The sequence below is a fragment of the Danio aesculapii genome, chromosome 20 (assembly GCF_903798145.1).
Source record: "Danio aesculapii chromosome 20, fDanAes4.1, whole genome shotgun sequence".
In the NCBI taxonomy this organism is placed as follows: domain Eukaryota; kingdom Metazoa; phylum Chordata; class Actinopteri; order Cypriniformes; family Danionidae; genus Danio; species Danio aesculapii.
This window is the reverse complement of record NC_079454.1, coordinates 6,271,634-6,343,722: the sequence shown is the minus strand read 5'-3', so window position 1 is coordinate 6,343,722 and position 72,089 is coordinate 6,271,634. Positions and strand designations below refer to the sequence as shown.

Sequence of the window (72,089 nt, the reverse complement as noted above, 5' to 3'; positions counted from 1 at the left end):
ATATGAAGCTCATGTGGTTATTCTGGAAGGGATGACTTTTAGTATAACCGCAAACACTCACCAAGACTCCAGCGCAGGTTTCCACGGAAACCACAACCCAGACATTTACCAAGTCAATGGTGATAAACTGTATAATTTACTGTTACAGCTACAATGAGGGGCTCTTATCGCCTCACTTTGATCCCTCCATTTCTGAACACCTTTTTTTTTGCTGGATATTACAGGAAAACTGTAAAGAAAACACAGCTAAACCATGAAAACAGTGCTTGGTTTCTTTTCCTCTCATTCTTCACTCTCCACTTGACCGATGTAGATGTCTTTTTCCTGAAATGCTACTGTTTCCCCCAGGTAGTGCATATCTAGATTCATACAAGGTTAATAATACTCCTCCAATCAGGTTTTAGTTTTTCTGTGTACTGTCACTGACAGTGAGCGCGAGTCACATTGAGGAACTCGTGGAGGCCCAGAGCGACAGAAGCAGCTGGAAACAAGAGCCTCTGGATGTAGAACAGCGAAGAACAAGTCGAACCCCATAGCACTCAATGGCTCTTAATTTTGCAGTAATAAGAGTCATGCATTAAAAACAAGGTGACAGCAGCAGCAGCAGCACTAATGAAACATCCTGTTTTTTTCTCTGAAAGCCTAATCAACACTGTGGGTGTTCCTGTGCTGAGGCAGAGAGGAGTGTACAAGCTTGTTGATGTAACACATTGAACGTGTTTGAGACACCTACACGTTAAATTAAAAACTGCTATAAATATGAGTAAACTTTGTACTCACAAGACACTTCATACATATATTGATGTCTAGAAGTGTGCTTCATTATTATAAAGTCTGCGTGAACCTGAAATTGCTGAGACTTTTATTTCAGTATGTTGATGTAGATGAGCATAGGACTGATTCCTGAACGACAACAGTGACCAACCAGTCTCCGCATTGATCCGGTGGGCCAGCCTGAACACCCCGCCGGTGACCTACACAGACCTTTTCCATGATGGACCTCCAGTGTTCTCCAGTCTCCGCCGCCTACACTGCAGCTCTGCACAAGAAGTTTGGCCAGAGGAGAAATGATCATGTCCACTTGAGCCTAGTTTCTCTCGAGATTTTTTTTTTCTTCACTTTCATCAATTGGTGAAGTTTGTTCCTCGCCACTGTCGCAACTGGCTTGCTTGGGTTGGGACTTGTGGAGCTGCGCATCGATGGATTTGCTCTTCAGTCTATGGACTTTCAGCAGTGAAAATTAAACCACACTGAACTGAACAAACTGAACTTCAACTCTGAAAACTGGACTGACACAGTTTCAATTTACTAGAACTTCTATGTTAAGCTGCTTTGACACGATCTACATTGTAAAAGCGCTATAGAAATAAAGATGAATCTACTTCCAACTGAAACAGAATCTTGAGTTGGGGGACAGGCCTTTCTTTTTGTGCATCATTCCCTCATAGCAAACTAATGGTAAGGGGGCGTGAGCTTATAGCTCATGCATGCATTGGTCCATAAGCATGACTGAAAAGTAACAAAATCTAAAATTAAATTGAAACTTAATTATGTGTATAAAATAGAAATGATTAGTGACTTTTTATATAATTTGTCACATTTTAAATGTGAAATTACAGTTACATTCAAAAAGTATGTATTTTGAATCAACAAAGTGATTACTTTTTAAATTTATTTAAACTTATTTAATATAAGCCGTAGGCAATTAATTTAAACTGGTGCAGGTAACATGGAAACATACACTTTGTTCAGCTGAGTTACTCTTCAAGTTTGGTCTGCATACATGAGATTTTATTTTGGTCTGTTCCTCATGAAACTACAGTACAATATGATTTTAGCATTGTTAAAAAATAAATAAATAAAACTTTTGTGCTGATTCCATGTCATATTCTGGGCTCTGCAGTCTTGAAGCTGTCTGGAGACTGGGCTAAATCTCTTCTTTTGTGTTCCACAGATGCAACAGAATGACTCGAGGGCGATCAAATGCCTGACTTTTTAGCTGAACTGTTCCTTTAATTCTGTGCCAAGTCTTTGTGGACTTCAGTTCTTCAATTTTGCTTTTAACAATGACTTTTTGGGCCCAGCAGGGCGAAACACTCAAACATGCATCCCTGATGTTTAAAATCCTCCAACATCTGCAGACATATTTTGACCTCATTCATATGAATCAGCCCGAAATATACTGCATAATTCAACCGTTTTATCTATAAATAGGGTACCTGACAACTGGATATGAATGCTTTTGCCTATTTTTTTAAACTATGACTGGCTGTATATGGGGCTAATAATATTGGTTTTGTAAAGAGTTTGTAAAAACATAGATTTTTTAAAAATGGGTTAAACATCTATCTACTTTCTCACAGTGCATGAAAACTTTACTTAAATTAACTTACTCTGAACGTACTCTGACGGATTATTTAGCAGGCAAAATCACTTCCTTAAAAACCAGAAAACAAATACAATCTGAATTTATGACAAAACACTGCTGACAAAATGAAGCAAATTCTTAACTAATCAGTAGGCCCACATGGAATCTGTGCGCGCAGAATTCCGCAGATTTTTTAGCCCATCATTAATTCTGTTTATTTACTTGAGTAAATGTGTGTAAATCTTTATTTATTCACTTTTTAAATTAAGTACTTTTAGGTAAATTAAGTAATATGAAAATGTTCATCTGATTTCTGTACAATGCAGTTTGTACAGTAATATTTTCTGTCTTTTAGTAGATATATTATGTGAGAGACTTGCTTTGTTCACCAAATAAAGTGAATCTAATTGGATTTGCATTTTAAACATTAAATAAAAGTTTAAAAGATATTATTTTTTATTTTACACATTAAGGTTTTAGTTATGACAGCCTGATCTCACGAGAAAACATAAGTATTTTACGTTTTGACAGTTTAGTGGCTAATTCGTACGAATTCGTACAGTTCAGTCGTACGAAATGGTACGATTTTAAAAAGGAGGCGTGGGGCCTAACCCCGCCCCTAATCGTACGAATTCGTACGAATTAGCCACTAAAAAAAGTTACGAATTGCCGTGAGATTGTGTTGGTTATGATACTCCCAAAATAATTCCACAGATTTTTACCCAAAATTCTCCACAGAAATAGCAAAAAGTGTCCGCAGATTCCGTCTGGCCCTACTAATCACTTAAGCAAAGTTCCTTTGACAAATTATAATACACATCACAAAAAACCAGGAACTCATGGGCAAAGAAGTTCATGCATGTCTCCAGGAATGCCTTCTTCACCCAGACTATTTATACTCTGGAACCAGTCGTACTCTTCATCCCTCCTTCCCTCTGTCCTCTGTTACGTTTCCTATTGCGTCCGCACACTTGGCTCTCCAGCAAAATCCTCACCATCCGTCTGTTCATCCTGCTGACGACACCATTCGCCCCTTTGAAGATTTTCTCCTCCATCTCTAGTCTGTTTTCATTTATTACCTGAAAAGATTTCCTTCTTCCTTGTTATTTGCTGCACTTAATTATTCATGTGATCTGTTCATTTGTTGTTAAAGCCATGAAAAAAAAAAGAAAAACATTAACATGTCACTGATTTTTTTTTTCAATTTCTCCAATAAGAAAGGGCATATTTGAACACTGAAAGTATTCAAGATGTTTGGTTCCCTATGAATTCATCAATCGGTGCATTTTCAAATACATTGGAAGATTTAAACAAGTAAAAGACAAATGGCTGCAAGAGACTTCGAGATTCAGCTGCACCCTTGAATATAAGCAAAAAAAGAAGAAGTTTACAAGAAAAATCTCTCCATAGAGTCTGGACAGGCTTCATTTGCTGAGGAATGAACCAAGAAGTCTCATGACAAACTAGTGGACAGATCTGCCTGTGCCTGTCAAGGTTTCCTTGAAGGATGAATCTCTTCCAGTGTGCTGTTACATATTTACACGCTTTATAGCGGTTCATTGGATTTATATGACTTTGGCTACATTTCTTCAGAACTACAGAGCTCTCAGGTGACTAGACTAACCGTACGTTCACACCAAAAGCGGCGAGAGCGTCAAAGTAGCCGGAAGTCATTAATTTTCAATGAGAGCCGGCGGCGAGGAGCGGCGAGGAGCAGCACGGCACGTCTTCGCCGGTGTGGGCGTCGAGGACAGTTAAAATCAAGTCAACTTCATGGTAAAGAGCTAGCTATGACGCGGTTCAGCGGCAAGCAATCAGAATGAAGAAGTCCACCGCTTGAGAGGAGTTTAGAGAACACAGACCTCTGAACTTTAGTTCCGACCACAGTTGTTACCAGGGGTTTGGTTATTGTGGTCGCCGGATTTTCAATTATTTACAATGTTTTCTTACAGGAACATGCATTAAATAAGTTACTGGTGAGTTACTGATGTGCATTAATGTTATATTTATTTATAAAAAATTTTCATGGCTTAAATCACTTTGGGAATAGGAAAACATAATGGGAAAACACTTAACTTGTCTTGAGGGTCATTTAGTGTGGATTTATTAACAGTGATGTGTTAAAAAAAAAAAAAAAACATGCCTGTGGGTGAATTGTTTTCTAAATTATATACAATTTCTTGTAGCACTTCCAATAAATTGTGCATTTTCTCCAGAACAGTAAACATTGTAGCAATATTTTGCTGCATTGGTAAATGATTAAGGCAAGGCAAGTTTGTTTATATAGCACATTTCATACACAATGGTGTCATACACAATGCTTTACATAAACAATTAGCGATAATGGCTAATGATTATCCCTTTTAAAATTATTGTTTTTTGGGCTTGTGATCACTTGGATGCATATAAGAATATGGCAAATGTGAGAAAAAGTTATTCTTATGATAAAACTGACAATTCCCAATAAAATTAAAGCTGCAAGCGGCATTATGGGGCTTCAAGCATTTAAGGACTTTTAATGCTGATCAAGTCAGAATTTTTGGCTGACATTAAAACACATCCTCAATGGACATAATGTTGACACACAGGCAAAACCATGTTATGGTTAAACTATTATTTCAAAAATTGTCATTGGTCATGCTTATCTATTCACACTTCGTGCCACATGTAGAAATTTGACCTAAATAAAATGTTTACTACTAGGCTTCTTTTGAAATTTATACAAATGAGAATCAACTTTCAGTGTAATTATTACAATTTCATAAGCTAAGCAAGTTGAATGGTTGGACTAAGTCTGATTTTAAATGCAAAAACGGTGTTTTTACTATAAACTAAGTCTATCGGTAACTAATGAGTGGTCTGGTCTTTTGCTGCCATCTAGTGGCTATAATGATCATTTCAAATAAAATGATTGTTGATGAATGTTTTTAACAGTTGTAAATCTCAAACTCCTTTAAATTTTGCGTATCTGTTTAGAATATGTCACGTGTGCTTGAATAACTTAGAGGTTTTGAAATTTCTTTTGAGATTTATGGGCTTACACCAGGTTAAACATGATAACGATAGGACTGTGCTAATGCAAAAGTACAACATTTTGATAATTATTCATCTAGGCAGTCCAGCGATATGAAAAATACTGGTTATACTGATGAAGAGCAAAAAAACAAACAAACAAAAAAGTATAATTAGTTTGCAAGAATGTATATTAGTAATGTCATTTAAATTATTTAATAAACTGTTTGATTGACAGCAGATGCCATTGAGAAAAGCTGCCCAGAAAGAGTAAATCTACAAAATGATATGTAGAACAAGTTTATTTGTGAAAAGCTGTTTAAAATCAGCATTTTTTTTCTACAGCTTTATTTTATTTTGCTGTAAAAAGCACAGACAGCAGCGATAAGTGGTCTTGTGCTGCTGTCTTGTGGTTAAAATGGTAAGGGAACCACTGAAATAAGCATAAAGACACATTGTGTAACGTGGAGACTGACACGGAGGGATCCATTATGCAGTATTTATTAGTCACAGTCAAACACAAACATCCAATACGCACTAAAGTGTGAACACACATCACCAGTAATCAATAATGGTCTTGGGGCTGGCGGCTGACAGACACAGATTGATTTACCAGGCATAGATCAGTGGCAGGCAGAGTGGTTCAGAGTCCGTGTATAAAGCAAGGGTCGTGGGCAGGCAGAAGGCAACTTAGAGTCAGAAACAGTCCGGGGTTATTCTCAGAAGATCAGACAGGAAAGACCGCTCAGTAATGCTGGCCGGGGCTAAACAAGACTTCGCAATAAACTGGTGTTTGAGTGTGGCTTATATAGGAAGCGTGGGTCGTTAACTAGATTCAGTTCAGGTGTGTGCACAATCAGTTTAGATGGATGATGTAATGCTTAAAAGTCCGGGGATGGTGACCTCTGTTGGCCAGCGAGGTGAATGACTGGGACCGAGTCGGTAACACATTGAAACTACTGCTTTTGCAAAGTTAAACTTTTTAAAAACAATTATTGATCTACTCAGTCCAGGGATTCTTACAACACTAGTTTAGTGGCAACTTACCAAAACAACAGGGACTAGTAAGCAAAAATGGATTTTGCATAAATTGATAAATCTTTAATGATTAAACGATTTGAATGACAGCAGTGATTTTAGTGTCAAAGTGTTCAGTATGAGCAGCCCTATCATATGATGTTTTTTTTTTGTGTGTGCCTTCGTGAAACGTTGTGTAATACACAACCGATTAAATACTAAAACACATCGCCTCTATTGGCCAATTTCTTTGAAAATTTGCTCTAGGACCAGGAGTCGAACATACCCATGGAGTTTCGTTTCGATCGCCCATCATAAACCTTTTTTAATGGCTGTTCAATCTTAATTAGTTAAAGGCAGCCATTTTTCTTGAGATATGCCAGTGTCCTTATAGTATGTCATGGCAACTAGGACAAAGACACTGCATGGCAAATTTCAAGCTAATTAGACAAACAGTTGTAAGGTTATCAGCTTAAAACTAGTTTTTTTAACTTTAAAAAATAGTTTTTTTAACTTTATAGCGCCACCATGTGGCCAAAGTCTGTGTTTTTTTAAATGTGACCTCACAGTGGCCTTAAACATTGGTTAACCATTTTGGTGACGATATCTCTTTCCGTTCAAAAGTTATAGCTACTATTAACAATTAGCTTCAATTAGCATGGATCTTTCTTGTTTACTGTTTCGCAAGAGAATGAAAATGTCAACGTTTTCCAATAATTATTGATATTCAGTGTCCAGAGAACATTTCTGAACTAGTTGGTTCCGGTCGAGCAAAAAACCTAGGACTAGTTCACAAAAGTAGGCTTAGAACAAATCTCAATGTAGCGGAAATACGGTGTCTAGTAGAGAAAATCTGAGTCACTTCGCACAAACTCAAGGATTCCAAATATGTGATATATTATATATTCCAACTATATTTAAGTTTACGATAAATGGCGTACGAATGGCAGCCAAAAATGTCAGAAAATCAATGTTTTTAGCTCCATAGAACTTCTTTCGCACGTTAAATCCGCTTCATCAAGCTTCGGTTTTTATGTGTTCCACTTATTTCATTTTGAATAAAAACACATTGAAATTAAAGAAGCATATAGTGGAATTACACTGAAAACTGTTTATTTGAAATCAAGTGCATGTGATTAAGGGCCAATCCCAATTCGACCCCTTAGCCCTTCCCCTTACCCCTTATTGTCCCAATTCTCTTCAGGCTATGGGGAGGGGGTAGATAGCCCTTCGAACGAAGATTTTTCAGGACCACACTCGAAACCAAGGGGTAAGAAAACTTCCCAGAATACAACAGCAGGATAGTTGCGCCCGGAAGTAAGGAGATCCACATATTAGTATCTTTTGTCATTATTACGAATTTTCACAACAAATAAGCAAGTGTTTTAATACATTCATAACCACATTCGTGTTTTACTGTCATGCTTAAAAAAAAACGCTAAAATAAACACCGCTAAATTTCGCGATATATAATCCATAATAATAACAACTCCTGTATAGCCGTCCCACAACATTCTGTCTCTCGATGACACTCGAATACCCTGTCAGGTCAGAGAAGTCTAGTGTCTGGGAATGGGCTTTTTACAGTGTCTGCTATAATGTTAATGTTGTTTTTGGTGTGTTTACATAGATGAATATGACCACAATGTAAATGCACACTATTGTTGCGATCTTATTGCCCCATAATGTCGTTATGATAGCATAATATATGCCTTCAGTGATTTCCTGAAGATGAATACCAAAAAATAACACAACTGTAATAACTACAGCAGTCGCGATCGTCTGATCTTATATGAAGCATGAGTGATGAGGTGTGCAGGTGCTGTAGTGCTGTCCCAATTCTTAGGGGTAAATTTTCAAGCCCTTCCCCTTCACACTTGGTTTTAAGGTCTAAGGAGAAGGGGAAGGGGTATGGGGGTACAAAAACTGAATTGGGATTGGCCCTAAATGTTGAAAAGCAGTATCTGAAAACAGATTTAAGCGAACGTGAATAATCTCTAAAGTAAGACAGAGCTCCATTACATCTCAGTACATTTATGTAACAGGAATATTTATATCCGCAAAGCTAATTTGTCTGTAATTAGTGTAATTTAACGGTTGCATAAACATGTTTAAATCTATGCATAGCTCATGATGATGAATTAGCACATTAGCATTTAGGTTGATTCAGCTTAACTGAAGAGATATAAAAATAAACATATACTGTGAAGAACGTTTGAGGTGGTGGATGTCGACAGCTGTGCGGTGTCTCACAAGTCTCCCTCTCTGTCCCTCTCTTTCTCTCAGTTGGCTGAAATCCAGGAGGAGAAAACAGTTACTATGGCAACACAACTGCATCACGTCACTTCTCTTATTTTAAATCCTGTGCTTTGTTTTTGTGTGCTGCACTCTTCCTTGTACATTATTTTAATAGAGTCAAAGGGTTAGTTCACCCCCCCCAAAAATGAAAGTTTGTCATAATTTACTTACATTAAAATCCTAGGGTGCATTTCCTCAACAACTGTTCATCCATTCAGGGATTAAGGGAATTTTAGGCACTATTCTGTTCTCTTTTTTCTCTCTCTATTTGTTCAAGCACAGCAGCTGCATGACTTGTCTGTGCGAATCCTCGTCTTGTTGTCAGTGCTGCTGTTTCCATTCTGGTTGAACTTAAATGTTACTAAACATTCTAAATGCTATGGAGGCCATGTCCTGTGCTGGGTTGCACACACACACACACATTGGATTATGCTGAGTTCACTCTAAACGCTTCATCGCTAAATGGCTAACATGGATTTTATTGAGAGAAAAACCGTGTTTATGTGCTTTATGAAGGCTGAAAAACAGCATCGATTCGTTTGGAGTTGTGCCTGAGTCCACTAGATCCATTCTGAGGTGCACCCAGCTCTGTGAGCTCATAAACTTCTCCAGAAACTATACCTGGATGCTTTCAGCATTGCTTCCGACGGAGCCGAGCCCAGTTGGATGAACTGTTGTCAGGATTCATATGGTCACAGTTGAACCACTGACATCACATAGGATGTATTGACAATGTTTTTGGTTCCTTTTCTCGACTATAAAGGTTTCTGGGCCATTGCGGTCTATTTATCGCCATTAAAGTATAATATAATAAGCACATTTACAGAAAAGCACTTCCTCATAAAATCTGTTCCATGTAGCACAAAAAAAGTGTTTTACTATTGTTACAAGCAGAAGTGTGCTACTGTTTAGAGCAATTATGCCTAAGAATGGGGAATAGGCTGGTGATTTTGTGCAGCAGGTGGGCTTGTTTGCTTTCAGATGTGCTGCAATCATGAAATGTGACTACGAACAACAACCCCCAGGACAGAATACAAGAGCTTAAGGAAAATCAGAGCAGTGCTTTCAATGCATAAAGCAGCAAGAACAGCCAAACTGACATGAACCACAGCTGACCACCAGCCTTGTCCAAACAAAACTCTCCTGCCTGTCTGACCTCAATACATCCAAAAATCATCTTCAGTGGAACAGCCTTGAAATTCTCTCCCATTATCCGTTCATGATCCATTGAAATGAAGGTGAGAATTCATGTTTTTTGACAGCCAAATGCACTAGTCTCATTGATATTTTGTTTTTGTCTTTTTCCAGACTGGAGAGGACAGATCCTGCTGTGACCCAGCTGATTCAAGCCAGAAATCTTGTGTGACAGCAGTGCTGGTGTCCTTGCCAAGAGCTCTTCTGTTCTCCAGGCCACGTCCGCTCTGTATACAATGACAGGTGTGATTCCAGCACTAATGTGAGAGCTCACCTTTACATGCCACTGAGAGATGCCTCTTATGCACCTGGTGGTGAGAGAAGCTTTTATATAATCCTAGAAACAACCATTGATCTTTTAATTAATCTAAGTTTTAATGCACTCAAATTAACCAGGGAAATGTAAATATCTGACCCTGGAACACAAAAGTATGGTGACCGAGAGAGCTTAATGCGCTGCAATTTAAGAAAACACATGCTATTGCAAAAAACACCAGCAAATTAAGAAAAGATCTTCATTGGTTTGACAGCAACTCCACTCAGCAATAGTCAGTGCGCGATAAGAAAATCCCAGCCAGGTCCGTCACGTGTTTGGGTCTCCTTAAAACATTTCCATTGTGTTCCATGCTATTTTCATGCGTTGTGAGAAATTGCAGCGCTGTTACTTAATTTTTTTAGTATTGTGAGAATTTGCAACACGTATGCTGTCAAACTGATGAAGATCTTTTCTTTAATTGCCAGTGTTTTTGTAATTGCCACTATACTAAAGTCTAATGTTGTGTGAGGATAATATTGAGAATAGCTAAAAATACAGCATACGAGTGAAAATTTTTGATTTTTACTTTATGACAAAAATCTGTAGAATATTAAAGATCATGTTCTATGGAAATATTTGTACATTTACTTATTAGTAATATGCACTGATAAGACATTGATTTGGACAAAATTAAAGTTGATTTTCTCAGTATTTATATATTTTTAACCCTCAGATTCCATATTTCAAATATAGTTGCATTAAAGGGTCACGAAAGACCAAAACACATTTTTTGAGATGTTCATATATATGTATATATATATATATGTCCTACATTGCTAAAAAAACTATTAGGACACATATATTTCACAAAAAAAGTGAAATTTGGTTGTTTTTGGGTCATTTCAAGCATATTCGTTCTTCCAGGTTAAAAAAAATTTGAAGCTACGTGACGGCCATGAGATCCTTGTGTAAATTCCAGCATAGAGACTGGATGTCTGTACCGGCCAGTACAATGTGACATCTTTGAGTTTTCATCATTAATTTATGAGAAAGACTTGGTTCGAATCAATCAGCGTGCTCTAATGTGAATAAAGTGCAACTTCATTATTATGCATGATATAGCTTCGAAGAAACATTTGTTTTTACCTGTTACAGTGTTCAGACGGCAGAGAGACACCATGTTGTGTTGCCAACTGTAATTAAAACAAGTGCAGTGTCAAAAATGACATTAAAACAACACTCTTCCAGCAGTTCCTCGCATTCAATATCTTGTTTGTCACAGGAGGCATGCATGAAATATTCCTGAATTAAAGTGAAAGTGCCAAACTGCAGTTCAAGTTGACAAATTAAGAATGAAACACCCGAAATTACATGAAACTCTGGAGAAATTGTGAATAGCGTGGTGACGCAATGACGTTAATCGAATTATGTGCTACAACATGTAAAACGGGATCATGAAAGTAACATTCAAAAAGCAACTCATGTAAACACTTTGTGATGTTTTATAAACAAATTTCGGGAGGAGCACGCGCAGAAGTTTCAGTATCAAATTCGTCATTGAAAATTATTCTATTATCCAATCAGTTCTTGACCAAACCCCTATATATACCAAAGCTGTCCTAAGTAATGCACATTTATACCATACACCCAAAGCGCTTTACAGTTGTCCACACCACCATCAGTGTGCAGCTCCACATAGATGATGTCACGGCAGCCACATGACAATGGTGCCATCGCTTTACCACACATCAGCTGCAAGTGGAGAGGAGAGACAGTGTACAGCCAATTCAGTAAATGGCCATTCTGGGTATGGATTGTTGTAAGAAATTTGGCCAGGACACTAAAGTTACTCCACTAGTCTTTACAAAACACACCTGTGATATATAATGACCACAGGTAGCCAAGACCTTGGTTTAATGTCTCATTCGAAAGACAAATGTATATTACTGCTTATCCATTGGAAATAGTTTTAATTTTGTTATTAATTAATATATTACTGTCTGTCAAATACAATATTATTCAAAAAAATTCACCAGCCACACCCATAACAGCTAACGCATTTAAGGTGTTACCAGCATGCTTTATTAAACATGTTGTTAGCATGTAAGCTATATACACCGGATTGCTGGCTTTTCCATACTGACAAAATGAGATTTAACTAAATTTAGCTAAGTAAATATCCACTGAAAAGCTATAGATAAATGAGAGACCAACAAGTGGTCACTGAGTACATTTACTTGGAGACCAATAATCCGATTTTAATACAATTAAGACAATACTTTGGTTAAGAGTAAACAGATTTTTAATTAATTAAATCCAATTAAGGTCATAATCAAACTAAACAGAAATCGGATTAAGACATGTGCAGTATGCCAATTTTAGTCACATTATTGAAGTACAGCACAGACATGTAAACGCCGCAACCAAACTGTTACTGTCGCGTAGGATTTTTTCTGCATTTTGGAACAGGATAGTCTATATACACAGGCCTGTGTGACACTATTCTCTGCACCTACCGAGTCAGTGAAGGACCACAGACACTTGCTTCATGAAATGCTGCGTTTTTTCCATATGATGTGCGGCATCAAATTCTATTAAAACTCTTCCAGCAGTTCATACTCACATTCAATATCTCGTTTGTCACAAGGGGCAGGCAGAAAATGTTCCTGAATGAAAGTGAAAATGCCAAACTGCAGTTAATGTTGGCAAATTAAAAACGAAACAGATGAAACTCCGGAGGAAACGTGGATAGTGTGGTGACACAATGACGTTAATCGAATTATGTGCTATAACATGTACAACGGTATCATGAAAGGAACATTCAAAAAGCAACTCATGTAAACACTTTCATCATATTATTGTTTTATTCAGATTAAGGCAAATAATCTGATGACTGATGTACATGTAAATGTAGTCAATCTTAGATGAAAGTGAGATTATGCTTCATGTCCTCTGTGGCCTTATTTCAAGAGTTCACACTTAGCTGATGATTCATTATAAAGCTTGTTTGGTATGCTGTCCCGGGAGAGAGCCCTGAGCTCATAAGATCCTCGAGCCCGGGGCTCCCTCCCGTTTGCAAGGCGAGAGGGGAGTTTGAGCTGAGGTAGATCTCGGGAACTCCCCTGTTGTAGTAGCTAATGAACAGATAGTGATTGCTCTTAAGAGATAACCATTTACTAGGAGCTTGTCTATGGTGCAGATTTGGATTAGTCAATTAACTTAAGTTGCATGTTTTTGGACGGTTGGAGAAAACTGGGGAACCCGGGGGAAACTCATGTTAGCACGGGGAGAATGTGTAAACTCCACACAGAAACGTTGACTGGCTTGGTAAGGACTAGAACCAGTGACGTTCTTGCTGTGAGGCAACAGTGCTAACCACTGGGCCACCATATCACCCATCTAGGAAAGGAGGAGGAGTAGGGGTGAAAGTGGGGATTCTTCAAAACAAACATGGCTGTTATATGGAACTTAGGGTATTTATAGTGACTTATAGGAATCGTCTGATTGGTGAATCATAAATTGGATAATGTGGGACCAGCCACAAGCAATCATGAGCATGTGATCCTCTCGAAAATAGTTTATAAATAAACTTCACTTCATGTCATGTTTGCACTGCCTGCACTGCAGAATACTTTTTCTTTTTCATATTTTTTGGTGAGGGTTTGAAAGCGTAATTAATTACATAGTGGTGTAGAGATGTTCCTGAGATGTTCATCGCTCACTGTGTGAAACTGTTGCTTGTGAGAAAGTAGAAAGGATGTTGAGAAGTGTGAAGCTGTAGAAATCTGAGCTGCAAAGGCATTCAGGTTAATAAAAGTTATACAAGAGTTTCAGTGCACTCAATGTAAATGGATAAAGGAACATTTGTGAGTTCAGGAGATTATCACAGGGGTATAAAAGCAGGGGCAGCGTTAGTAGGGGAGGAAAGGGTGACCCTGGCAAATGAGGGGCCCTGAGTCAGGCCATAGTGGGGTTTAGCCTAGTTACATTTCCAATGTGATTTGTTATATGTTGGGTCACAAAACATCAAAACACATTTTTTTGAGATGTTGACAGTCATATGTGTGTCCCACGCTGCTAAAAACCTTATTAGGACACATATATTTCACTAAAAAGTAAAAATTTATTGTTTTTGCGTTATTTCGAGCAAATTTGTTCTTCCGGTTTGAAACAAATTTTTGAAGCTATGTCACGGCGAATAGATCCTTGATTGTATTGCAGTGTCTAGACTTGTCAAAGTGAGCCAAGAAAATATCCCCCACAACATTACACCACCAGCAGCCTGAACCGTTGATACAAGGCAGGATGGATCCATGCTTTCATGTATTTGACACCAAATTCTGACCCTACCATCCAAATGTCACAGCAGAAATCGAGACTCATCAGACCAGGCAACTTTTTGCCAATCTTCTTTTGTGCAATTTTGGTGAGCCTGTGCAAATTGTAGCCTCATTTTCCTGTTTTAGCTGTCAAGAGTGGCACCCGGTGTGGTCTTCTGCTGCTGTAGCCCATCCGCCTACAGGTTAGAAAATCCCAGTAGATCAGCAGTTTCTGTAATACTCAGACCAGCCCATCTGGCAACAACAACTGTGCCATTTACGAAGTCACTTAAACCAGCTTTCTTCTAATCTTCAATTTACTGTAGTTAGTGATTTTAAAAAATAATAATAATAGGTGCTTAGTTAAATATGCAGATGAGACGGTGCTTTTATCTTTGCTTTCTCGCTCAGACCAGGAATATGGTCCAGTCCTGCATGATTTTATCTCATGGTTTAATAAAATGAAACTAGACCTGAATGTGTCAAAAACCAAAGAAATGCTCATTAACTTTGGCAAAAAAAACACCTGCTCTCCAAAGGGTGCTAATCAATGACACTCAGGTCGAGGTTGTGGAGGAATATAGGTACCTAGAAACAATTATTGACAACAGGTTAAAATTTGATCAAAACACACATAGAATTATTAATAAGGCTTATTAATAAGTTTTATTTGCGGAAACTCATTCAATGTAGAGAAAGTTATTCTTAAGACTTTTTACAATTCAGTTATTGAAAGTGTTTTGTCTTTTTCCTTTATTTGCTGGTTTTCTTCACTGTTTTTAAAAAACAAGAATCGTCTTCAAAGCATCGTTAATTTGCGCTCAAAGATTTTGGGAGTTCCCCTGCAAAGTCTTTATACTATTACGAACAGCAGGTGTTGAGGATGGCACATAAAATACTAGGAGACAACACACACCCCTTAAATAAACATTTTGAGTGGATACCCCTTGGTCGATGTCTAAGGACAATAAGATGTTCCACAAATCGTTACAAATTTACTTTTGTGCCTGAAGCAATTAGGTTACGTAATAAATGTAGTTAATTGATGAATTATCATTATTATTTTTATTTATTTATTTTCTTTTTGCACCTGATGTTAAGTGTTGATGTTTATTGTGTTAAGTGTGTCATTCTTGTCATATTTGAAGCACCACCATGTCGGAATGAATTGCCCCAAGGGGATTAATAAAGTTTTAAACTAAACTAAACTATTCATGTGTGTGTTTTATTAAGTTAAGCTATTTCGTTTAGCATTATGGGACCTTGATCTCTACCCTGACAGTTTTTGATGTTGAAGATTGAACCTTGCAGTTTAACAGTGACATTTATTGACAATTTTTAGTAGTTTAAAACAATATATTGTAACAGAAATAAGAATATAGATGTTACATATTTGTGTTATTTGTGTTCTGTTTGTGTTTTTTCTCTCTCTCTCTCTCTCTCTCTCTCTCTCTCTCTCTCTCTCTCTCTCTGATCTCCCAAATCTGCCTTTATTATTCACAGGTTCCGTTCATTGGTCTATTAAGCTGTCGGTCATTTCTCCCCTGGTTACGTCATTCTTACGTCACATCCAATAAGCAAAGACCACCCACCATAAAAGCGCGCGCCAGACCACTCACCAGTCTCTCTTTTCCCTTTTTTGTCTTGTTTTCTTGTTGCGTTGCGTTACGAAAAAACCCGTCTAACTGTGTATTTTGTTGTTGCCCGTTTCTGTGTGCACGTTATCCGTCCGTTATTTGTAGATCCCTCCATTTCTCTGTTTAAACGTTGTCTACGAGGCTTGGACGAAGCGGACAGGTAAGAAGGTCACGTGACATTCATTTTGCAACACTTAGGACTACTCTTCTGTATAGTGCATTAGGTTAGGGGCGAGCGCCACCCCTTGTACTTTTGGATAGATAGATAGAGTAGACAGTCAGGACTCGGAAGACTCTTCGCGTGCTAATTATTTTGTTTCACATAGTTAGTTAGCTAAATGCTTCTGGGAAGTTAGATTTAGTTTGGGTTTTGTTCTTTTCGTTCCTTTAGCGCCGCCCACGTCCCTTCTGCCAGCTCTCCTGTCTTTGTATTTGTTTCAGTGTTGTAAATATTGTAAATAGTATATTTTGCCTTACTTTTATTTTCTTTATTTTGGATTTATTCGTTGTTTTTGTTCACTTTGGGAAATATAAATAAAATCACAATTTTGGTATTATTTTGGTTGTCTTTAGCACTTATTTACTGTTTGTATAAATATATTTTAATCACAAATAAATGTCAAACCCCACCATCCCCTGGACTAACATCAGGGGTTTGTAACAATAGAAATAATTTAATACAATAACAGATATTTTTCCAACTGTAATTAACAAGCACACCATAGACTATGTATTATTTCAAACTACTAAAAAATAAAAATAAAAGTCTCAACATCCAAAGTGGGTCCAATAATGGAATTCTGAAAATGAATCCCAAATATTATTTAAAAAATGTTAATTAACAGATTGAAAAAGAAGGAAAAAAAAGGTATTTTGGCCTCAATTCCATTAGATTTAAGATTATAGTATACATTAATGAAGCCACACACACAGCCACAGCTCCCAAAGGAGATTACCTCTACATTTGCCTCCATTTACGGCTTCTTCACTATTATTGACTCAGATGTCAAGGTCAGTAATGCTGAGAAGAGTTGCTTCCCATAGCTCAATAATGTAGGCTGCGGCTGCCAACCGAATGTAAATTTCTCTTGCTGTGAAGGCACTAAAAGCCTGTGTGAACAATTTACCCAATCAAATATTTACATAAATCCTTTTTTCATTTACCTTTTATTGAGCGTTTGAATCAATGACTTGCATTGTTTGGCTAATTTCGATTCAAGGTCTATTATAAGAGGGATATCTTGGCCATCAAGGTTGCACAATATTTGCTTTTGTAGCGCATCGGATGATCTTGCATCTGGAGACACATCTGAAGGTGAATGTTACCTCGAGATTTTTAAATAGCGCTTTGAGTGTTCTTTCTGTTGTTGTTGTTGGTGTTTATTTGTGGATTCTTATGTTTCAAGTTGACCTTTGAGCGAGGAAACCGCACATTTGATGAGAGCACTGCTTCAGGATGTTAATAAAAGCAGAAAAACTAGGAGAAAAGAGAAAACGGCAAGAACCCATTTATGAATTTTGTCAAACTGTGTTTATTTCCAAAAGGCACTCACTACATTGAATGTAATGGTTGCACAAGATACTGCAGATACCTCAAACAGCAATTTACTAGCATGTGCAGCCCAAAGTCGAGCTCAAACATGGACATTTCAAAAGTCTCAAGAAGCATGTTTGTGGTACAATCAATACCATAGCATGATAACATATTAGCACAATAGCATGCTTTAAGGATCCATGTCTCTAAACTGCTTTGAATGCTTTAAAATTTTGAAATCTTCATAGCATTTTTTTTTTCTCATCACAAATATTCAGTCCATCGCTGCATTCGCTCTAGACTATTGCAAACATGAAAAGAGTAATTAACATTAGCTTAACAACAAGCAGTTTGCTGCAGCTGTAGATGCCTGCATCGGTGGGAATGAGGTACTGAAACGCATGTCTGCCTCAGGGAGTGTTCATTAGTACAGTCAGCAAGACAACAATCACATCAGACAAAGCTGTATTTGGTTTTAACACAAACACACACACACGCACACACAAATATGTCAGAAGCTCCCGGCGATTAGCACACAATTATTTAGTGGTGCAACAAAAAAATATATTAATAAATAATTCAGAAGCAGATTAAATAAAAGGAGAGGACAGAAACTTGTAAAAAGTGCAAATTTGAAAACATCATGATATTTCTTCATGTACAATTAGTATTTTCAAGGATTTCTGGTTGAAATAAACAAGTAAATAATGAATAATAATACTGATTTTCTCTCAATCCTGAATGGAACTACATCCCAAATGTTCATAAAGCTAATCTTCCGTATATCTTCCATCTGAGTACAGAATGTCTAGTAGAATTCAGTTCAAACAGGTCATTTAAAACACTACCCTGGTCATTCCAAGTCTAGTAGTTTAGGGCTCCATTGTAACAATCTAAGCACATGGCCTAAAGCACCACGTTCCTGGAGGACCACCAGCTCTGCACATTTTCATGTCTCCTTAACCAAACGTACCTGATTTATATCATTACTCATTAGCAGAGACTGAAAGACCTGTAATGGGTGTGACAGACAAAGGAGACAATAAAAACATGCAGTGTTGGTGGTCCTTCAGGAATGTGGTTGAGAAACACTGCTTTAGACCATACACTTAGATTGTTACAATAGAGCCCTAAATTACTAGACTTAAGAATGGTCTAAAGTGCACGGTGCCACTTTTGCTGTTTACGCTTAACGGTTAACGGTTGCGCACCCAGCGCATGTACTAAAAGTGTTTCTTTATTTTCGTAATGAGTTATTAGTGCAAAGGGAATAAACCAATCAGAGTCTCATCTCCCTTTTATGTTAAGTGCGAGTTGTATTTGCACCATTCGCTATTTACGTTGAAGATTGTTTAACAGGAAAAACTGAACAGTAAAGAGGAAATGGTTAACCTCACACATAAGCAGGTCCGCCACGGAACAAACTGGATTCTAAAGACCGCCTAAGGTTAAAGGCTGATTTATACTTCTGCGTCAAGCGAATGCGTAAGCTACGGCGCAGGCTACGCATGGGCGCATAGCCCCTTGCCGTGGCTGTCGCTGACGCACACCTCTTAAAAAATGTAACGTGTATGCGTAGCGCAAGCTCTGTGATTGGTCGGCTTGGTAGCGCTGACGAGTGTGGGCGGAGGTGAGAGCCGCGCGATGGAGAATGTTTGGTGTTTACCTTATGATTAAAGTTGTTGCACGTCCATTGGTTCCCGCCTCAAAATGAGCGAATTTGAGGCTCTTTTACATTAAGGAAGTGTTCAGAAAAAAACACCAGCGAAGGAACTCGACAGAGAAACATAAACACCTACTTCCAGCGCGCAGAAGTATAAATGCACGGCTACGCGCAAGGCTTGCGCCGTGGGTTACGCCAATCACTTGACACAGAAGTATAAACCAGGCTTAAAAAAACATGGGAGAAGGTATTCATTCATTCATTTTCCTTTGGCTTAGTCCCTTAATTTTCAAGGGCCCCCACAGCAGAATGAACCGCCAAATCTTCTGGCTTATGTTTTACGCAGCGGATGACCTTCCAGCCGCAACCCAGTACTGGAAAACAGCCATACATTCTTGCATTTACACACACACTTATACACTACAGCCAGTTTAGTTTATCCAATTCACTTATAGCACATGTCTTTGGACTGAGGGGGAAACCAGAACATGTGAGGAGGTTGTGTTTTTATATTTACATATAGAATAATATTCATTTACATTTTAATCTTTTAATCTTTCATATTTAAAGATATTTCTATGCTGTTGCTTATCACTGTATATGTAATTAGCTATCTGCGCATGCCTTTTGGGATCATCTATCACTAAAACACTCTTTAAGAAACCTGCACTATTTACTTTAGAGCAGCTTTAGTTTGGTCAATAGCATGACTTATTTCATGTGCCTGAACTTGCTAGCAATGCGCCTTAACACACTTCCTTAACAGACCCGTGGATGCACAATGTGCACAAATGCATTTGATATTTAAACAAAGTTCCTGCTGAAAAATCCAGCTTAAACCAGCCTAGGCTGGTTGGCTGGTTTTAGCTGGTTGACCAGACTGGTTTTAGAGGGGTTTTGGCCATTTCCAGGCTGGTTTCCAGCCTTTTTCAGCCTGGTCTTAGCTGGTCAGGCTGGAAAATGACCAGCTAAATCCAGCTAAAACCAGCTTGAACAGCCTGATTTAAGCTGGACATAGCTGGTTTTGGCTAGGCTGTTCAAGCTGGTTTTAGCTGGTCATTTTCCAGCCTGACCAGCTAAGGCCAGGCTGGAAATGGCTGGAAACCAGCCTGTAAATGGCCAAAACCCCTCTAAAACCAGGCTGGTCGACCAGCTAAAACCATCCAACCAGCCTAGGCTGGTTTAAGCTGTTTTTTTCAGTAGGGTGGTGCAGGATGTGAGAATAATACTTGCACTGGGTTGAAACTAGCAACTTTCTGATAGGGCCCTTAATGTTGAGAAATCTCCACCATAAGCCAATAAAGCGTCAGGACAATGATTTTAAGGCATTTCAGCTGAAAACTAAAAATGTCATCAACATCCAGTGTTGTTTCAGATTTCAACCCAATTTTATAACCCATTTTTTAACCCAACTTAGGGGCCTGTCCATAATAAGGGTGGGTAGTATAAACAGAATTATACTTCACAGTACTTTTATTTCACAGTAAAGATATATTTCACAATATATTTATGTAAATATGTATTTATTCCAGAAAAAAAAAACTTAAATACTTTTCATTAAATTACTTGACTTCTTTTTGGCCTTGTTAAATATGGTAGGATTGAAAAATTGAAAGTCTCCCGCCCCCCCAGCAAGATATCGCCCTGGGCAATCGCCTATATTGCCCATGCCTAATTCCACCACTGGACATAACATCTTGTTGTTTGTGTATTTTACTTACATTTTTTCTAGTTTAAGGTTTGCAGTGCCCACATGTGAATCATATTACCAATTGCTCATTAGGACTTAGGGGGAGGGGGGGGGGGGGGGTGGCTATAGCACTACACATGTGACTGTTTAACTTACCGAGGGATATTGTACACCAAGTTATTCTGTATCCACATATCTAAATTGCAGGTATATCCTCAGATTGCTGATTTAATCTCACTAGAGTACAATTTAATTAGCAAGAAATATATTTACCATCATATCTCGCAGCCCTATGTTTGATCCAAATTTTATTGGTATCCCTTTAAAAGAAAGGCCTTGAATGGATAAACAACTAGTTGGTAAAGTCTACTAGACATTTTGTATTTTACCTTATGGCTTCTCTTCCATCCCATTACCCTAAATGTTCAAACTATAAAAACAGTAGTGTGTAGCAACAGCTTTAGATATGTCATGAGAGCGCAGCAAACTGTATGTTAGACATACCGTACAATTAAACAACTAGAGTAGGACTACAAGCCCTGAGATTCCATAGGATAAATTCATAAATCTGGATCACATATTGATGCACTTCAACAGGACAGCAGAGTTCTGTGCATATGCAACATGTCAACAATTTTAACATGGTTACATCATTTTTAAAGTGTTCCATCATCTTAGGGTATTCAAGTCTCTAGATACGTTTGTCCGTTTCGAACGAGTGGGTAATCTTGACAGACATTGTTTTTGAAGCAATTTTGCTTCTCAGCAAGTAAATTTGAAGTACAATCTGCCAGAGATATAATTGAAAGTGCAGCACTTTCAGTCACAATCACCAGTGCAGCTTGCTACAGATTTTCCATTTCTTGTCCAGAGCTTTTGGAGAGACTCCTTCTTACTTATCCAAGCATCATTCATTGGTCTGAAGAGGAGAACCAGTTGTCTTCTAGTGCTACCATCGCCATATTTCCATTATCAAGTTATCAGGACACAGTGAACAGTTAAATGAACAGCAGAAATTGAGATTCTCACATCTCAGCTCAGGGTAAGGGCTAAACAAGGCACTATCTGGTATGCTATATCCCTACACGGTTCCCTCTATGGGTCCACCTGCAAACGGAACTCTTTGTCTTCAAGTTTTGTCTCTTTTTCTTCCTCTTTGGTCTGTGGCGGGAGAGGCACGAATCCGTTTTGCTTATTGGGACTCTCCACAAAGAGAGGCAAGTTGGTGAGACTAGTGTTGACCTCTTTCTCAAGCTCCTCATCCTCTGCCTCCTTCTTCTCTTCGTCCATTGGGGGAGTGTCACAGCTGAAGGAATCTAAGGCTTTCCGACCATCATCCGGGATGTTTTTCTTCAGATCCCTGTTCTTGTTCCGCTTGGCGAGTTTGGTGACTGAACCAAGCCGGTTAAAAATGTTGTCTTCAGAGTACGCCTGGCTAGGGTCACTCCTGCGATGCTCGTTCTGTTCTACTCTCAGACGCAGGTTGTTGAGCTTTGTGTCGATGCTCTCCTGGGAGGATGTCTTAAAGTTGGTGGCATCCAGGCTGTTGAAGGCAGCTCGTCGTTCAGGGGACAGCATGTCTAGGGAATGGGCTCGCTGGTCGAATCCCAGCTGCCTGCGCTCCATGCTGCGGATGGTGGCAGCCCTCTGAAGTTTATCGTGAACTTCGACGCTGAGTCGTCGCCTGGTCTCGCGCAGCTCCGCTCGAACGTTGGCCTTCCACTCAGCAGCGTGAGCTTTAATTTCACCCACCTTGAACAAGATAATATTGGTAAATATACCTCTGCATTTAGTTTTTCATGCATTCATTTTTACACCGTATTAAGATGCATTTCTTTCAATCCAATCACAAGTGGATGACACTCTGAAATGTTTTGATCTGGATTACCTTTGACAAGAAGAAGCCAAACACACATTCGATTGGATTCCTCTCATAGTGTAGATGATGATGTGGTTGAATGTGCTCAAACTGCCACAAAAGACCACCTACTTCTTTTTCAGCTATTGAGCTAATCACTCAAACCAGATAGGATTTAAACTTAAGTGTTTGAAATGGTAAGTTTAGTTTGAAAAAGGATGACTTGCCATTTTTATGGGACCTTACCAGGATTTCTATATTATGTAAAATATCCAATTTTGGGATGTTTACACAGCATAGACTGACCATTATATGACATTTGCAAGAAGTATATAGAGCAGACGGTTTCTTATTTCACATCACTCTCTTGATTCTTTGATGTCATACTAAAATTGGTCCGCACTGCACCACTTGTGCGAACAAACAAAACTAATTTCTATGCATATTTGCATCTTCTCTGTAGATTCCACCTTCTCATCCACCACGACTGGTTAAAATGTACAATACCTGCACATTATTGGCGAACACCAGTTGTCCTCAAAGACCGGGCCGCGGACTAGTACCAGTCCGTGGATCAATTGGTACCAGACTGCACACGAAATCATTAATTATTTTCGTTTTATTTATTATCTAGGTCTGAACGATCTTTTATTTTGAAAAAATCTTTATTTTGAAAAACGACCGTATTCTCTCAGTTACATCTTGGTCACTTTTAACCCAAATTTAACCCACAAGCAGCAAAATGAGTAAGAACGCACACATGCCCCATGAGTCACGTGACAAGAATAGACCTTGTAGCTTGTATGGAATACACACTTCGGTAGGCTAATTATCTCAGACGAACACAGAACATCCAAAGGCTGCAGTGCTTCGTAATTATCTTCATAAATAAAACCTGTATCAGAGAGATATTTTTATGGTAAACTAGCAACCTACGAACCCTACAATCCTCCCTCTCCGGTCGTGGTAAAATTATTAAGTGTTGACCAGTCCGCAGTGATAAAAGGGTTTGGGACCACTGGTGTATACAATAAAAAAAGGAAAACATCCATGTTAAACCTTGAAAATGTTATACACTTTTGTTATACCTTAAATATGTGAGTGTACATACCTTGATTACATTTGCTATTAAAAGTATTTAACAAAGCATATGTTAACCCTGAAATGAACTTCGAAAGAGATACAATTATATTGTGTACATATTATGTCACATAGACACACTTAAAGAGCCCCTATTATGGGTTTTTGAGAATGACCTTCCATGCAGTGTGTAACACAGCTCTAAGTGAAGTGAAATATCCAGCTAAATCTGCAAGTGGACAGTGTTCAAAACTATTGATTCATCTATAAAAGAGTCGACTCGTAGTGCTTCAAATGAATCATCTTGATAAAGAGTCTTTAGCCGTTTCGGAGTGATGTCGATACGAAACTTAAGCCCTGCCCAATTGTTGCTCGCGCAAACCCAGGAAAATTGAAACCTCTGGTCCCGCCCACTAACACATTAGCAAAGAAGAAGAAGACGACAAACAGACCCCAGTTGAATCAAGTCATGAAGACGCTGTGCTCAACTGGATATCATTGGAAGTGTGAGGGAAAGTTAGTGTTATTTTCTCAACCCAAAGATGAAACTGTGAAGAGTCAGTGGTTCAGGTTTATTTTTGCAAAAATACCTCAGCATTATAGCCCAGCCTGTGCGTTTCTAGTCATTTTTCTTACGCATGCTTCTGCAATCTACACGCTTACCATGGGAGATTCGTTGGACGTTTGTTATAGGAAGGATCAGAAAAGACTACTAATGTATGAGACTTTGACAGAGCTCGACAGGAACTTTATCAGTACACAGCTCATAGATCAGTTTCTTCTTCCATTTCACAAGTGTAAGTAAATGGTTGCCTCCTTGTTTTCTCTAGCTTGCAAATGATGTATTTATGATGTATTGTCCGAATAACACTGTTGAGAACTGGGTACTGTGTACTGTGGTGTTAGTAAGTTATCTACTATGAAGCGTGTTCCGGGCGGCCGCTGCGATCGGATTCTATACCAATGTTGGCGACACCGGCGGTTTCACAGACCATACCAAAATGCTGAGAACCGGGGTGTGAGGCTGGTTGAAATTACGGGAGGGGAAAAACAGGAGTGTTGGCAGCAGGTATGCTCACACATACACTATGCACTTTGACTACTTCAATATTGTTGATAAGCTGTGGTGGGTATTTCACTGTGTCTCGCGATGAATGCTGTCGACCAATCGCAACAGGCAGTCATCGGTCCAATCAGCGCAGATTAGCTTAGCGCTAAGGAGGGGTTTGGGAACAAATGAATCGCTGAACTATTCATATGGAAGTCACTGGGATAATTAAGTAATAATAAATGCATATTATAAGACAATGGAAGTGTTTTTTGACTTTGCATGCATATCAACCTGTTGTTGGAGACCCTTAAAATCAAAATATGACCCTTTTTTAATGTATAATAGGGGCTCTTTAAATAACATGATATTTGTTTGTTTGTTTGTTTGTTTTGCATTGCAATACACTGGACAACAAACTTTTTACAAACTTTAAAAAAGCAGTTCTCAAGTTACTGTATTTATACATTACATATTAATTCATTTATTTTCTTTACAGCTTACTCCCTTTATTAATCTGGGGTCACCATAGCGGAATGAATCGCCAACTTATCCAGCATATGTTTTACACAGCGGATGCCCTTCCAGCTGCAACCCATGACTGGGAAACATCCATACACACATTCCCTCATACTCTCATACACTACGGACAATTCAGCTTACCCAATTCACCTGCACATCATGTCTTTGGACTTGTGGGGGAAACCGGGGCACCCGGAGGAAACCCACACAAACACGGGGAGAACATGCAAACTCCACACAAAAATGCCAACTGACCCAGCTGGGGTTCGAACCAGCGATCTTCTTGCTGTGAGATGATTGCGCCACCGTGCTGCCCCCATTTTATATAGTTTTTAAGTAAATTAAATATATGAGATTGAGCTGATGATGATTATTATTATTATGATTATTATTATTAATAATATTATTATTATTACATTAGGATTACATGTATCAAGATCCAGCATCCTATCATTGATTCCTTATATACTGGTAAAATATAAATTAATAATATATAGCATGTCAATATATGTTGAGAAACGTTTTGAGAAAAATATATCTAAATAATACAAATGACCTTTATATTGATTAGGTCAGGGGTGTCCAAACTCTGTCCTGGTGGGCTGGTGTCCTGCAAAGTTTAGTTCCAACCCCAATTAGACACACCTGAACCAACTAATCAAGCTTTTTTAGGTATACTAGAAACTTCCAGACAGCTTGTGTTGAAGGAAGTTGGAACTAAACTGTGCAGGACATCGGCCTTTCAGGACTGACTTTGGACACCCTTGGTTTAGGTTAAAAAGCTTGGCTTGAACACTCAAGATAAATCACTGCTAACAAAAATCTCACCTCCATTTTTGTCTTTTTAGAAAGCACCCTCAGCCAGTCTCCAATCATGCTTAAAACTGCTGCAAAGTAAGCCAGTCCAACCAGGATCCAGAACCAAACCAGCGGCCTGTACCACTTGCGATATTCTATTCTTCTATTGCCTCCTGTAAGAGAAGCAGAAATGACACATTCATTTCAGAGGAGGAAGCATTTGATTGTCTTCTAAACCTACAAGTGACTATTTTGAGGAATACATCAAGCCCTAGTGCCAAACTCATGTAAGCTATTTTCCTGAGAACAGCAATCATACTCTTGACAGTCCATGATGCCTAGAAATGCAGAAGCTTCAAAACAACAGTGAAACCTTTTTCTGGACTGTGTTTTATACCAATAGTGAATGGAAAATATATAAGAGAATCAAATAAATTGCAAGTAAAATTATGTGACACAAAATTTTGTCTACCATAGTATGCCACAATCATTCACTATTACTATTCCTTTACAGGGATTCTGACTTATTGATTCATTTGTGTTGTGTTATTATTTTTATTTGTTTTTATTCATTTATTCTTCATTTAGTTATTTTATTTAATCCATATGATCATTAGTCATTTATATAATTGCCATTATATGATTTTATTGATCATAAGTTAATGATTTGATTATTATTGATTACTATTTGTCATTTTATTATGTTTTTATTTTTTATTATTGCTATTTTCATATAATTATTGCTTTATAATTATTATTATTATTATTATTATTATTATTATTATATTTTTCCATATTGTTATAATCTTATGATTATGTGAATTCAAGCAACACTTGTTTTGTTGAGTAAGTGATAAGAGAATGTCTACATTTTAAGGTCTGTATTGTCACTGAACAATGTTGTGAAGCAGTAATTTTCCATTGCTGTTGCTTGTGGTATAAGAACACTTGTTGGATTTATCCTGGTCAGATGAAGTCTGAGCATTGAATCATACGCAGTTAAGATTATTCAATGAATTCTGCTCTTTCTTTATCATCATTCCTTTATCATTTCCTGCTTCTGCTCCTCCCTGGCTTTCTCAGTCAGCTCCTATATTGATAGGAGACTTAATTCAGTTGAAAACTGGTAACAGGTTTGGGTTTTGGAAACTTTGCCGACTTGTTGTACAGATACCTGGAGAAACTGAAATTTCCGGACAAGACCTGGGCCCAGTTTCAGAAAGATTAAGTGAAAAAGAGTATGTTAACACTGAAATGAGAGAAGCTCTGGGTTTTGCGTTTCAAAATGGCAGGTTTGTCCAACTCGAGAAAGCAGGGTAAGTCAAGCCTGTTACTGAATGAGAGGTAACTTTAACTCAAAGTCAGTTACCGTAGTAACTTACTCTGTGAACCTAAACTGGTCAAGAGGAGCTTTTATTCTCTAAACCTGTAGTTTCTGTCAGTGTCCTCCCCTTTTTTAAAGACAAAGCCATATTTCTCGCCTTAGCCTTACATTTCCACCAACCTATTTTTATGTGCATTTTGGATATGCCCATAAAAAAACGGTTGATGGAAACGCCAAGATGCGCATAACTTTTTAAAATGCACATATGCGCATAACTGAGTAGGATGAACTTCTTATTCGTTAAGAAAAGATGCACATAAACTACGATGGAAACACTTTTACCGAACAAATTCCTGTATGTGTATTAAAAAAAGGTTTGTTATAAGAGATCATATGATGATGAAAATGTGTGTGAATGGACAAACCAGCTGGCTGAGCACACTGTAAAACATCTGAAATGTTGTTTTGGTCATTCTAAAACGCCTGAACTGTTTTAGTGTTAATGTTATTATATTATTAATGACCTCCAGAGTGTCTGGAGCGTGTCAAGAGTGTCTGTTCTCCACGTCTCCTGGCTTCAAACGCCACCACGCATTCATTATATGTCAGCATTGTCATTTATTAAATAAAGAAAAGATTCACGCAGCTTCTCCTACCGCAGTAAATTCTGTTTTTACTGTTGATATTTGGCCAGTTTAATCAGGAAGTGATGATTTTGTTCTCTTTGACTTGTTGGATGGAAACGCTGCTTTATTCGCACATCTGTTGGATGTAAACATAGCTATTGCATACATTTCAGTCACACAAAGGACAAAGTCACCTACGAGAATGCCTTGTCCTTTTTTGTCGACATGTAACTAGATTAATGGGATTATTACTCCTTCTAAAAACTAGTTTTTAGTACTACTTACATTCTAAATGTCTTATCAACCTTGACCACTTGATCAATAAAGGCAGACACACAAGTGCACTTTTAAATCTATTAAACAAACTCAACTTTAGAAATGTCATCTTAAACTGATCAGCGTGTGTAAAAGTGAACCTTAAATTAAACATTTCCACTGAACATTGAGTTAATGTTATATGCATTCTTGTTTTGTCAAATTTGTTGAAGAAACTATGCAGTAGCCTATTTTATGTTATTTAATGCAATTACATCTGAAATAACGTCAAAATTACGACCAACTACCCACTTTTTCAAGTTACATTACTTATTTTATTATACTTAAATATTTAAATATTTTAAATGTAAACTTGCATATTAACTTGAGCAGCTATGTTTTCCCATGCTGTCTCTGTTTCACTGATGCAGTGCTGTTGCTTTTTTAAATATATGGTCATTTTTGCTATAACTTTGCATGAGCACATTAGGATCAGCAGGAGAAAGAAATGCTGATCTCTTTTTTTCAGATGTTGCCATGGTGACTCGTTATATCTGCGCTGTAATATCTAATAACTTCGAGTTGGTTGAACCTCCTAACTAAAATAGGCCCCTGGCATCTGGGGCTGGATCTTATTTATCTGGCATGGAGAGTGTGATCTAATAATATACATAAATGAACCAAACTAAAGAATAAATAAACCAACCAGGCTTTGAAACAAGAACTCCAAATGAGCCGTGTGTGAAAATGCCCGAAAAATACAGTTGGAAAGACTTTCAGAAAGAAAAATGACAGAAATCCACAGATCTACTGTTAGAGCAGTGGGCAGATTACATGGAAATAAATCAGCCAGACATTTTGTTGTTGTTGTGCTGTTCGTACCTGCAACATAATCTCCGATTCCAACAGTTGTGAGCGTGATGACCACGAAATAAATGGCCTCTAGCCCAGTCCATCCTTCAATGTGCTTGAAGATGATGGCTGGTATGGTGACGAAGAGAATGCAGCCGGCCAGGATGAAGAGCAGTGTAGAGGCCACTCGGATCTTAGTTTGGCTTATTTGATTGTGCTTGCGCTGGAGGGTAGGAAGGGGGTGAAATAGAGAGAAAAGAATAAACACTCATATCATATCAACACGAACAATGAAGAGACACAGAGCCATTCTTAGTCACGCAAACAGCAGGTTCGTAGCCAGCAGCGGCCACATGTGGCATGAGGAGATATTTCGTGACTTTGCGAAGGTGACATGTGTTCATTAGCTCTGGGAAGGGCCTAATGATGATCTGAAGGAGACTGATTAGCTCTAATGAGGTGCGATCTCAGCCGGTTCTGCAGATGCCACTACCTCAGCATGATGGAGCCCGTTGCTATCAGGAGCCCCGGTTCTCTGTTTATTTACCAGACCTGAGCCTCTGCTGTGCAGGATCTGACTAACCTAACACAAACAAGGCCTGCGATACTCGTGACTAATGCTTCCCCATAGGAAGTCATGGAAAGAAGTGACTTGGCATTTTGCAATAAGATAAACATCTCGCTTGGCATGCTAAGGCTAGGTAAAACATTTTAGTGGAATAGACAACATAAAAAAACCTTGTTAGTTGTATTTGTTTGATTAAAAAAAATTAATAAAAATCACAGTACAGTGTCTGTCCCCAAAGTCTGTGATGGGTACATATAGGCCCAATCCCAGTTCTACCTCTTAGTCCTTGCCAGTTCTCTTTAGCTTGAAGGCGTAGGGCTAAGTGTAAGGGGTGAATAGCCCTTTGAACGAAGATTTTTCAGGACCACATTCGAAACCAAAGGGGTAAGAAATTTTCCCAGAATACATCAACCACAACAGCAGGATCGCAGGACTTGGAAGTAATGAGATCCACAAATTAGTAATTTTTGTCATTATTACGAATTTTTACAATAAACAAGCATAAATTTTAATATATTCATAACCCCGTTAATGTTTTACAGTCATGTTTAAAAAAAAAAAAAGATAAAATAAAAAACGCTAAATTTCCATAATAATAACTCCTGTACAGCAGTCCCACAACATTCTGTCTCTCGATGACACTCGAAGACCCTGTCAGAAAAGTCTAGCAGCTGGGAAAGACCTTTTTACAGTGTCTGCTATAATGTTAATGTTGTTTTTGATGTGTTTACATAGATGAATATGGCCACTGTCTTATTCATGAATGTCACAATCTTATTGCCACATTAGATCGTTATGATAAAATAATATATGCCTTCAGAGTTTGGCTGAAGATAAATACCAACTTAACCAACACAACTGGAATAACTACAGCAGTCTGATCTGATTGTCTGATCTCATATGAAGGGCCAAGGTTTAAAGGGTTAAGGTAAAGGGGAAATGGCCACGGTTTTAAGGGTTAAGGTAAAGGGGAAAGGGTAGAGGTACAAAAATAGAATTGGGATTGTGCCATAGTGTTCTGTTTTCTGTGAAAACTTTGTCTGGCCAAACTCAGCAGAGTGGCTCTGACTTTCAGCAATGACTCATCCTGATTGCAAATTTGAAAGAAAAAAAAGCCAAAAGTGTCAAAAAATGAGCCCACATAAATCACATAAAATTCATATAAACCTCTTGGCATTGTGTACACTGGTATTAAAGGTGCAATAAAAAATGAGAAACTGTTTAATTATGTATAAACTGCACAAATATACCTAGGAATAATTGAATAACAAGAGTTCAGTACGTGGAAATGACATACTGTAAGTCTCAAACACCATTAATTTCCTCTTTAAATCTCGTTTGAGCAAAAGGCTATTGAAAAAAATGTGAATCGGAACATAACAGTGACCATTATGTGACACTCTGCATCATTAATATGCATGACCTAATAGCATTTGATTGGCCACAATGTTTCCTAGTGAGATAAAAACATTGATACAAACATTTTTTGGGACTCTTATTTTGAAAATATGACAGGCAGGACAGGAGCTCTGGGTAATATTATTGCAACAGGCATCTCAAATCATCGCAGTTCATCAGAATGCTAAATAAGGGAAATACGGACTCTACCTTTATTCAGCACCATAAGGTCTGTTTAATTGCATATTTTGTTAACGAGTATATTATGAAATTAGTAGTTTATGTTTGTAATGATGCAACAGACACATATAAACTGTTGAATAAGTGTTTAATGCATATTTATGTATTATGCCAGATCGTTCAGCTCTTTCTGGGATTTTATTGGAGTGAAAAGAAGGCAATAAACCTAATTAAACTAAATTTTGGTCATCATTCAGATAGGGTGATAATAGTATTATGGCTGGGCGATATTGAAAAGAAATATCACGATATCATGTTTCGTTCAGTATCGATGTTTATTGAATATTTTTAACAATCCGTTTAGAAATATTCGCTTTTTTTTAAGTTAAGAAACCAACCATGATTATTTAAATACATATTGCAACATTACAAATTGTGAAGTTGAATGACTACATTACCACTATGCTAAAAAATCTTTCAGATGGGGTGCTAGTGGCTGGGATGCACAAGAAAAGAAACCCAAAAGCCACTCTGACGACATCCTTTTTTGTTTACAATCTCCTTACTGCTGCAAGTGCCTGCACTCATTTTCGCATGTGTTGCTATTCCTGCCTGAAGTGACAATGACGCAACCCAAAAGTTCACCATTTTTAATGGGCTTTGCGCTCGTGCTCCCCTGCCATCGTTCTGTAAAAAGGCGACCATCAACCTTTTACATACAATCAAACCATTGCTGCAGCTCCGATACAAGTGCTTGAAGAAAAGTAAAAAGCAAAGCAGTGTTTGGATGTTCTGTGTTTGTCTGAGGTAATTAGTCTACCGTTATTACTGAACTTTGTATATTCTATACAAAGTGTGAAGCCGATTGGTTAGTTCTACTTACATTAATCAGATGTTTTTCAACTAGGTGTAGCCTACCTGGAAAATGTCTTGCACACCATGTGCGTGTCGCGCTATTTGCATGTGCAAGTCATGCGCCTCCATTTGAAATGACAAACTTACACCCTAAGCTTATTGGCATTGCTTCCAAGGTATTAACAGATGTTAAACCCTCAAAATACAAATCTAAATATATCAAAATCAGTCAGGCAGAAGTATAATTTAGCCTATATTTCACACCATGACTCATTAGCAAACTATGCTACTTGGCTGCCTATAGATACTTCACTTAGATGCTAACGTGACATATTGTGACAAGGAATCTACTCAGTTTGTAAAATTTATTTTGACAACTGAAGTGAGATTATTTTTTAGTATATTTCAGAGTACATCACATGGTGAATGTCAGAGACTGACAAGAGCAGCTGGAGCATGAGAGCAGACCTCATTAATATTCACAAAAAATTAAAAGAAGGTCAGAGCATTGAGAGCAGGGTTTACATTTTTAAAAAAAGTCATATAAAACCTTTTCTGGAAAATGTTTGCACTTACCTAAGTCACATACTGCATTCAATTTAAGCATATTGTATCAGTGCATTTTCAGGGAACCTTTAAGATGCATTTTAGCAAGTAAACAACACTAAATTCACGTTTTAATGCAGTCCGAAATGTTTTAAGTTTGTCATCTTTCGAGCATATGTTGAAAAAGTAGTTGAAAATCCACTTGATCAAATTGTTTTCAGTAATTTGGTTGAATGCATTCGAACAATTACAAATGACCACCTACTCTCTGCCTACGGACTTCATTCTAATGCATTGCATGTAATGCTATTGAAGTGCCTTTACAGTCTAAAATTAGAAATATTAGATGTGAAAATCAGAAAAAGCCTATAAATACACCCACTTACAGACCCTCCTGTCAAAGAACTCTGGAAAAATGATCAAAAGTGGGCAAAACAGAAAGACCAAAACACTATCTGCAAATCAGACTGTGTCTCCCTCATCTACCAATTAATCAAAACACATCTATAACAGGCGTAAAGCCCTTGTTTCTATGCACTACAGTTCACTTACCCTGAACATTTTTTCCACTTTAGCGATGCTCTTCACAAAAATAGTCCCTAGTTGATCACCAACACCAGCCAGCAGAAAGCCAAAGAGTGGGATGCCAAATATTGCATAAAGAATGCAGAAAATTTTCCCACCCTCTGTGCTTGGAGCAATGTTGCCATAACCTTAGAAAAACAAGAGAGAGGGTGTAAATTAACTCAGCTATAAAGAATAGTTGCATTAGTATGTCTACTTACAGTATGTTCAATGTGACATATGAAAGATGTAATAACTGGGTTTTCACATACAGTTGAAGTCAGAATTATTAGCCCCCCTGAATTATTAGCGCTCCTGTTTATTTTTTTCTCCCAATTTATGTTTAATGGAGAGCAGATTTTTTTCCCAAAACATTTCTAAACAATCTAAAACAACAAAATAGTTAACAACTCATTTCTAATAACTGATTTATTTTTGCCATGATGACAGTACAGAATATTTGACTAGATATTTTTCAAGACACTTCTATACAGCTTAAAGTGGCATTTAAAGGCTTAACTAGGTTAACTAGGCAGGTTAGGGTAATTAGGCAAGTTATTGTATAATGATGGTTTGTTCTGTAGACTATCGAAAAAATATATAGCTTAAAGGGGCTAATAATATTGACCTTAAAATGGGGTTTAAAAAATTTAAAGCTGCTTTTATTCTAGCTAAAATAAATAAATGAAGACTTTCTCCAGAAGAAAAAATATTATCGGACATACTGTGAAAATTTCCTTGCTCTGTTAAACATCATTTGGGAAATATTGAAAAAAAGAAAAAAAAATTCAAAGGGGGCTAATAATTCTGACTTCAACTATATATACTGCAGGTTTAACGCTTGTAAGAAAATACCTCCTATAGTCTCTGTGGATCAAAATGTGTCTATTGAGAGAGCGTTCAAAGGTATAACAACTGAAGTGTGAAAACTAATCTTGTTCATTCCTTTGCGCACTGGCCGTTGGACGGCTGAGCCAATAAGAAATGACACTGAGAGTCCTGTCAGCATTTAGATACTAACCTGTATTGCACAACAGCTTCTTTAAGTGATCAATCACAGGCTCTGGCAGGTAACACTACGAGCCGCTTATGGACTTCAATTGTACTACATCAAACCTCCAATGGAATGCTACAATGGCAGTGAAATACTGCCTCCCTGTACATACCTTATGGTGGTGAGTTTCATATGTATTATTTACAGACTTGATCTCGCCATATATTTGATCTCACCGAGGCCATAAAATGTATCTAAAATCAATAAATTGCTCGGAAAGCATCAGTAGTTTCATTTGGATTGGCAACAGAAGCAAGCAGTTTCACACATGGGATATAAATGGGTCTGAAGGAGACAATAATGATTGATGGTGGTTATGGGGTCTGGCATATTGACTGAAATTGAGACCATAAATGTATGACACAAGCAAATGCCTCGTATTTGGCTTGAGTTGTGCATTTTAATGTGCGTTGGAGTCATATACAAGTCTCGTTCCTTATGATGGAAGTTTGAAATGTATAAATGGTATAAAAGGATGTTACCTATTGTTGTTATCACAGTTCCAGCGAAGAAAAAGGAACTTCCTAAGTCCCAGTGACTGGAGTTATAGGACGTGTCTCCGATAGGACTGACTCCAGCGTTCACTGCTTCTACAGAATGCTGGGAAGAGATAGGACTGGGGTTTAGGTCTGAGCAGCACATCTTAAAAATGATTAATAGTCTGGTCCAGTGACAGCTCATTTAATGTGGTAATGAAAATACAATTGGGTCTCAGGCCAGAAAAAAAAAAAGAAAAGATTGTAACAACAACAACATGGAATAAAACTTTAAATGCTGTATATTTTGAAGTTGAAAGCATTAATAAAATGAACAAAATGTAAAGAGCAGAACAACTTAGGGCTTTGAACAATTTATTTTGTGTAGTTTTTACTTTATATTTTACTTCACTTTACATTTTACATACACTCAAACATATACAAATATTAAATAATAAAATGCATTTACTCTTTTTATTTACAGAGACAGATTTACAATACAATATATATAATATAAGTACAAAGTAATAACGTATGTACACAATAACTAAGTGTATTGTACCAAACAGTTCTTTTAAATGTAATTACATAGTAATTAAGGGCACTTAGTACAAAGTGGGACCAAAAGCTTTTAACTACTGTATTAGCATTTTATTTACAGTGCTCAGCATATATAAGTACACCCCTCACAAATCTATCTTTTAAACTCATATATTTAATAGGAAGCTATACAATATTATATTTGAGCATATACATTAGATTAGTCAGTACTGAAGCCAAATCTGGAGCTTATCTAACAAAATAACTTACGATAACGGTCCAAAAACTAGTACACCCAAATTTTAATACAATTTTACAATTTAAAATATTAAATACAATTTTAAAAAGAGAAAAAAATCAAGAGAAGCAACAAAAATATGAAAATTTAGTTGAAATTTTGTAGGTTGTAATTTATTTTGCTATATTTTGGTTGAATTTAATTGTATTATCTTTCAATTTCTATATGTCTGGTTTAACTCTAAAAAAACATCAGTCTTGAGCAAAACCATTCACATTTTATTAGCAAAAATAGCAGTTTTTTACATACTAGGTGATATTGTGGAAGAATTTGGAATCTCAGGTTTTTATAATCTTGTTAAAGCTTGTTAAGTCATGACATATCGGTGACATATGGAATACTGTTTCCGGGTCCAAGCCACTACTCATTTGAATCTAGAAAATATTTGTTTATGGCCACTTTTTAGTCGTATGACACATTAAAAGGAATTTTATATGCATTCATAGCTGCATCACAAACACAAAACACAAAAATTTTAACAAAATATCAACAATTTATTAAAAAAATTATCACTTTCTGGCCATCGGATATTAGGCATGGATATATACAGTTGAAGTCAGAATTATTAGCCCCTCTTTGAATTTTTTTTTCTTTTTTAAATATTTCCCAAATAATGTTTAACAGAGTCTCCCTATACAGTTTGACAGAGTGAAGGAACCCGTAATCCCAAATTGTAGCAGCATTTAATTTCTCAGACATTCTACTATCAGACAAATGCAGATTCAGCATGTCCGAAAACAAACTCTAACATTAAGCCAGTGGGGTCAACACACCGAACTGACAAAATCCAATGAAGTGCCTTTTGCCATTGTGTACATTGGCCTTTAAATGTATCATAAATTTAACCTTTTTTTTCCCTTCACTTTTGTCAATTAGTGAAGTCTGTTCCTCACCACTGGCTTTGAGACTTGTGGAGCTGCGCATTGATGGACCCCCCCAGGGTTCTCAGCTTTTTGGTAGAGTCTGTAACACCCCCCGGGGCACTGACTTTGGTATATTATCCGATCACATCGGCCACCCGAAACCAGGTGCATAGTACAGTTACCCCATTCTTAGCTCTGTTTTTCAGACACCTCCGACACGTCACAGGTTGTCATTGTTCAAAAATAAACCAATGTGATGTGAATATAAAACCAACTTCACCTCAGTAAAGCAGGCTTGGCGGAACAGAGCTATTTACTGATGTTTTGTTGTTAAGCTAAATAAAAATCTACATTATCGATGCTGTAAAAGGCCTTATGAAACTGAAAATTCGTTCATTCGTTAATTTTCTTTTTGCCTTAGTCCCTTTATTAATCTGGGGTCGCCACAGCGGAATGAATCGCACACTTATCAGTATATATTTTAAGCAGCAGATGCCCTTCCAGCCTCAACCCATCGCTGGGAAACATCCATACAAACTCATTAACACACATTCATACGCTACGGTCAATTCTAGCCTACCCAATTCACCTGTACCACATATCTTTGGACTTGTGGGGAAAACCGGAGCACGTGGAGGAAACCATGCTAATGATGATGACCATTTTATTATTAAGTAGGATATTGGGGGTTTTTTGTTTGTTTTTTTTTTTTTTTGGGGGGGGGGGGGGGGGGGGGGGGTATCTACGTTTGCAAGTTGACACATGCAAACCACTGCAGAAATGTTCTAACCAACAGGTCCATGTCATATACTGTAGAGATACTAAATAAATAACCTACTATAAATTAAAAACATTAACGTATCCTATGTTTTTTGTTTTCACAAGCTTTGAAGATGTAACATAAATTCCGATTTAATAGATTTAAAATCTATTTTAAATAATAGATCACCTATAGCTTTCGTCATGTCACCTATAGCTTTCGGCTGTGTTCAAAATGACATCAATGTTTTCAAAGTGCACTGCAAAGGGAGCGCAATTGTAAACATGAACTAAAACTGAACTGTAAAAATACTTCGAAAGCAAATTACACCCAAGAGTGATGACTTTAAGGCTTTTTTTTCAATGTTAGAATGTTCTAAATGAATAGGGCATAGGGGGGATAAGTGGGAATGGAACACAGCCAGGAACTATGTTTCTAACTACAGCTCCAGAGATGTAGCAGCAAGTGCACAAATTTGGAACGACGGATTTGGGAAACACCAAATCAACAAACTATGTGTGTAACGACGCAACTTGCGACCTTAGTTGGCTAACGATGGTTTTGGGAAACGCACCCCTGGGTGGTCTCCCATATTGGCCATGTCTAAATCCGCCACTGTGTACAAATCTACATTTGCTACGTTTGGGCTACTTATCAGAATTATGGGAAATGTCGGCCCGACAAATTTTAATGTATGAACATTTTTTAGTTTTATGCCTTACCCAGAATATAAAAATACAACTAAATAAATTTAGATCATTTACTTTAATCATTACTATTGAAATGTGACAGACTTTCCACCAGCACAACAAAAAAAGTTTCTAAAGACAATCACCTCCTGCACCTTTAAGCTGCTTTGACACGATCTACATTGTAAAAGCCCTATAGAAATAAAGATCAATTTAAGAATTTAACACAATCGAGCAATGCCTGAATGGATTCTGAAAAGATTAAACAGTCAGCAGCTCTTCCTCTGACAGGCAGACTGTAGTTTCTGACATATTGGGATGGTCAAGGCATCCTACTGAGCACATGATCCAAATGAGCTGTCCAGCATTAATGAGCCTTTGATGATCAGATGTATCATTAATAGAGAGGAACAGAGAGTGCGGATCAGAAACAGGTCACTCAGCCCAACAGGAAGCCTGCAGAGCAGATGGAAGTACTACAGCGAGATCAACAGGAAGCGGCTCAGGTGTGAGGAACGAGCATGTGGGCAGCTGAAGGGCAGGAAGACAAGGGCAGATTCAGAGTCTGTCGGTCTAGACTGCACGCATAATGACAAGCTTGAGCCAAAAGAAAAGAATGCAAGTTTGACAGAAAACGATTTTGGGATTTGTGAATCATCAATAATTGATTTGGGGGTGAAAAGAAACTAAACTAGCCATTTCAATCTTTTGTATCTTTCCAATTCATCAGCTGAAGATTTCATTCTCAATCTAAGAATGAAACTACTGTCCCATTGTTGGAGGATCTTTGAGGAGCTCAATTCTTATTTTATAATGTGATGTTCTTAACCGTTTTTGTGCAAATGGGTTTTACCTCAACACAGACTGCTGGAAAAGCACAAATTTTTATTCCATCTGTCTCGGCAACACTAACTCTTGAATTGATTTGAATAGCATCTTACGCCATCTGTATATCAGAGCAACTTGTAAGTGTCTTAATCTCCTACAGGGAGACATTTTACCATTTTTTAAAAGACGGTGAGAACCTGATTTTAAAGCAACACAAATGTTTCTTAACAGCAGAGAGCAGGTGTTCAGATGTCTGAAAGCTTTCAAACTTTTACCCTTAAAAGGATACAATTTAAAATCAAAACAATTCTGTGGTCATTTACTCAGTCGGACCAAAATGAGTAAATACATAAATTCTAGTCAGGATTCCGTGAGGATGTTATCAAGTGTACCAGCTGCCACCTATGACATGCTATATGAGATTGAAAATGATTGATTTTTTTTCTTTTCAATTTGATCCCGTATTTTTTATTTAAGAATAACCTCAACATTAAACAAGAAATTACACCCACATAAAATTGATTATGGCAAAACTAGTGCTGGGAGAAACAAACCTTTTCAATGCTTCAAAACAATTGAACTAATTGATTCACTTCAACTGTTTCGAAGCACCACATGCTAGAGAAACCTGCTTGTCAAAATCATGTAAATGCAACAAACTCAGGGGAAAAAAACAAGCTTTTTCAAACATATTGCTACCTTTATATTGAAAGAATAAAAATAAAATACACTTGGCTTATCGTTTAATATCATTAAATACTAAGGCCCGATCCCAATTCTATTTTTGTACCCCTACCCCTTCCCATTCCCCTTGGCCCTTAAACCGAGGGTTAAGGGGAAGGGCTTGAAAATTTACCCCTAAGAATTGGGACAGCACTACAGCACCTGCACACTTCATTATATGTCATCGCGATCTCTTGCTTCATATGAGATCAGATGATGGCGACTGCTGTAGTTATTCCAGTTGTGCTATTTTTTGGTGTTTATCTTCAGGAAATCACTGAAGGCATATATTATGTTATCATAACGATCTAATGTGGCAATAAGATCGTAACTGTACTGTGTATTTACACAGTGGCCATATTCATCTATGTAAACACACCACAAACAACATTAACATTATAGCAGACACTGTAAAAAGCTCATTTCTAGCCACTAGACTTCTCTGACATGGTATTCGAGTGTCAGAATGTTGTGGGACTGCTATACAAGAGTTATGATTAGGGATTATAGATGGTGAAATTTAGCGGTTTTTATTTTTGCGTTTTTTTTTTTTTTTTAAGCGTAATGGTAAAACATGAACGCGGTTATGAATATATTAAAACATGTGTTTGTTTGTTTGTTGTAAAAATTCGTAATAATGATAAAAATAATACTAATTTGTGGATCTCCTTACTTCCAGGTGCAGTTGTGGCTGGTGTATTCTGGGAAATTTGCTTACCCCTTGGTTTCGAGTGTGGTCCTGAAAAATCTTCGTTTGAAGGGGTGTATACCATTACCCCTTCACGGGAACGTGCAAAATGAGGGTTAGGGGTAAAGGGGAATGGCTAAGAGGTAGAATTGGGATTGGGCCTAAATGTCTGCATACTATGTATACATTCTATATACTTTTGCAATACTTATATATTGTTGACATGTTAAGCACTTTTAATCAAACCAACAAGTGACCATTAACTAATATTATTCTGAATTTGAATAATAATATTCATTATACAAATGCAGCACTAAAACTAGTAAAACTGATCCATGATGAGGTTAAAATTATGAAATCTGTTCAGTGATTCAAATTACATACAACAACCTTGGAGTGAAAAACAAATGAAAAAATTAATTACCTTCTTTAAGTCCCTAAAAGATAGGAGGTACTTCATTTTTGCTATAAGTCTCAGCTTAAAAAAAGCAGGATCACAAAACGTATTTGCTTGTCAATTTTAAAATAAGGATCAGACAATACACCCATATTTTATACCGCTAAATATACAAAGTGAAAAGTATAAGGAAACTTATGAACCCTTTCCACTGAGTGGTACATTTCGGTATCAAAAAGGTACCAAAAATCGAACCATACTGTTCCACTTTCCAAAGGATACCTAGCACATCCGGAGCTAGATGCACAGCTAAAGGTTAGATGCACAGCTGTCACTAGCGCTTGTAACAAGCGAAAATGAAAACCCAGGAAGCGACATTTTTAAATACACAGCTGAGAGATTACATAATAACGAGCCATGGTCGACCCGAGCTCAAATAAACCTTGTCATTGTCTTGATGAACAGCCACAAAGCCAAGAAGAAGAGCAGAATCTGCCGTGTCCTGTTGTTGTTTACGAGGTCATCTAAAAGCGCGTGTGGTTTCACTTTCTCTAGAGAGCTCTATTTGCGGTCGCTCATCAAGCATCTATATTTTAAATAATGAACTTGAGCTCATAATGATAACATGCTCATGATTATTAAAGTGGTTCTCACATCCTTTCAGAATTGGAGAAAATGATTCATTCAGCAACCTAAAACATGAACAACCTGCCGTGTATAACTATTATCATCGCCATTTGGACTTTTATGTACTCAGAATGACGGAATTACTTTTTAGGTTACATGTGCTGGTGAAGATTAAAGATACAGATAAGAGGTTTGCACTGGCTGTAGGCTATATGTTTTGTGTTGTATTTGGACCCAAATAAGGACTGTGTGCTGTGTGTAGTATTTCTGTAATTGGTAACATATCAGTGACTGTAATAGTCTGTATGTGTTCATATATGTTGCATGCATTTATTTATTTTATATAATTACAGTAGGCTATTTTTACACTATAATTAATCTGCAGCTATAATCAAATCTTGTTCATAGAAAGGTTAGTAATGAACACGCCGGATCCGGCACCGCTGAAATCTGATCTGGCACCTGATTTTACTGATCCCCCTCCTTAACCGCCCTCCTCCCCAATCCTCTTCACTTTTGTCCGCGACAAACCCCCCGCTCTTCATTTTTGTCCTTCGCCCGGGACACCCCTCCGCCATCCATTTACTTTGACATTTCCTCGAGCAAGAATGATGTCGGGTGTAACTTTCTGTCATACAACATGCCTACCTAAAGGGTACAGTTGGTCCAGTGGCAGTGTAGACAAAAGTTTGTTAAAGTTGACCCGTACTGTACCAGACCCTTAGTATCGTAACGAACTAAACCGCACCACAGTGGAGGCATAAAATAGACCCTTGATGAACTCCACATTTTAGTGGAGCTGGCATTGTCAAGTTTCCCCCCAATTTAACCGCAAACATTCTGTCAGTAAGATAAGACTTAAAACAGGCAAGGGCCACTCCACAGAATCCAACATGATGTGGAATGAATGTGGCCGATGTCATTAAGAGGTGGAATCAAGTTTTAAATAAATTTGCTTAAGGAAAACTTGAGGAAAGACACAAGTATTTTTGCCTTTGCTTCATGAACCATTCATCAACTGCATAAATCCACAGGGTCATTATCATCTCTATTTCATAGAATCTTTTCAGAAATCTGTGTACAGTTTGTTGTGGAGGATCTAAAAATAATCTACATTCTAGCGTTTTTGTTGGGATATTATGAAGTGATGCTGGGTTAAGTTGCTGTCCAATATGACACACTATACAAGATCGAAAACAATTGATTTACCGCTATTGGTTTGATGGTTTAATGGTTACGAAGTCAGATTTGTGACAAAGGGTTATAGTCTCATTTCCCAGTACCAGTGAACATGGGGGAGTGAATGAACAGCACTCTCTCATACATTTGATACCCAGCTTGAGCAAGGCACCTAACCCCCTGTTGCTCCTTGGCCCCTGGAGAGCAATGGCTGGTCACTGTTCTTTGTGTGTACTCTCAAACCTCACTTACAATCTGAGTGTACACTTGGAAGAATCAAATGCAGAACTTTATTCTTGCAATCTGACCTCTGTTGTTGTTTATGCATCCAATGGATCAAGCCAAAAATTAAGGTGATATTGTGTAGTCCTAACTATTGCATTATGCATTCTATTTTATAGGCCATACAGAGTACTGTATATGGGTGCCTAATGCAAAGTATAGTTCCAAAAAGGCATTTTAGCCATAATTAATTATTTAAATACTCTCTTACAAATAGATTTTATTGTTAAGAATGCCTCACAGTGCCATCTTTTCCTCATTTATAAAACTGTGTGGAAAGGGTTTTTTTTTTCCTGAAAATTTGCCCTTTGTCTCTTTACTCATTTAGTTTCCTGCTGGCTCGCATTCCACATAACATGGATTTATTTATTAGTACTCATGCATCACAGTGAGTGCTCCAGTAAAAGTCATGTAGAACTTGACAACAAAAGACATTTCAATACACTGATATTTGATCTGATTACTGAAAACTCCGTTAATACCATGTAGGAAAAAGGCTATAATCACAGTCTTAAGTACTGATGCCTGATTCACACAGAGCTTTATTGTCAACCCTTGATGGAGGGATGTCTGAAGTTGGGGCTGACCCAATCAGTGTCAGCCAATGAAATCAGTCCGCAATCAGCTACTGTCTGAGCTTGGGTATTTACATAAAGCAATCTGATTAACTGACGCTTCCATTAGTGCTTGAAAAGTTGGGAAATTACCAACTTCTACAGCTAGCAACACCACTAAATGATGCAGACGGATCCACAATTTAGTTTGCCCCATGTTGAATGGGGCATGAGAATTGGGTAAATAATGGTGATTGGGCAAAACTTTAGCTGTCATGCATATCATATCATCAAATTAAGTTGGTATAATCAATAATGAATCTCCTCTGAACACCAGAGGGTGTTCTTATGCAGAAACTCATGAAGAAGAAAAAAAATCCCATAGCATTGCATTATAAACAGTAGATTTAACTGCTTTCATTGATTAAGGGTGAGTTAATGTGTAGTAAATGCTGCTCCATATGAAAGCATGTGAAATCCACAGGAAAATTCCTTTGATTAATCACCCAATTGTGATATTTGCAGAGGGTGTTATATATTCAAAAGCACTGAAATGTGACATGTTACAGTACATTTCTTCACAGGTTTTGTACTCCCTCTTCAAAATGTTATGGATTTTTGCCAGAATAGGATATATGGAAAGAAGAATACACAACAGTATAATGGCACTGGAACATTTCCCTTCATTTCCTGCCAAGTAGAGTTATGTAACTGGCGGTACAGAATTTGAACAAATGCAAAAGCAATTCCTAGAGCTGTAGACCGGACAGACAAGGTGTTGTAAACTAATGCTTAAACACTTCCTGGAAATTTTAGCTGCAAACACCTTTCAAAAGTTAATGTACATGCATTAGTGCACACGCTCTGTCTCGTCCAAATCTCAAGGAAGTGCTTTGGCATTTCTTCAGATTTTTCACCTCCATTTACATCATTGTCAGACTGCAGGGCGTATGCATGGCTCACAGCCTGAGCAGAGTGAATGCAACAGCTTACATTTAGCTAATCCACACGCTAGCCTGATTCATCAATGCTTTGCAGCATTTATAATCAGCAATACCAAAAGTTACATCGTTTGCAGCAGATCTGTTTTCCATTTTTCTTTGTCTTGCATTTTCCAGCTCAAACAAAGGCAGAAGCGCACACAAAACCACTGTCACTTCCACCTCGCGCAAGCTCTTACGGAGTCAGCAAGACCATGCTATTCTGAAATGGTGCTTTGTTACAAAGCTTTCAAATGCTGCTGGTTCTAAATTAAATTAGGGTTTCAGGTTATTGATTCAATTATGGTTTTTAACCTCCTAGCCTCAGACATTCCAGAGAACATTGAGATGGGCGGGCTTTACATTTTCCCCTGACTATACTCCTGATGGAGCCCCATTAGCTAAAAAATGACTCAAGATTCCCCAGTAGATGCTTTTAAGTCTTGATTGCTCTTTATCAGCAGAGCTGAATGTTTATCACCGCACATTTATCAAAAAAGCTTCTGGACCTATAATCTGACTTCATCCTAGGTGCAATATCCTTAGCATTTCAGAACCAAAATCAAACTATATTGACAACTCAACACATTTAGGCCTTTAATCTGGTTGCAATTTTTACAGCTGAGCTTCCATTTCTAGCGTTGTGACTCATGGAGAGAATAATGAATCCAGCAAAAGAGTTAGACAGTGACAGAGCAGTGCAGCTTTTTGAGCCACATGAACATTGTTCCAAAAGCTGACAATCTGTCAGTGACTAATTTGGGCTTCATTTGATTTGTGTACAATCCAATTCAACAATCTAGTTTTGAATATGTAAATTCACCAGGAAGACAGCAAGACAATTATTCGTATCAATAAAAAGTGCTTTCACATAAGCTTTAATTGTTTAAACCCAATATATAAATAATATTTAAGATTTTAACTATATTTTTTTAATATCTGATTTTTTTGTTCTGCATTTTAATCCTTTAATTAGGGGCAGATTATTGATTCAGCGGAAATTGCTTATATTAGCAAGCTAAAACAGAACTTATGCTTCATCAAATAAGATCCTAAGTTTGCTTTTGTTAACATGACGGGTTATGTTTACGGTGGATTTAACAGTATACATTTCAAACACAATAGAGCATTAAAGGGCCAATTCAGCCTCAAATATAAAATCTGTTGATGGTTTTTTACCCTCATGTCATTCCAATGCCCTCAGGCATTCATATATACAGTTGAAGTCAGAATTATTAAATCCTCTGAATTATTAGCCAGCCATTTATTTTTTTCCCAATTTCTGTTTAACAGAGAGAAGATTTTTTCAGCACATTTCTAAACATAATAGCTTAATGACTCATTTCTAATAACTGATTTATTTTATCTTTCCCTCTGCAGTCACTTCCTGTTTGTGCTGTATTTCAGCAAGAGCTCAGGCCATGCTTCCTTGCGAAGTAGTATGCCAGTCTACTGCCGTACCAAGCATTTTTCCAAGAGACTTTCATGACTGCCGGCCTGTGTATGACCCTGCCTGCCTTGACCAAGTACGTTATCTGTCTTTGCCCTCTTGTTCTGTTTTGGACTGCTTATTGTTGCCTTGAACTTTTGCCTGCCTCCTCACCACGTCTTCTTGATTTGCCCTTGTGTATCTTGATCTGTTTTCGACTGATAATTGTTGCACTGATCCTCTGCCTGAATTACTACTACGTCTCCTGAAATTGCCCCTGTGTTTGTTGTTTGGTTTGGACTGCTTACATGTTGCCGACTCTCCGCTTGTTTACCTATTGATGTCTCTGTCTAATCCCATTAATAAACGTCTGCATATAGATTCTAATACTGTCTCAGACTCACCGTTACACTAGCCTGTTGAAATAGAAGCCCTGCTTACTAGACATTTCATTTACAAACTGTTTACAACAAAAACTTTGCCTGAAACACTGCTTTATTAGAACTAAACATGCTTTTATTATATTTCACTGGGCACAGGCACATGAATGCCACCACAAACTTGCCACCTCGTAAAAACAAACACCCAGGAGAACTCGAATTCAGCATTTCATTTTTGCAGAAATGGCAATGGAGGCTCTGTTTCCTTTTCTTTTGTCTTTGCAGACCTTGCAGAGTTTGTAGACACTATTCCCACAAATGTACAGTACTGATTTGATATTGATTTCAGATCAGAGTTGTACAGTTCTGCTTCTGGACAGTCACTGTCCTGCAGAGTTTAGCTCCAACACAATTGCCTAGAAGTTTCTAATGAGCCTCAAGACCCTGATTAGTTGGTTCAGGTGTTTTGTGCTTGTTTTTTTAAAAGGGTTGAGCTTCACTTTGCAGAGAAATCGCCTTCTTGGACCAGGTTTGAATTACCCTGTACTAGATGATAGGTTAGTATATCGACAAGCCTGACAAAAGGCTTGTTGTTGATCCCAGTTGTAAGAGCAACAAATAATAACTTGAATTCCAGTTGATCATTTGGAAAAGTGGCAGAATCAACTGTTAAACTCCCAATCATAGCATATATTGCAAAAGACCAACTGGACCAACTGAATCCAAAGATTCTCACAGAAATCAATCAAGTTTGGTTAAGAAAAAATCATGGATTAGGGTTACATTTAGCATGGAGATCTGCAAGAGATCTGCAGAATGGATGGCAACATCAACAGCCTGAGGTATCAAGACATTTGTGCTGCCCATTACATTACAAACCACAGGAGAGGGCAAATTCTTTAGCAGGATAGCGCTCCTCATACTTCTGCCTCCACATCAAAGTTTCTGAAAGCAAATAAGGTCAAAGTGCTTCAGGATTGGCCACCTCAGTCATAACATATGAACATTATTAAGCATGTCTAAGGTAAGATGAAGGATGAATCTAAAGGATCTTGATAAACTCTGGGAGTCCTGTAAGAAAGCTTTCTTTGCCATTCCAGATGACTTTATTAATAAGTTATTTGAGTCAATGCAATGTATGGATGCAGTTCTCCAAGCTCATGGGAGTCATACAAAATATTCATTCTTTCTCCACTGCACCATGACTTTATATTCTATACTGTACATTATTTCTGTTAAGTGACAAGACTTTTGTCTATGCAAAGTCAGACCTTACTGTCACAATTAAATAATTCAAAATTAAGCCATGATCATATTTTATTTAGGTAAAATAAGCATAATGTAGAGGCCTATGCCTTTAATATCAGCTTCTTCTGATACCAAATTATCAACTAGAAGTCATGTTATTATTTGTTGTTCCTAAAGCTTAGATAAAATTTTTGTCAGGCAGTGTACTCAATCTCAATTGGTTCCAAACTTTTATAAATTTGTTATTCTGTTAAACACAAAATAAGATATTTTGAAGAACCTTTAACTGTTTGCTTTCTTGGAAAAACAATCTCAATGTTTACAGGTTTTTAGCTTTTCTTGTGTCCAACAGAATATAGAAACTCAAACTGGTTTAAAACAAGTAAAGGGTGGGTAAGTGACATAATTTTAATATTTTTTAATTTTTAATATTTTTATATTTAAATGTTTTAACTATCATTTAATACTCCTCAGAACTGAATGGATGCTAAGTATATAATCATTCTTTATCTCACATCATCTCCCACCTTAGTTGGAGTTTTTCTATATTCAGCATTATTGAATTGCATTTTCCACTGTAAGCGATGCTGCAGTATTCGGCAAGAAGAATTTTCTAGAACAGATTTTGCATGCATGTGATGCCATACAGTGCTCTCTATATAGGCAGCTCACTAGGCATTGGAACAAAACCAGAGTCAATATCTGGAAGGTCTCTGCAGTTGGGTGCCACTTTCCTTGTTTTATGAGGAGCTGTGAGCACCGGTCCCTGAAAAACCCAGAACTAGCAAAAGAGAGCATGACGCAGTGCAAGACAAATAAACTGCTCCTGTCAAACATGAGCAGAACCTGACCCCTGTAAACCAGGCTATAAATGGATTACAGAGACAATAATTAAGTGTAGGTCTGTAGAGAGTGTAGAAAAAATAAATGTACAAAAAGAACAGAATTTGCCAGGGATAAAAAATAAGATTGGCCTTGAACAAAATTATATATATATATATATATATATATATATATATATATATATATATATATATATATATATATATAGTTGAAGTTAGAATTATTAGCCCCCCTGAATTATTAGCACCCCTGTTTATTTTTTTCCCCAATTTCGGTTTAACGGAAAACAGACTTTTCAACACATTTCTAAATATAATAGTTTTAATAACTTTAATACCTCTAATAATATTTTACTAGATATTTTTCAACACACTTCTATACAGCTGCACTGAAAAGACACAAGGTGAGGCAGGCAATAGCTCTGCCGCAATGAAGAGGCCGCGCGTGAGCTCACGTTATTCTTGTTCAGTGGTTGCTCTTCTTCTATGCAGGACAGTTCAATAGGAGTTATTTTGTTTTTCTCTGACTGCAAAAATTGCAGATATTTGCTAAAAAAAATTCTCAAAACGAGAATAAATAATAGATGACCAATGCCGGAGCTAAAGGATTTGCTTCAAAGGACGGGACAGAAAACAACATGATCATTCCAAAGTAATTCAAGTCATGTCAAGACCTCATTTACAACTACTGTAAAGGGAAGACCATTATGCAAATCCTGTGTGTGTGTGTGAATGACAAAGAGAGAGAGAGAGAGAGAGAGAGAGAGAGAGAAAGAGCAAGCAAACAAGAGAGCACGCTTATCTGCCTAGGTGTTATTTGTATGTGTGTGTGAATGAGAAAGAGCACATCCACCATGGTGCTGTTTGTGTCGCTTGTTATAGTTGTATGTAACATCCAGCTGGGTGTTTTTAGGGAGGCATATTTAATCGCTATACATTTTTCATTCTTCTTTGGCCCAATATGTACCCGCTATGTGTATAGAAAGAATGCTGATATGATATATGATACACAATCAGTAGTTGGCAAATATATCGGGTCGACATGTTTGTAAATCTGACTTTTGACAGTGTCAGTGCCTCACCAGCCACAAACCTCACTGCACTGCACTGATATATATTAGATATATATATTAGATATATAATTTGATTCTTTATACAGTTTTACAAAAAAAATATTGAGTTAAGGTAGACCCAAATCTCTTTGGGCCTAAATGGATAGTTCACCAAAACATCAAAATGTCACATTCAATTACAAACCCACTTCCCAACCATTTGATCTGAATTACATTATGGGTTTTTTCTCTAAAGGTTCTACAGACTAACACTGAACAGAACTCATAAAAACTTGACGCTGAGTAAACTTTCGGGTTAACTATAGTTCATGATATTTGTGCTTTTATCATACAATGTTGGGTGTTGAGAAGATAAAAGTAGGTTTGAGGATAGTTCATCTAAATGGATATTCCTGTCATTAAGAAATGAAAGTGAAAATGACCCCTATCGTATGGCACCAAAAAGACCTAGAAAAGAGATTCTGTCCTCCATCGTAACCTGCAACATCAAAGACAGCTGTGTGTCAGGTTCAGACTACACAATTTTAGCATGAACCGTTTAACTTGAAGATTCATATATATCTCAAGATGTTATGATTCAAGAACTGATTACTCAAATCAATCGAACACTTTATCTCATGTGTCATATATATAGGACAACAAACTGATTCTGCATTTGGTATGCTTCACGATGTCCCAACAGAAAGTCTAACATGTCTAATTTTTATTTGATATCTGCAGGCCTGCGGGAGGTTGGGGGAGAAGTTAAATGGGTCCAAGAAATGGAGGAAAAACTAGTGCAAATTTGGCCAGCAGCACCCGTGTCTTTTTGAAGTCATCTGAGCAATACATATCTGAGCAATACCACAACTGGCTCGAAAAAACAGTGGTTTGAGAGGAACATTCAAAAGCCAGGTGAGCAAAATAAGTACATTTTCTACCCCACTAAAGGCTCTCATTATGTAGTTGATGAAAAAAGATATACTACGTGACCTCGCGTAGTTTCCATGTCACTTCTCCTGTGAGTTTGGTTGTGAGATGTTGTTTGTGGACCGAGACAACATTGTCAGCGATTCTACTAATGTAAAGTCATGCAGTGTAAACCCCCTGTCGCCGATCCATCCTGCAGTGTAAACACAGCACCAGCAGAATGCTACCCCAGATAGTCATGCAGTGTTAAAACATCTGTGACACGACACGATGAAAATCGTACAGTCTGAACTCGGCAGATTTGCAAATGTACACAGCGCCCTCTAGTGGAATTGTCTTCTGAAATGTGCAATAAATTCAACCCGGAGCAATGTGTTTTATTTTTCGCAAATAACGCAGGTTGAGGCATGGAAATTAACATGAGTTTGATGGGAATCAACCAGCCTGATCTCACGAGAAAGCGTAAGTATTTTACGTTTCGTCAGTTCAGTGGCTAATTCATACGAATTTATTCGAGTTCAGTCATACGAAATTGTACGATTTTAAAAAGGAGGCGTGGCACCTAACCCCACCCCTAAACCCAACCATCATTGGGGGATGAGCAAATCGTACTAAATTGTACAAATTAATACGAATTAGCCACTAAATCAAAAAGTTACGAATTGCCGTGAGATTGTGTTGGAATCAACATGAGCTTGACATTTTGTCCGGTCCACATGACAAGAATTAAAGAATCAAAACTCAATTATCTGACACAGTGACTACAGTTACAGTTACAAAAATATTGGGCAGTCTGAACACAGCATAAAAAACTCAAAAACCATAAATAGGTTAACAGATACAGCCTGATGACTGCCTTTGATTTGAGCGACTGCCAGTCAAAGAGGAAAACAGGGTGCAAAAAAACAGCTAACTAAAACAACAGGCAAAATGTATGAAACAATGTGATAAAATGTCACCAAGCAGTGTTTCCCCTACCATTATTTTAGGGGGGCGCCCCGCCCCGCCCTTGAAGTTACGTTAATTGTATTATCTATATAGCACCAAATCACAACTTTATTTAATAAACAAGCTAAATAGACGTATGTAATATCTTATTTACACAACAGCATGTCACTTCTGTTCTACGCTCGCGTCACAGCAGCATCCCAAGTCTCCTGGAAGTTCCGGGAATCTCCAGCAAATGCATAGAGACTATTGGATGCCCGCAAACAAATAATCTCCCAGAAATCGTGTGTCTCCCGCCCGGTCCTCAAATACGTCCCGCATTCCTCCCCGCTCTTCAGATACGTCACACACATCCCATGCTGTGATGCGAGTGGAGCTATCTCCTCTATTTAGTGTCTAGTTATGACCTCTCCTGGAAGCTCTGCGTGTCTTCCGCAAATTCATACTGGCTCGTGATCCCCAAAAATTAGTAAAAATACCTGGAAATCAATCCGACAAGAGTGAATGAGCAAGAGAACAGATTGCGAGAGGAGCAATGATGGTCTAAGCATTACATTTGTTAGGTTAAATGAATAGAGCAGTAAAGATATCGCGAGTGCAAATCCTTCTTTATTTCTCTCAGATCTGCTGTCAATAGTTGGAGGCGAGTAAAATATTGGTCCTGCATGTATTTAGGCCTTTTTACATATAAGAACTGAAAGTTCTGTGTTTTGACAATATTGCAAGTCCACTAAAAGCTGGCTGGAATTATTAGATATCTTTTTTAACATAAATATTTAATAATATAACTTTTTGTAACACTCATTGCTATTAGAAGTAGTTTATGGGCCTATTTCTATTTAGTAAACAAGTATTGGATTTATAGATGTGCATTTTATCTCATTTTTTCTCTTTCATCATTTGCAAGGTTTCCAAATTGCATTGTTTGTCATTTTTCTGTGGCGGTTCATTCTGCTTTGGTGACCCCTGATAAATAAGGCACTGAGCTGAAGTAAAATGAATGGATGAATTATTTTCTGTAAAGCTGCTTCTGGCCATGTTCACATCAAATTTTTTATAAGAGACATGTTTAATAAATGGCGATGCAGTGGTGCAATAGGTGGTGCTGTCGCCTCACAGCAAGAAGGTCGCTGGTTCGAGCCTCGGCTGGGTCAGTTGCGTTTCTGTGTGGAGTTTGCATGTTCTCCCTGCGTTCGCGTGGGTTTCCTCTGGGTGCTTCGCTTTCCCCCACAGTCCAAAGACATGCGGTACAGGTATATTGGGAAGGCTAAATTGTCCGTAGTGTATGAGTGTAAATGAGTGTGTGTGGATGTTTCCTAGAGATGGGTTGCGGCTGAAAGGGCATCTGCTGCGTAAAATAAATGGATAAGTTGGCGGTTCATTCCGCTGTGGTGACCCCAGATTAATAAAGGGACTAAGCCGAAAAGAAAATGAATGAATAATTAATAAATGTCTCAATACATGGGCCAGACATTTCTGAATTTCCTTACTAAGAGGCTCTGGAAATGTTCTTCCAGAAGCCCATAAAGATACACTGCAGTGACAAAAGCTGCACAGTTTGTGAATAAAAAAGATATAAAATAAATTTAAATGTATAATTTACAAACGGTTGTACAGTTAAAACTGTTGTTCAGTTATTTACTGCTGTCATTAAAAGACAATGACTCCTTGTGTCAGTGTGAGTCTGAACAGCCATGTTGCGTCGTGCCGCGTTGTGCCGCAGCCCCTTAAAAAATGTAAACCTAGGGGAAACACTGTAAAGCATTTACAATTTCCATTTTAATAAATGTAAACTAACATTTAACGTGACAAAAAAGTCTCTGATATTCCATGACTTGGACGAAATAATGTATAAAATTCAATGTCTGGGATAGACCGTTCTTGATAATGCAGAATTTGACAAAACGTGACCAAAAACATAACTAGGGTTTCAGAGACTGAACGTTTGCAGTGTTTTCCCTTCAATTATGAAGCCATTTCTGCAAATGAGAGTTATTAGAAACCAGTTATCAGAAACCAGAATGGACTTCGCTTCAACAAATCAATAACAGATAGATTTCAGGCATCACGGGCACTATTCATCAAATACATTACTTCTACACCAACTGGCTTGCTGTTATAAGTCTTCTATGACAGTCTGCTCTGATATTTTTACATTTATTTTTGTCGGCCGCTCTATTTAGCTCTGTTCAACCGCTGTGCCCCGGTCTATTGCATGAGGGAAGCTCACATGTCAGACAGATCTATGAAGCTATATTGTTACGCTTGATCTGAGATCCCACAAGGGAGGCTGCCTGAGGTCTACTACAGATGAGCAACAGTTTTACCTTGATGAGCTCTTCCAGCTCTTCAGGGGTCACGCAGGGATGCTTCAGCAGGAAGGCGGCTTTCTTCAAAGTGATCGAGTCTTTTTGGTAGCGCTCAAAGTGTTGCTCCAGAGCTCTGAAGACCAGACCGCCGGCGACCAGGTAGGCTACCACCACCACAAACACGGCAAGCACGGTCTTCCACTTCATGACAGTGAGGAGGGCTGAACCATCCGCCACTGCTTCCATGCTGGCCACCATACTAGCTGGTCGAGAGACCGAAAGCCGAGGTAATGAGCAGCCCATAGGGTTCTGCATGGTGGCCACGCTGGCCTGCACCAAGCTGGACTGCAGCATCCCTGGCTGGACCTTCTTTGGTGGCACCAGGTTGGTCTGCACTGGCACTGTTGGAAAGAGAGACAATATGAGTGTGTAATTTACAGCATTGGACAATGTTGGTTATTGTACAATTCTAAACAAAAATCTAAACAACAAAAAAATAAGTTTATTGTAGGTTACACTTTTAAAAAGAAGGGTTCCTAAGAAGTTTTGTTTTGCAGTGATGATTATTTTGACTCTTGCAGTTTGGATATCAACATACACACTATAAAAAATGCTGGGTTCCACACAATCCCTTCATGTCATCTTAACGCAAACCGAAGTTAACTTAATGTTTCTTTACAATTTTAAGTTGATTGAACATAGAACAATTAAGTTGTCTCTAAAAAACATTGAGAATTGTGTTGTGAACATTTTTTGTTTATTATAACTTGTCTTTAAGTCGTGACTAGAATTTGACCTCCAGAAAGCAAGAACAGAAACAAACCTCGAAATACAACATAAAAGCAAAAGTATTGGCGCTTTAGCTTCATAAACCTTTTCATCTGTTGTATAATTCCACATAGCAACATAAACACTTCTCATTCGCTTTGTGTGTATATGTAAAGGTGTGTGAATGGTGTGTATGGAAGAGCTTATTTGTTAGGGTTCACAAAAGTGACATAACATTATGAGAAAGCAAAAATATGAAATAAATAACATGTTACTCTTACAGTTGCAATATCATCAACTGTCCCATATGGTGCACAAGTTGTTGTCCGCTATGACGGATTACATGAGATTAGGCTTGTGCCGGTATTCGGTAATGCGATAAATCACGGTAATGAATATGCACGATATTGTTATCGCGGGCACTTCAAAATACCGTGAAAAATAATAGATCCGAATTTATATTCTTAGAACGCGCCTTAGCTTATTTTCCATCAAGCAGAACTGATGCGCACTCTGATGTAAACAATCCCCGCATGTAGAAGCACTGTGTGCACGGAGTGCGCGCCGCCGCTGCCACCGCTCTCTAATCCTCACACGAAGAAGAAGCATGGCGGAAGGAGGAACGCTGCCGACAATTTATCCCCCTTCAGCTTATTTTCCATCAACCGCTTGAAGAAACACTGCGTATATGCTGCGCAGAACTGATCCGCACTCTGATGTAAACAATCCCCACATGTAGAAGCACTGTGTGCACACAGTGCGCGCCGCCGCTGCCACCGCTCTCTAATCCTCACACGAAGAAGAAGCATGGCGGAAGGAGGAACGCTGCCGACAATTTATCCCCCTTCAAAAAGGGTAAAGTCAGAGGTTTGGAAATATTTTGGGTTCCAAAAAAATGCAGAGGGATTGCTGATCGAAGACGGTTTCCCTTTGCACATTCACTTTGATATAATTGCTCAAGTTTACTTTTATATTGTGTATTGTTTTATTTATATTTATTTGTATTTAAATGTTTGAAGTACTTTTAGTTAATTAAAAAGTTATTAAAGTTACTAAGTTGACGAAACTGAAGTTTGTGTTTTTTTACCTGTTTCTCTAGAAAAATTACAATATCGTGATAATACCGTATACCGTGATAAAAGCTCAATCAATTAATCGCAGCATGAAAATGTGATACCGGCACATGCCTATTGAGATACAAATGATCAATTTCTGTATCCTGCATTGTTACCATACATTACACAGCTTGTGTCAAAAGCACGGTTGTACAGTGTATAATTTTTATAAACAGTTCTTAAAACTGTTTATTGTAAAGAATATATACCTTTTTAATGAAGATGCCTTGATATTAAAGCGAAAAGATTTAAAAACTGCTATCTTATTGAAAATAAATGTTTCAAACGTTAGGGTATCGTCACCTTAGAATTATAAGGTTCTATCAGACATTTTTGTCAAAATTGAGTTATTGACATATTCTTATTAAATGGCAACTTATTTACATTATGGGACGTTTTTTATAAGTTTTTTACATTTTAAGACTTTTTATTTTAAAAAACATGTTACACACAGACTTTGCTATGAAATGCAAAAATGTTGAAGCTCAATATCTCAAAATCATTCAGAATGCAGATGGAACCTTATTATTCTAAGGTGACGGTATGTAGAAAAAGATCATTTTGGTTTTCTCAACCATGCCTAATGAAAAGATATATTCTAAAAAAGCAATCTAAAGACATATAACCCCTTTTCCATAGATGTTGTTCTTCAAGGCATCATAAAAACGAAAATAGAGAATCTTTATTTGTAGGTCATATTTTCTTTTACCTTTTGTAGATTTGGTCATAGTTCCTGAGGATGAAAGCAGGACGCACAGCCTCTTCATGACGGAATCTACAGTCATTTGGTTGGCTTATAACAACTGACAGATGAGTTTGCGACAATACCGTATGAACTCACAGCCCTGATGCCGAAAATAACAGAGAGGCATTTTTGGCTTCTTTAACTGTATCTGATCAATCTTTTTGAGTCTTGAAATTCTAAATTCACTAATAAGATTTTTTTTTGCATTTTATTTCTTTCCTGCTGTACACTGTCATGTAATAACAGTCATGTTTCTGTTGCGTTGCAAACCAGTGATTTCCAAAGTCATTTATCTACTGCAAGGACTGAATAGGAAATAAAAGTATATATATATATATATATATATATATATATATATATATATATATATATATATATATATATATATATAGGGGGTTCATTTCTGGTGAAAATACAAACTTACTGGTTGAATAAAAGTAACTTTAAGTCAGAATCCGGATTGACTGTATATCAAATACTTTTCTTTTTGAGTTTAGGGTTTGTTTCCCTCTTATGTTCATTTTACTTTCATTGTGACAGTGATTTTAAATGAATGTAAACACATTTTAGAAAAGGAGTTGTTTCTCGGTGCATGGATCCAAATAAAGCCTCTGATCACTGCTGCATACACCACCCCCACCCACACATACACACTTTTGTTGGCTTTGAAAAACCTATTACTGTAGAAAGCAGCAGTACTGGGTGGAGCAAGATAAGCTAGTGTTTCAAACTGGCTACATTCACAAACACATAACCGGATAAAAAAAGCAACTAAAAAATAATTTACATTTATGCTTTAATATTTATATTAATATGCTATATTATTAACAGATAAAACAATTTCCCTCAACTTTCTTCTAGTCAGCCAATGCCAACACCTGCAATATGATGTAGTATTGCACAGCTGTTTATGTGGACAGTCCCTGCAGCATGACCGCAATAATTCCCTGTGACAATCCGATCGCTTGTTTACAAGCCGTTTTGAACCTTTCTTTAGATCCCCCCCAAGGCAAATTACTACACTTATAATTAGCCTACCATAATTGATTTAAATATCGATTGAAATATAATTCAAAATGACTTGGAAACTATTCATAGTTGCAATAAATGAATTAGGGAAAAATTTTGTTAAAAAAAAAAAAAAAATTAAATTCCCAAATGTATAAAACTAGCTAATTAAGCTTCTTCTTTTTTGAAGATCACAAAGTAAATGTTGATCACCCAATCAGCAACGTAAGCCAGTGTCGTGAGTAGCCTAGATGTGATTTGTTCATATAGTAAGATTAGGTAATGCGCGTGTGTCTCCCACGTTTCATTATGCATCCCCCGTATCTCTGCATAGTACTCGGAGTCTTGTAGACGCGTAATGGAATAGCTGAAGATATTTAAATTGTGCGTTTTATTGCTCATACAGACTTATAAAGAAGTGGCATGGCTTATTCCTCTCACATCTTGCTAAAGTATTATAGTAAACCTCAGCCATAAAGGTCTCTTGATTGCGTCGTGATTGAGGAAGACCTCTCAAACATCAGGCTGTTTTGATTGAAGCGCGTGGATGTGAATCTTAATGAAGGTGTCCACTAAAGAATTGAGGCGGACAGAAAGAGATGCGTTATTACAATCAACTTAGACGTTAAACCTTTGATATTGCACCACTAACTGATCAAAGTCAACTACCTCACCCATTGGTACTCCATCATCATTTTGCGCATCTTGGTTAAAGTGCTTTTAATGGGATTTGTTGGGTTCCCGAATCACTCAACATGACAACTGGCTGTCAGAGCGCGTGTATGCTTCGTTATGCTCATAATAACTTCTGTCTAAGATGCAGGATGAACAATAACGCATGTATGACAATGACATTTTGGAAAGTAAATGCACCTACCAGGTGGAGGGTTCCAGTTGCCCGGTTTCCTCGGGTTTTCCGTTGGAAATTTCATTTTGAATTGCAGTTTAATTCATGATATGGTCGCGTTTGCTGAAGAAAGGCGAAAAACAATTCAGAAAGATGCGGCGTAAGTGTTGAGGCATGCTGTTTTCCCGGAAGTCATTCTTTTTAAACGTGACAGGGAGGTAAATGGGTGCAGGCATGAGATCATCTTCACAGGCGTGTAGAAGGATGGTTGTGCTGCCGCTAGACTCGCATGCATCTGCCTCGGTCTCTTCATGGCACTTAAGAGTTCCACATCACTCCGCCTTTTGCCAGCTGCACCATTTTCCACGCGTCAGAGACCCTTTGTGTGTGAGGTAAACAGTGGAGGTGCTGCTGAAGTCCACGCGCCGTTGGGGCATCGTCTGAACCTTTCGCGAATTGACTACGTTTAGAAATCTGTTCTCAGTAGCCGCAGTATGTGGCAAGCTGGTTTCACGTTTATCCATTCAGACTCTTTTTTCAGTTCTGTGATAATCAATGTCTGTTTTTTTTTCAGTGTTGTTTTGTTTGTTTTTGATTAAACGTATCAATGCGATGACCATTTTATTCAACACAAGCTCTTAGGAAATACTTCCCTCTGGCTACATTTTATCGCTAATACCTACGTTTAATTGCAGTTTTTGTGTAAAATAAGATGCATACGTCACTAACGTTTGTTCTTTTCACAAAACTGATATTTACACTTACAAATATAAACTTTGTACTTTGCACAGCACCAAATTAATACGCAAAACAACTTAAACGTGTCTATGATTTGTAATTAAACATGTTTGCCTCATCACCTGCATGGAAGTTTGTCATGGAAGTTTGCTCATGTCCACTGTCCATCACATTCCATTCTCCCCAATCAGGAGATCAATTCTCCTCTGATCAAATGAAAATGGGCAAGTTTGTAAAAGGATTCCCTTCAGAGGGGTAGTCTCAGCCTCAGACCATGCCGACCACAGACCTTTCATTAAATGTCTAATGCACTCTAAAACCTTATAAGTTAAGTTAACTCAAACTGTTTGAGGAAACCCATTGCGAAGTTATGAAATGAAATGATTTGAGTACTGTAAAATTTATATATATATATATATATATATATATATATATATATATATATATATATATATATATATATATATATATATATATATATTGGTATATAAAATAGGGTAAGCTAAATTGTTCGTAGTGAATGAGTGTGTATGGATGTTTCCCAGTGATGTATTGCAGCTGGAAGGGCATCCACTGCGTAAAACATATGCTGTATAAGTTGGCGGTTTATTACGCTGTGGCAACCCCAGATTAATAAAGGGACTAAACTGAGAAGAACCGTCATTGGGGGATGAGCAAATCGTACTTTATTGTATGAATTAGATTGTAAGAATTAATACGAATTAGCCACTAAATCAAAAAGTTACAAATTGCCATGAGATTGTGTTGGAGTTTCCTGTAATTTTGGGTGACTTTAACTGCAGTTCGGCAGTTTCACTTTAACTTATGAAAATTTCATTCATGCTCCCGTGTCAAACTGGGGTATTAGACGCAAATAAGGAGTAAGGACTGGTGAGAGTGTTATGGAATTTAATAACGCATGCTGAATGTAAAGAAAAAACTTCTGCATTTTGTGGTGTGTGTGCGGTCCTTTACCGACAACTGCGTGTTTGGATCTTATCGGTAAATATGGGTGAAAAGTCCTACATGACAGTAGTAGTTTGATTGCAGTGTTTATTTTAATAATGCCACTAATATATGCATACTCCACATGTCTTAATTCCATTTCTGTTTAGTTCAGTTATGACTTTAGTCGGATTAAGGTAATCAAAAATTGCTGTTTCGAGCTTATGTAAGTTTACAGTTCAAAATTCATGTGTAACTGAATAAACAGTTAGTAAACACAAGTGCATCTTATTGAACATAATTTATTTTCATCACCAATTTTCAAAGTAGAACAGTTTCTCAAGCAGTTTGTGATGCATTTTGGAAACAAGAGATGAGCCCCTGGTCTAATGCGCCACCTGGCTTGAGAAACCCGTTCTCAAAGACCTACTATTAGTCATTATTCGGGTAGCACACATATTGTTAATGCCTTCGGCAGAGTTCAATTGAGCTATTTTAATCTAGATTGATTCCAAGATTACAGTGAGATTAATCTATAAAAAAAAATCTTTAAATAATCTTATCAATGCCTACCTATAATATATATATATATATATATATATATATATATATATATATATATATATATATATATGTTTAATAAAAAAGTACCACAACAAATTAATTTGAGTACTTCACTATTGTGTAGTTCAATAGTACACTGTAAAAAAAATCCATAATTTTAGTTTATTTTCGGCAGCTGGGGTGCTAGAAATAAACTGTAAAATAACAGCCGTTAAATTACAGAAATTTACTGTAAAATAACAGAGGTTGAACTACAGAAATTTACCAGGAATTTAAATTTAAGGAAATTTCTGCAATTTATCGTCCATTATTTTACAGTAAATTTCTGTAATTTAATGTCCGTTATTTTACTGTAAATTTCTGCAATTTATCGTCCATTATTTTACAGTAAATTTCTGTAATTTAACAGTCGTTATTTTATGTTTTTTTTCCAGCACCCTAGCTGCCAAAAATAAACCGTAAAATTATGGATTTTTTTGCAGTGTACTTACTATAAATTACTTAAATTAAAGTATTTTTGAGGACAGCATCAAAATATTCCATGTTAACATGTACTTCTCGAGGTATGGTCACGAGGAATCCTGCTTCACAAATAACTCCTCCCCCTCAGTCATCTTTCCATTAAGCAAGTTTCTCGTGTTACCCATACTAATAATTGTTTGGCGTCGTCACCGACCAGAGTGAGAGGTGTCAGGAATGCACCACCGAAAAACAGGAAAAAGTAGATGGATTTACTTTCATCGGGTAGACACGGGTTTCACAACTTTGTGAATGTCAGTGCCATCCCTTATTGATCTGCGATCGATAAATGTAGCTTTTGTGGATGCTACTGCGCTACTTGCTTAAAGTAAAAGCTACGATACTGAAAAGCTATTTGACTTAGAAAGTAGTGAGGCTACCGCTACACTACTGAGAAATGTAGTTAAGATAGTAGCGTCACTACTTGAAGTGACGCTACTGCCCAACACTGTTTGTATTACTTGAAACTATGCTCTTATCTTCGGCTCGTCACTGACTTGAAAACAGCTTATTAAAAAACTTCTTCAGACAAATGAGATGTCAACCAGCATCAGGAACTGCCAGCAGCAAATAAAATTTTGGGGTGGCAACCAGGGTAGCCAATCGGATGTCAGGGGTGTCCACCCCATACACCCCTCTGGCTCCGCCACTGATTTACACTCCCGTAAATATGTCAGTGCAAAAACAACATGTGATTGGTTAAATGACCTGTCAGTCATATAACATAGTGGGCAGTCCTTGACCATTTAAAGAGGCTAAAGTTCCCAGACCTTCAGTCATCAGTCTGAGGTCTGGCCACGTGAGGGGATTCCATACTTACTTCAGATTCTTCTTTGGCCTTTGTACAACATTTCTAACTGCTGTTACTCTCTATTCCACATGGTGTCTAATCTCTTAATGGAAAATAATTTCTTGCAACACACAAACAAATAGATACTATTTTGTTTAAAGAGTTAATTGTTAAGATGGCTTGCCATAGCAGCATGGAGACACCACACATATAAAGAACCAGCATCTGTCTCACCTCACCCCATAATGCTGCACTGTTGCGCCAAGTGCTGTTGTCAGAGAAGACTCATCATGGTTGTCATATCAGGTTCAGACAAAAGTGCAGCCATTTATACAGACTGGTGCAGGTATAAATTCCACTGGCTGCATGACCACATGATAATCCTCCTGGAGACTGAACAGCAGAATATTAGACATCAGGAGAAGAAAGAGTCTGCGGTAAATCACTGACTCCATCTGTTCATTCAGCATTACAGCACTGAATGCAAATATGAAGTCATCAGATTACATAATGAACACTCACTGTTCAGTTTATAATAAGAATTAAGCATCTATCAAGCAGCATTCAGAAATGATATATTTCAAATAAATAATCTTATTTATATACTAGTATGATTTTTAAGATGTAATTTATTTTGATGGTAAAGCTCAATTTTAAACCATCTTCAGCGTCACATGATCCTTCAGAAATCATTCTAATACGCAGACTTGATTTTTTGACTTTTTGTTATTTCAGGATCTTGTAATGATTTAAAAATTTATTTATTTACAATATTTTTACTTGAAAAGTATTTAGTAACAGTGTATGCTATTTCATTTCAATACATGGTGACTTTATTTAATGTATTTACAGTTTATTCAAAAACGTTTTGGAAAACGTTGCTCAAAATCATACATTTACACACGAAATGACACCAAAATGGTGAACTGTGAGAAATGGAATGCAGAAAATTGTGGGACATCAAAGGCAGCAAAGGACACAACTATGCTACAACTATGCCTTCGACATTCATGATGATGTTAACAGGAAGTAAAGTAAAGCAGAATTTGGATTCTTATGTGAACTTTCATGTAAATAGTCATGGATGGACATTTGATTAACAATACAAAAATCAGGTAATCAGGTTTTACTGTCATATTTTATATATGTCTATATTTTTTACATGTTAATATTTTTTATACATTTTTTATAAATATTTCCCAAATGTTTCTTTTATAAATATTTCCCAAATGATGATTAACAGAGCAAGGAAATTTTCACAGTATGTCTGATAATATTTTTTCCTCTGGAGAAAGTCTTATTTGTTTTATTTCGGCTAGAATAAAAGCAGTTTTTAATTTTTTAAAAACCATTTTAGGGACAAAATGATTAGCCCCTTTAAGCTATATATATTTTTTTTTGATAGTCTACAGAACAAACCATCGTTATACAATAACTTGCCTAATTACCCTAACCTGCCTAGTTAACCTAATTAACCTAGTTAAGCCTTTAAATGTCACTTTAAGCTGTATAGAAGTGTCTTGTAAAATATTATTTACTGTCATCATGGCAAAGATAAAACAAATCAGTTATTAGAAATGAGTTATTAAAACTATTATGTTTAGAAATGTGTTGAAAAAATATTCTACCCATTAAAAAGAAATTAGGGGAAAAATAAACAGGGGGGCTAATAATTCTGACTTCAACTGTATGTCTAAGATGTTATTTAATATCTCAGTAAGGAATTCACTTGCTTGACTCAATACTTAGAATGGCTGTAAATCTCAATGCATAAATAGAGAAAATAAATTAAACTTTTTTAATTGTTATAATTTCAGTCAAACATAGCCTTTGAGCTTAATTAAACATGTTATAATAAAAAAAAACGTAAGATTATTTAGTTAACAATAACAATTACTAAACAAAAAGGGGAAAAAAAGAAAAAGCTAAACGTCATATGATACATTATGAATGCATATTTCATACATACTATTTATTTCTTTAAGTATTTTTACCCAGTTCATTATTTCTTAAGCATGAAAAAAATGAAATTTTCAAAATACATAAAAAAATACAATTACTCTGCTTCTCTGATTTATACATAATGGGTTATTATTCGTTTAGTCAAGTTTTTTATAAGTAAATGTTACTGGTCACACCCAACTTGTTTTATTCGCATTTTCCATCACATTGCTAAATCGAAAATAGAATATATATATATATATATATATATATATATATATATATATATATATATATATATATATATATATATATATATATATATATATATATATATATATATATATATATATATATATATATATATATAAGCACTCATCCAAAAACGCAACTGTAAAGCCTTATGACGTGTAGTTCTGAGAGATCAGCTGATATGTAGAGTTGATGTAGGCCAGCAGGAGGCGCTCGTCGTGCTGTCTAATTGTGTTCTAATGGCCCATCATGATCATGGGGACAATGCACTATTAAAGCAACTTTCATTCAATCATTTTCTTTTCAGCTTTTATTAATCAGGGTCGCCACAGCGGAATGAACTGCCAACTTATCCAGCATATGTTTTATGCAGCGGATAGCCCTTCCAGCTGCAACCCATTACTGAGAAACACCCATACACACTCATTCAAACACATACACTACGGCCAATTTAGCTTACCCAAATCACTTATAGCGCATGGCTTTGGACTCGGAAACCGGAGCACCCGGAGGAAACCTACGCCAACACGGGGAGAACATGTAAAGCAACTTCTTAAATTACAATAGAAAGTTCTGGCTCTCTGTGAGAATAAAAATAACAGAATAGACAAACTGATGCAAAACGTAAAGGATTAAAATGTCAAAGACAAAATAAAGGGATAGGAAAGGACTAGGAAATACTGTCTCGACTACTGGTAGTTTAGTTTCACGTGTTAATATATAATGGCTTCCTTAATGTTTCATAGTATTGGCAGTTGGGTATTTGTTTTAGTACCTTGGACAGTTACACTAATACAGACTGAATGAAATCGCTTATATAAATGGTAGGTTCAATCATTCATTCATTTTATTTTCGGCTAAGTCCCTTTACTAACCTGGGGTGGCCACAGCGGAACAAACCGCCACCTTATCCATCATATGTTTTACACAGCGGATGCCCTTCCAGCTCCAACCCATCACTGGGAATCATTCACACACATGCACTACAGACAGTTTTAGCTTACCCAATTCACCTATACCACATGACTTTGGACCCATGCAAACAAGGGGAGAACATGCAAACTCTACACAGAACTGCCAGCCAAGGCTTGAACCAGCAACCTTCTTGCTGTGAGGCGATCGTGCTACTCACTGCACCACCGTGACGCAAGGTAGGTTCAATAAAATATATTTTTGTATCACTTCATTGCGTACAAGTAGTGGTAAGTGTTCACCAAAAAAAGTCAAATCTGGATTCACTGTGACATTTAAGAGGACTTGAACTGGCATCATTGTTATCAGTATGTGCGCTCTAACGCCATCTGCTGGGCATTTAAAAAGAATGAATTTGGTGAAGAATTCAAAATTTTGCGCCATCTTGTGGCTAATGTGTACATTGGAGGACATTGGCAGGTGCATTTAGAAACTTGAAACTAAGGCTTGAGATCATTATTTTACAAATTATACAAATGATGATCAAGGTTTCTGTAAAATTAATGTTGTTCTCAGCTTTAAAATATAATGCATATTCATCAAATTAACATGGACACTGAAGTAATCATGTTTTTAATGTTGGAAAACTTTTTTTGATCCCCTTCAAATGTTGACTACTGAAAAACATTTTTAATTTACCAGCATATGTTTTACGCAGCGGATGCCCTTCCAGCTGCAACCCATCACTGGGAAACATCCACACTCATACACTACGGACAATTTTAGCTTACCCAATTCACCTATAGCACATGACTTGATAACATGTTAATATAACACAATACATTAATGCAGTTTTTAATATCTTGTTGGATCAAAATAAAGTCAGTCAGCATTACTGGCACCTGTGGTAAATATGAACAAAGAATGTTTAAATAAACAATCTATTTATTTTATCTGTTTTATATTTCAATTAGGGCCGTGTGGTTGCTCCGTGGTTAGCACTGTCACCTCAGAGCAACTAGGTCACTGGTTCGAGCCCCTGGTTGGGTCAGATGGCGTTTCTGTGTGGAGTTTGCATGTTCTCCCTGTGTTCGTGTGCTTTTCTCCCACAGTCCAAAGACATGCACTATAGGTGAATTGAATGGGTGGGCTAAATTGGCTGTAGTGATTGTGTATGAATGCTATAGGTGTTTGCCAGTGCTAGGTTGCGGCTGGAAGGGCATCCACTGCGTAAAACATATGCTGGATAAGTTGGGGGTTCAGTCCGCTGTGGCGACCCCAGATTAATAAAGAGACTAAGCCAAAAAGAAAATGAATGAATGAATGAATGAATGAATGAATGAATGAATGGGCTAAATTGGCCGTAGTGTATGTGTATGAATGCTAGAGCGTATTGGTGTTTCCCAGTGCTGCTGGAAGGGCATCCGCTGCGTAAAACATATGCTGGATAAGTTAGTGGTTCATTCTGCTGTGGAAACCCCTAATAAATAAAGGGACTAAGCCGAAGGAAAATGAAGGAATGAATATTTCAACTAAATTCACAAAAAATCTAACCTTCCACTGAAATTAGACAAATAAAAACTATATGATGAACTATCTTTTCAGTCCACACTGACCAGCATTATTGGTGCCATTTTATTCAATACTTTTTGCAAGCTCCATTTACCAAGATGGCAGCTCTAAACCTTCTAAATGAGGTTCGAGGAAAGCTGGACACAGATTACACAGGATTTTTCCATACAGACTCTCTCCAGATTATTCAGGATCTCTGGTCTATGTTGGTGCTCTTTCCTTTTCAATTTATTCTCTCATTTTCTACAGGATTCAGGTCAGAAGACTGAGATGGTCATGGACGTTCCTTACTTTTGAACCCAGTGACCCATTTTTATGTCAATTTATGATGTTTTGGGTCATTTTCATTGTGGAAGATCCTTTTATGGCCCATTATAAGACATCATCAGGCTTAATTTTTTTATGCAATTCTGCAATATATTTATCTGTGGACACACGGTACTTTTCCATGTGTGGATTTTGTGAAGGTCAACAATCTTTTGCAGATATCAGAGCTATATATTGCTTTTGCTCATTGTGATGGATGAATGATAGAATTTATAGTGTTACTCATATATATTTAATCCAATGAAACAGAGAGCCATGGCTAGACTTCATGTTTGTAGTCACACAAAAAAAGCATACACAAATCAATATATTCTTCAGGTATAATTTACTTATAATTTTCTTTTTTTTGGGGGGGGGGGGGGGGGGGGGGGGGGTATTTCACATGTATTTTCATATTTCATATTGAGTTTTCTCACTCATTTTCATTTCTTTCATTTAAATGGCAGGTTATATTTTGGGTGGTTTTTATTCATCTAAGAAAACAGATTTATTTTCCCAGGTTTTTTGTTTAAATTGACCAAGGTTAGCAGTAATGTTGAGTATGGCTACCAACTGACAAACAAACAAACAAACAAAAAAAAAATACATAAATAAATAAATACCATCTAAAATTGGTAGAATTTACCATTTACATAATGTGTCATCTTCTTATTAACTTTCTTTGTTTTAATTTAACATATCAAAATACTAAAACTAGATCCACAAAATATTTTGGGGCTAATTAATGACACATAGCATATAGCATGGGCGTTGCTAGGCCTATTTATATTTCTACTCAGCCCCCCTAAAACTTTTGCAATTAGCTCATAAACTGCAGACTAAATTATCGCCTCAGTCTCCTTTAAATTTGATAAGAAAACGGCGGCAGATTCGGCTCCTCCCGGTCTTTTGTTTTTCGTTTGATCCGCAAACCACAGCTGTGGACAGCGAGAGAACGAGGTATGTGTTTATCGATAAATTGTTATAATATCTGCTTATTTGCAGTTCTTTTATATGAATTACCTTGTTTCATCGGTATCCCAACGTCCCAAAGTAGCAGTCTTGTTTTATCGGCGTTCACCTCATCAGCACAGCTGATTCCTCCAGCAAAAAAATAAATACAAATCTAACTCTTATTTAAACTCTTATCGCTATTTTATTTCAAAATGAACTACCAATATTAAACACTTTACAGTTCGTGTGGCATTAACTATACCATACAGTCTTGCAAAGTAAGGATTAAACACAGTGACAGAACCACTTAGAGAATGTACTCGTTATAACTGTCACTGACAGAGATAGAAAAATCAAGTGTTGTCTAGTACTAAAAAATACTTCTTATTTATTATTATCATCATTCAGATCGTGAAATATGTGAATTAGCCTGTAAGATTAAAAAATATATTTATATGGGTGTCATTTAATTAGAAATTGGCAGTTTATTTAATACATGGAAACAAAAAATGCCCTTGAAGAAAGTGGGTTTTACTACAGTAAACAGGTGGGTTGAGCCTATTTGGCTTATTCAGAACTCAAATGGCTGTGCCTGTCTGCTGTCTATGGAATACAGTAGAATACAACCCATATTAAACAAACATTTTTAAGTGTATTGCTATAAAATACTACTTAAAAATGTAATATTAGTCTCTCTCTATAGTCTCTGTATATATATATATATATATATATATATATATATATATATATATATATATATATATATATATATATATATATATACATATATACACTTTTTTTTACCTTATAAGGAGCTGAGACCCCCTAAAATAAAAGTCCTAAAATCGCCTCTGGCATACAGTATATTTATATGCATTACTTTTGCCCCTCACTCACTATATCTGACTCTTATCATAGAATGTCTTTCAATTAAAAAACTACATTACATTTTGCTTTACTTCTAAATGCATGCAGTGATGCTTTATTGTGTTCACTTATTTACCCAACAGCCTTTATAAAACATGACGACTGCTTTTGCAAGACAAGGACTCAGTTTAGAGGGTTGTGAACTAAGTGATTGATACTGACCAATTATCTGAATTAAGAGCATCATTTTTCATGAATGTATATCGCTATCATTCACGCTTGTCTGAATGTGGATGGTCAACATGTGCTGTCAACTGACCCAATTAGTGTTCGTGCCACTGTCGTGTCCAGCCAAGCATAGCCCCCGTCCAGGGGTCAGACATGAAGGTCAGGCATCTGTCCCGCTCCCACTACCCTCAGTCTGGTGACATCATCATGCACAGACTCACACCGAGCTGGTGGTGCATTTGAGGACGAATCATAACAATGGCATGGCATGAACACTGAGACATGGTAGTTTTACGCGATGCTATTCACTTATTGATTTTATGACAGAATTTTCTTGTATCTGTGTGGGAGAAATGTTGAGATCTAACATCACGTGACAGTGAGAGAAAAAGAGTGACACATTGTTAGAGAAATTATAAAACATAACTTGCATATGCAAGCTTATATACACCTTATTTATATATGATGAATTGCATGAATTATGGGAGCAATTATTATTAAACTGCAAACAATCCATGATTTTTTAATAATTTTTTTGTTCAAAACTAGATACAATGATGTGTCTTCATTCTTATCACAATTTATCCATTAAATATTAAAAGGAAAATTAACAAATTAATTTCAGCAGACAATGAATAACGTCAAAAACGTTTCTTGCCGTATATTCAGCAATAATTTATTTTAATAACTAATAATTTATTTTGTCTTTGCCATGATGACAGTAAGTAATATTTGACTAGATATGTTTTAAAGTGACATGTAAAGGCTTAACTAGGTTAACTAGGCATGATAGGGTAATTAGGCAAGTTATTCTATAACGATGGTTTGTTCTGTAGACTATTGAAAAAAAAAACATATATAGCCTAAAGGGGCTAATAATTTTGACCTTAATGTTTTTTTTTTTTTTATTAAAAACTGCTTTTATTCTAGCTGAAATAAAACAAATAAGACTTTCTCCAGATGAAAATTTCCTTGCTCTGTTAAACATCATCTGGGAAATATTTAAAAAAGGAAAGAAAAAAAAAATCAAAGGGGGGCTAATAATTCTGACCAACTGTATCGACACTGTGAAGAAATCCTGGTTGACTTAAATTTTTAAGCTGAATCAAATTAAACTGAACTTATTTTATGTAAAACAGCTTCCGTAACTTATAAAATTAAGTTAGAACATGATTAACTTAGTTTAATGACCTAAATCATATGCTGTCAGGACTAGCTGATCATATAATTCTTTACAGTGTATACATTTCCTATATCTGTATGCAATATTGTGAACATGTTTAAAATGACTTTATATTACAATTTAATACTGAGGAATAACACACAACATTCGAATTCAAAATAGCTTTAGCCACAATATGATGTCCATCCTTGTCCAGTTCACATTTACTACCCTTTCGTTATGTTCGGGGTGAAAACATCCACTGAATTAAGCTGCTGTAAAAATGCTATTTGTTTTTCAATTTGTTTTGCATAAATCTGTTGATCAACCTCAGTCCTGATCAAAACTAATAAATGTTTTTTTTTTTTTTTAAATGACAGGATTTTAACTCTTTAATTGCCAAGTGTAACACGGGGAGTGACAGAGACAACTGAGGTTTAGGATCCACGTGCAGGTTTATTCAAGCTCAGGGAGGCAATGGTCAACACAGGTGCAAACAGATGTATGAAGGCAGTCCAGAATCGTAATCAAACACAGGCGAGAGGTCGGAAGGCAGGCGGCAGACAAGGATAACTAGGTAAACAAGGCTAGGGTAAACACGCGGAGAAACAAGACTAAGGAACCGCGTTGTAATGTCACTTTACAGTAAAACAAGACTCGGCAATGGAAGTGAGAGTGTGTGCTGTTTAAATGGTGTCTGTAATCAGTCTACAAGCTGCAACAGCTGTGGGAGTCTAATCAGGGGAAATGAGGAAGCATGGGTGTGTGAACGGAGTGCATGTATGAATATGTAGTCCATGATTGGCGGATTTGTAGTCCTTGTGCAAACCAGCGATCTAGGGAGTTACAATCGCTGGTGAACGTGACACCAAGTTTACAGCTGATGTTACTGATTTAGTGAGAAAAAAACACAAAAATAATGTATTTTCAATTTAAAAAGTAATTGTGGATTGGATTTTTTTTTTATCACAGTCTTGAACGTGAAAGATTAGGTACAACATTGGCTTTGATGAATTGTTAGATTGAATTTTTTTCTTCCTAATTTACTGTTGGTGGCTGATTTTGCCCTACTGACTTCCATTATAAATACATTTAATGGTGCATAATTACACAGTCTTTGTTTTTGTTTACTCCATGTAGTTCTGAGAGCTGAGATGCATATTTAGATTTTTTCAGACATGTAAGTGCGCAAAGGTCAATCTCACGTACTCACAGACACACATCCACACACTTTAATTTGCTGTTATACTCCATATCAAATCCAGAAACAAAGCTCTAAAGAGTTAATGCTGCCAACTGATGATCAACGGTAAAATTTACAAATTGTACTTCTTCTCAACAAGGAAAACCACCAAGAGTCAAAAACACATGATTATATGGTTTTGTAATAAAAAAGTGGTGATAATGGAAGTCAAAAACAGCCACTAACAGTAAATTAGGGAGAAAAACAATTCATCAAAGGCAATGTTGTTTCACATGTCCAAAACTTTGATAAAAGGTAAAAAAAAACAATTACTTTTTATATTGAAAATACGTCATTCTGTGTGTGTGTGTGTGTGTTTTTTTTATCAGATCAGTGAAATCATTAATGCATTTAGCAATAAAAGAGTTAAAATTCTGTAATTGTCTAAGCAATTTAGCAGTTTTGGGATGAGGTTGACTAACAGATTTATGCAAAAATATTTCCAAAAATAAAAATCTGATGCATTTTTTTTTACAGCAGTTTCATTTAGTAGACATTTTTAACCATAACATAACCAATGGGTAAATTTGCCCAATGTATTGTTGAGGTTTTTGAAAAAATTAAACAAAGCATTTTCTCAAAATATGTGTCAAAATAAGATTTGTCACCAAAAATCCTTCTGCTAGCTGAAACACTGAAAAAGTTATGGCCAAATGGACGGTCGAAAGCACATCCAGTAGAGTGATAGTTGCATAATGATACTTCCGCGCCGGAGCAATGGAGTCAGATATGCTAGTTTTCACCACCTCTTTGAAAACAGTGCCAACATTTACTATTTACAGCAGATGTTTATTGTCTTGTGGACTGACATTCTATCGCTCCACACTCTAAACGTAATAATTAAGGAAATTTAATAATAAGTTATAATAATAATACGTTTTTTCACAAAAATTACACTTTTAATTGAGAAGGTAGGTGACGATCCATATCTTAGCATGGTTTAGGAAAGGATTTTTACATTTGTGCGAAATGTACCTTTATCGTAGCGTAAAGAGTAGTTTTAAACCGTTAAGAGATAAAAGGGAGGTAACGTATATAATAATAATAACTGTTTAAATACATGTATAATATGTAA

At 37.0% G+C, this 72,089-nt stretch overlaps 1 protein-coding gene across 1 annotated transcript; it reads right to left on the bottom strand.

Moving 5' to 3' along the window:
• Positions 1-21,214: 21,214 nt before the first annotated feature.
• Positions 21,215-58,466, bottom strand: kcnk10a (potassium channel, subfamily K, member 10a). The gene is made up of 7 exons (XM_056481481.1): positions 58,052-58,466; positions 53,557-53,939; positions 34,999-35,116; positions 33,451-33,611; positions 29,382-29,574; positions 26,325-26,467; positions 21,215-22,740 (listed from the first exon to the last, which is right to left on the bottom strand). Exons 1-7 carry the CDS (start codon positions 58,104-58,106, stop codon positions 22,084-22,086), a joined length of 1,710 nt encoding a protein of 569 aa, XP_056337456.1. The 5' UTR covers positions 58,107-58,466; the 3' UTR covers positions 21,215-22,083.
• Between the last annotated feature and the right edge of the window lie 13,623 nt (positions 58,467-72,089).

Coding starts and splice junctions, on each gene's coding strand:
- kcnk10a (XM_056481481.1), bottom strand. CDS start 58,106: ATGAAATTTCCAACGGAAAACCCGAGGAAACCGGGCAACTGGAACCCT. Junction 29,575..33,450: donor AAGTGGAAAAAATGTTCAGG/GTAAGTGAACTG, acceptor CCTACCCTCCAG/CGCAAGCACAATCAAATAAG. Junction 22,741..26,324: donor CTAAAAAGACAAAAATGGAG/GTGAGATTTTTG, acceptor ATCTTGTTCAAG/GTGGGTGAAATTAAAGCTCA.